The sequence below is a fragment of the Lygodium microphyllum genome, chromosome 23 (genome assembly GCF_053477565.2).
Source record: "Lygodium microphyllum isolate KBCC chromosome 23, Lygodium_microphyllum_v1.1.10, whole genome shotgun sequence".
Taxonomy (NCBI): domain Eukaryota; kingdom Viridiplantae; phylum Streptophyta; class Polypodiopsida; order Schizaeales; family Lygodiaceae; genus Lygodium; species Lygodium microphyllum.
The window spans coordinates 20,760,222-20,832,310 of NC_141157.1; the positions used below are offsets into that span (position 1 = coordinate 20,760,222).

Consider the following 72,089-nt stretch of genomic DNA (forward strand, 5'->3'; position numbering starts at 1 on the left):
TTGACCTTTACTTTTTTTAAAGGCTATTGATGATATATGTCATGAAGGCAGCGAAAAGGCTCTCTCTCTTATGAAAAATGTAAGATTTTTTTTCTATAAGTTTACTCTTTAATATTTTAATAATCCAAATAGTTGTTAGCATGAATTGCTTATTTTTTATGTGTTTAGTGAGCATAATCAAGAAACCATTTGTAGGAATTTTTTCAAGGTTCATACAATAGCAGATATGTACAAATAGTTGAAGTTGCACTATCTTGATTTGAGGAAGAATATGGGTGCCTTTTGTCAAAAAGGCATTGAAAGTAACATGAATACATTTAGGGAGGACTTCATTGATTTTTTGCTAGCTAAAAATAAAATATATGTGGAAAAAAGTAGAAACTTAGATCTCACACTTCATGATGTCAATATACTCGAGTCATTTGTTGCAATTACAATAAATGATAATCTATGCTAATTAATGATTTTATCTCAATTTTATCTTCATTTACTCTTTTTTTTTTAGTTTTAAATAAACAAGTGATTTGTACTCTTTATCAAAATTGACATGTTGTTGAGTTTATGATAAATTTATTATAGTGTATATGATATATTTATGGAAAGTAAGTTGCTTTATATATCAAGATTCAGGTTTACTATAATGCACCTTCATTTACCTTTCTAGTAAGATTTTGTTAATATTGAAAAATCATATCTATATAGTGAAATCTCCATATAGGAAAATTTTGTCTATATACAAAAAGTATATTATCTATATAGTGATATATATCTATATGGTGAAATCCCTATATAGAAAAATATTACCTATTTAAGAGCTTTTTCTCCATGGAAAATAAAAGCCTATATAGAAAAATATTACATACCTAGGCATTTTTTTCATGACATAAGAAGAAAAGAGCCTATGTAGGAAAATATTACCTATCTAGGAATTTTTTCTCGACATACGAAAAAAATACCTATGTAGTGAAAAATTTCCTACATGATCTATATGGGAGAGTGCCATTTTTCCTAGTTTAGAAAACCCCTAGATGTGTGTATTTTTGTCTAGTAAATTAGGAGGAAATCTCTCTTTTTTCCTATCTAGACATCCATCAAAAGCTCCTTGTGTGAGTATCAAGGTGTTTGCTAGGAGAGATCCCATTATTGTCCATATAAAATATGCAAGTCTTTATGGAGGGTATTTTTATGCATTTTCCAATATTTTTATTTTGGTTAATAACAAGAAACCATCGAACAAGTTGCCATTTATTAATAAGCATTACTTTTATTTTTGGGGTTGAACTATATGTTTTTTTGTAGACATTTACTATTGCACAAGTCTTCACTCATGTCATTACCTAGACAATGGTATGACACCTATTAAATTATAGTTCTTGAACTTCAATATAAACCTTATAATAAGGTGCAACAAAGTCTTCCATCAATTGAAGAGGAGGATATTACTATTGTTTTACTCACCATCAACATAGCAACCACCATAGGCCTTTGATCATAGCCTTCATATTATCTCTTCTCGGATCTTCTTCCATTACCCCTTATCAAGCCATCCAAGCTTCTCTAACTTGTTGCGATATGTATCACATGCCTCGAAGAGAAGATTGGCTAGATGTCTTTAGATATGCTCGTTATCTCCTCTTACTATTTCTTGATCACCACATACACTAAATCTGTCTTTATTATTGTACATTAGTACAACTCCAATCCAAAACAACCCATTTTACACTTTCATCATATAATGATGTGAGACATGGACATTGTGAGAGAATAATACTTGCTTGATATGGGGATCAAGATGCTTGTTTGTTGCATTTTATGAAGCTATCGATCGCATGTGTGGGTAGGTCATGCCGAATTTTTCTAGGATGTGGTTTGCTTGGGGTGGTCTTCTATGTTGTGAAGAATTAATCCTCGATCAAGATCTCATTGGTTTTTTGTTTCACTATTTTGTAGACCTCTTTTGTGTTTGTTTGTGGTGTGTGCTTTGTGTTTTCTATCTCAATGGCACCCGGTACTCCTCCTCCTATCCAATATGTTCCATTGGTTAGTTGGGATTATTCTCAATTGATAACATTGGACCTTATTACTAAGGCCAAACTTTCCTAGTTTGTGGCTCTCTCTCATTGCCACTTATTCCTAATAATCCCACTCTATGTGATGAATTTTTAACCTCTTACAGTAAGTAGTCTAGCTCTACTCGAGGTAACATTGTTTTAATGACCCCCTTGAGGATTGGGAAAGGCTTTCTCTCTTTGGGATGAGACAAAGATAACACTTAAGACAAATAATGCCACCACATTACCCAAGGGGAAGCAAGTCATGGATATAGAAGGGGAAACATATGCTCCCAAGACAATAGAAAAGGGAAGTGCTAAGATTGGGGAGTATCCTGACCCGAGGTGCCAATTGGAAGTAGTGGATAAGGTCAAGGAGTGGGTGAGAGAAGCCCAAGAGCACCTCAAGGATTCCAAACCTATCATAGAATACGAGATCAATGGGTTCTCTAGTGTGAGCATACCAATCTCACCTATGTGGTTAAGATCGAGAGACACATTTGCAGCCCATGTAGCACCACATGGACAAAGCCTAGACACCACACAGGTAGGTAGACCACCGAGATCGCTAGCAAAAGAACTTAGAGCCTAACCAAAAGCAAGTGTTTGGAAACCTACTCATGACATTGATATTAGCCCCTATGACTCTACCTCTGGGAGAGCTACTTAGGCAAAACCCAACACTATGGCAAGGGTTGACAAAATGAAGGTTAGACCATTTGGAGTACTAAAACACTAGCCCTTGAAGATAGTGGGAGTCCAGTTCTCAGTGAACTTCATAGTCATGAAGGGAGTGGACTATGGCATTTTGCTAGGCCAACCTTGGATACAAAATGCACGAGTGATAGAATATTGGGGCAATAGTCTAATATTCTTAGGCAATAGATTGGAAGCTATAAGAGTCAAGATGGACATCTAGAAAACCACACTTATTGACCTAGATGCCATCTCAGCTATATTGAAAGGAGACTCACAAGTCAATAATTCCTATTGGCCACTAACAAAGTATATCCCTTGCCCCGAGATGAGTGGGATTGGATGCATGTGTGCCTTGCCCAAATCCCCCCTCAGCAATAAAATAAGGGGAAATGTGGGGAATACAATGTTGACACTTCCTGGAAGTTTGTGACTTGAATTTTTATTTTCTTATTTTTTTATGTTTGACTTTTCATTTCTCTCATTTTCAGTTTCTCCCTCTTTCTTAGGCCGAACTCAAATTTATCATATCTCTTTCCCCACTTCTTCTTTCCTGACGAAAGTTTATAGCCTCATTGTTACTTGCCCTATTTATAACCCTATGAAATTTCATTTCCTCTATACAGACATAGAGTGAGTTTCACATGTTTATGAGAGCAGAGCTTGTCCTACCAAAGCCATAAGATTTTCTTCACAAAACTTTATAGGTATATTATTCTCTTCCATGGATGTTCTATAGTAAAGTTTTATCTCATTTGGACAAAACTTGTGCACGTTATGTGCATTCTCTGACATGTAATTTCTTTTGTTTTGGTACTCTAGGAGTCTCTTACAATCAAGAACAGTTATCGTTTGAACACTCAACTTCTTCTTCCACATCTTACGGTTTCTTTGTAAACAAAGTTACAAGTATGTTGACTTGTTTTTTTACTATTCCATAGTTAAATTTTATCTCATTTGGAAAAGATGTATACAAGCTATATGCATACTGAGCTTTCCTTTGTTTTTTAACTCCAAGAGTCTCCAAGGGTGGAGAACCATGATTTTTTTTAAACTCAACTTCTTCAATATCTTTGGGCTTCTTTGCAAAGAGAGCCACAGGTATATTATCATTTTTTTCTTTTGCTCCATGGTTAAGTTTCAACTCATTTGGACAAATCCTATGTAAGTTATATGTATGCTTTGACCCTAGATTTCTTTTGTTTTTGTACTCTAGGAATTTATCAGTGAAGGAACAATGGTCTTGTTATAAGTCAACTTCTTATTCAACATCTCTGGGCTTCCTTGTAAAAAGAATTACAAGTATAATTTTTTTAATTAAATTTCATTTCATTTGGAGATAAAATTTACAAATTATACACATATTGATAGGTAACTTTTCTATTTGGTTATTATAGATGTCTTCAAAGAGAAAAAACATCAGTAACATACTTGCAATGGAGGTCTTCAATAGGAAAGATAGTGGCAATCATTGGATTTGTGATAAGTACTATAAGTTGGATTGGATTTTGATGCAACCAAGTAGATAAGGTTGTGCATTTTTGCACCCTAGACATTGAAGAAACATCACCTTTAGCAAAAGTGAAAACATAGCCAGAGGTGGACTTGCTACTATCTATATGTCTTACATAATCTGAGTCTGTGTAGAACATGACTTCAATATCCTAGCCCCCATAACAAATGCACATATTTGCAGTGCTCTTAAGGTATCTCATGATACTCTTCATGACATCCCAATGTCATCAGCTAGGTGTTGTCATATAATGATCTATAGCTCCCATTCCCAATACTAAGGTTTAGTAGCTATCATAGCATACATCACACTGTCTAATGATCTATAGCTCCCATTCCCAATACTAAGGTTTAGTAGCTATCATGGCATACATCACACTGTCTAATATAGATGTATATGAGATCTTGGCTATCTCAACCTTCTCATCATCTATACTGACTAGGGACAATCTGCCTTGATTGACCTTCACATGAGAAGGTAACGGGACTTACCGCCCTACAAATGGGATTGCTCAAGTACTCCATGGATATAATCCTTCTCAGACAAGTAGAGGAGTCCCTTAGAATGATTGCACATAATGCATGCCAAGTATATGAGAGGCATACCCCATGTCCTTTATCTCAAATCTCTTTTTGAGTTGAGTTTTCAAAGCATCCAGCTCAACATGAGCACTCCAAGAAAAAATCAGCATATCATCAATATATAGTACCAAAATGATAAGGTTACCCTCAAAAACATTCTTTTGTAAAGACATAGATCCATAGCACTGCATGAATAACCCTGCAAATACATAAAAGCATCAAATATATGGTACCATTCCCTAGGTGCTTGCTTAAGTCCACAGAGACTCTTTCTCAACCTACACACTAGGTGTTTCCCACCCTTTTTCACAAAGCCCTTAGGTTGTTGCGTATAAATGTCCTCATGTAGGTCCCCATGTAAGAAAGCCATTTTCACATCCATTTAATAAAGCTATAGATCTAATGGTGCAATCAAGGCCAAAACCAAGTGAAGGGTTATCATATTGACCACAGGGGAGAATATCTCATCAAAATCAACTCCCTTCTTTGTTTGAATAGATTCCTCCCATAGTCATTGTCCTAAAAAAGAATAAGCAACTTAGTATCAGCGTATATTATTGGGAGTTTGATAAAGCAACTATCCCACATCCCTTTTCCTTGCCATATTTGGATAGTATTCTAGATAACGTAGTTGACATGAGATGTACTCCTTTCTTAATGGCTTTAGTGGATACAACCAAGTCTGGCTTGCTCCAAATGACTAGTAGAAGATAGCCCTTATTACAACCTCGGAAGGGCTAGTTTGTATAGTAATGTGGTTTGGTCTTAATAATGCTCTGACTTCCTTCCAATGCAATATGTAGAAAAAAAAATTACCTTATCTAATATACTTGATGAGGGTGTTTCTGGATGCTTTTAGTGTGCCTGGTTGGAACATGTAGGAGCCATAGACCTTGAGCAAGCAGGCCTAGCCTAGCCAGGAATGACATCAGTGCTTAGGACAGAGTCGCCGTCCGAACTGCATCCACCAGGGGAGACCACCTCTTCTAGCGAGGACGGGGAGTTCGACTCTGAGTCGGAGGTTAGTTCGGATAGTGATCCAGAAATCCATAGGCCGCCCATGGCCAGACGCACCAAGGGGGACCTACCCGTCCACCTGAGGCGCAGACGATTAAGGTAGAAAAAGGCAAAACAACCCAGGGATACACGAACGGAAGAACAGCAAAAATCACAAGACCTTCCTAAACGATTTACAAAATTCAAAAAAGGGGATAAGGTAATAGTTCTGTTAGGTACCAAGCGTCAAGGGCAAACGAGCAAACCGATCGAGGTGCCAAGCATCAAGGGTAATAGTTCTGTTAGGTGCCAAGCATCAAGGGCAAATGAGCGAACCAATCGAGGGACCAGCCAAGGTCAAGGAGGTGAACGTTGCCCAGGAAGGGAAAACACCCCGACTAGTCTTCATTGGTGCCGATGACTTGACTAAGGAAGAAGAGACGAGTCTTGTTGCTCTCTTGCGAGAGTACATAGACGTGCTTGCATGGTCCTTAGAAGAGCTTAAGGGGGTAGATCCGAGTGTCGTGACTCACAACATACCCATGACGCCAGATGCAACGCCGGTCAAGCAGCGACTGTACCCTATGAATCCAAAACACGCTCATGCTGTCAAAGAGGAGATTGATAAGCTGATGAGAATGGGATTCATTTACGAAATTGAGCACACAGATTGGGTATCGCCCATAGTCATTGTGATGAAGAAGAATGGAAAAATCCGAGTGTGCGTCAATTACAAGAAGGTGAACGCTGCTACTAAGAGGGACAACTATCCATTGTCGTACACCGAGCACATGCTTGAGAGTGTGGAAGGCAAGGAATCCTTTTCTGGACGGCTTCTCAGGGTACAACCAGGTGCAAGTGCATCCTGCGGACAGGCACAAGACTACCTTCGCCACCACTGAGTGGGGCGTCTTTGCTTACATAGTCATGCCCTTCGGGTTGACTAATGCCTCTGCCACCTTCCAACACCTCATGTGCACCATCTTTAAAGACATGCTTCGCAAAGAGTTGAAAGTGTTTTTCTACGACCTTTGTGTCCACTCGACCTAGATCGAACACTTAGACAAACTCCACGCAGTCTTTGAGCGGTGTCGCTTATATCCCTCTCCTTGAACCCCTTAAAGTGCCAATTTTGGGTAAAGCATGGATGCATCTTAGGGCACGTGGTGTCGAAGAATGGCATTTCCACTGACTTCTCGAAAGTCTGGGTTATTGTTGACCTTCCATCCCCAATCAACTACAAGGGAGTTCAATGCATCCTAGGCCATACTGGGTACACGGCGGTTTGTACTGAACTATGCATTGATCGCCAAACCTTTGTACAAGCTATTGATCGTCTTCGAATGGACCGAGGCATGCAAATCAGCATATGAAGAGTTGAAAAAGGCTCTAACCACAGCACCAATTCTACGAGCCCCGGATTGGACCATTACTTTCCACATGCATATCCATGCTTCTAAGTTTGCCATGGGGGCAGTGTTGTGCCAACCTAGCAAACACAACTTGGACTATCCAATGAGCTTTGCTAGTAGACAACTCACTGAGACGGAAGTGAACTACTCGACGACAGAAAGAGAAGGATTAGCCATGGTGTTTGCTGTGAAAAAATTCCAGCACTATCTATTGGCCACACCTTTTACCTTTTTTGTGGACCATCAAGCCCTGCTCTATCTAGTAAACAAACCTTGCGCTACAGGACACATAGCTCGGTGGCTCCTTCTGCTCTTGGAATTCGACTTCTCGTGGTTGTATGAAAAGGAAAACAGCACTACATGGCTGACCATATGTCACGCATTCCCACGGGAGAAGCCGCTGGACAAGGCATTGTTGACGAATTACCCGACGCCCATCTATTTAACCTATCCAATGAGAGAGATTTATTCAAGGCTGATCTAACGCCATATTGGGCGGATGACATAGTCCAAGTGCTTGAACACGGCTACCTGATCGACCGATAGAAAAAGCCCGACTTAGGCGATTAATCCTTAAGATCTAGCCCTATCAGCAGATCGCAGGCTAACTCTATAGGCTAGGGCAAGACGGATTGCTACGCAAATGCATATGCGAATATGAGATGCACGATGTGCTCTCAAAGGCACACAGCGGCATTGCTGGAGGGCACTTTAGCAGAGATACGACAGCACGAAAGGTGTTGCAATCTTAACTGTGGTGGCCCATGCTTTTTCACGATGCAGCGCGATTCATCAAGCATTGTGACGAGTGCCAACGGACAAAAGTCCCGATTCGCAAGGATCAGGTGGAGTTGACCCCAATTATTGCATGATAACCCTTCAAAAAATGGGAAATCAACTTCATAGGACCCATCAGTCCTGCGGCACAGTATTCACAGGCCAAGTACATCATTGTGGCTACGAACTGGGCAAAGGCAAGAGCGACACGAAAAAACAACGCTAGGACGACTGCCAAGTTCTTATGGGAGCAAGTGATCTCATGATTCGGCTGCCCCATCGAACTGGTCAGTGATCAAGGCACGCACTTCATCAACGAAGTGATAGCGCATCTCCTATCCACCTTTCTCATCATCCATTGCAAATCCTCGCCATACTACCCTCAGAAAAATGGTCAGGCAGAATCCATGAATAAGATTCTTATCAATGTCCTGACCAAGGTGGTCTCAGCCTCACGCAGCAACTGGGACAAGAAGTTGATGGCAGCTTTGTGGGCTTACCGCACAGCTTATAAAACGGCTATCAGTCAAACTCCCTTCAGGCTGACCTATGGAACTGAAGCGGTTCTACCATTAAAATTCTTCGTTCCTAGCCTGAGAATAGCACTTCAAGAACGATAGGAAGGAAAGGAGGCATGGACACAACGCCTGGTCAAACTCAAACGCCTCTCAGAGACTCGCCTTCTACCCACCCATGCGCTTATATGTGAGAAGGCCCGATGCAAGAGTTGGTTTGACAAGCATGTCAAGCAGCGCGACTTTTAATAAGGCGACTTAGTGCTCCTCTACTCAATTAAGGGACATAAGCAGAAAATGAAATTTAGAGATCTTTGACCTTTCAAAGTCCATGTGATCAGCTGCACAGGCAATGTCGAGCTTGAGACCTTAGACGGTGAGGGTATAGGCTTCTTCAATGGCAGTCGTGTCAAGAAGTACTACCCTCCCACCCATCCTTTGCACGATCCCCCGATGTTAGAACCGCCTGTCAAGATACGAGTGGCCACAATCACTGAGATTGATGATGAGGATGAGGAGGAATCCGTAGAGCCCGCATACCTCCATATCACGGTCACTGCAAAACAAACATGCACTTTCAACGCTTTGATCGACAAGGAAGCAGACTTCAATGTCTTAACTCACGATCATTGGACTCAACTTGGCAGACCACCACTTCAACCCACTAATGCAAAATTAAGCCCATATGGGGTCCATTCCTATGCACTTCTCGGCAAGTGCAGAGCTACCATTTCTATCGAGTCTGAGACTGTCGCAATGATTTTTTACGTGTTGCCAAATGCTAAAAACGCAGGCACGGAGTCGCTCTGCTGTGCTGGGGCGAACTTTCAAAAAACAGACTCACTGCAATGTTGATTATGAGTCGTAGCACATCCACCTCGCAATAGGCAACGTTCGCATTGTCACAGCTTTCAGCAAGGGCTGCGCGACCTCATCACTGTCCGCAATGCCACCAGTAGAAATATCCGTAACCAAGTCCAAGGAGGGGGGTAGTGCCCAACCGCCACCTCCTAGATTTCATGAATCACAACCCACAACAACAAAACCTAAGGCCCAACAGCCTAGATTTCAATGGCAACCTAAGCAGCCGCAATCGCCACCTAGGAGTCGACGCTCCTATTCTCATAAAACCAAAAACTCTAAACCTAGGAGGCCAAGACGCAGTCACAGAAAGCACCGCATGAGCAAGCAAAGATGAGTCCCTAAAGCCCTCTTGCATGCGCAAGGCTACTATATGTGGGCAACACCTAGCTGTGGATCCCTAAGGCCTACATGGCCAAAGGCACTACTCATACGCCGCCCTCATGCTTGATCAACCCAAGTCCCATAAACCCTCCAAACCATAAGCCGCAGTGCTCTCCAAAACCACAACCATCCGACTCATCCCAAGTCCCATAAACCCTCCAAACCATAAGCCGTAGTGCTCTCCAAAACCACAACCATCTGACTCATCCACGCCTAAACCCAAGAGAGTCACACAAGCCTATCGGCCCAAACAACAGACTCCGTCACAAGAGTCATCACCCGACCAAGTCAATCCGACTCCCCAAATTCAACATGAATGCAATAGTCCGTCTGTCGTGGCTGCTCCTAATCCACCCATAATCCAAGCAGCCCAACCGCAGACTCAAGAACACTCCCAACCGCAACTCTTCGTTGTCACAAGCTCTAGTTCTAGCAAACCTCGACCACCCGTCGGCCTTACGCCCTCTTATGAATGCAAATCCTTTTTAGCGCTAGCCATTGACCTCGCTGTGAGGACACCGGGGATGACGTGGTGGAATGCATTAAACGACTAGACACCACCTTCATGTCGCTAGCACTAAGCTACGACCTCTTGGACTTAGGACTATTGGAGGAACCCTTTGCAACTGAAGTTAAAATGATGCTGTGCTCCTGGGAGACCTTTGAATTCGCATTCGCAAAAGCTTCTCTCTCCACTGCTGAATTGCTCAACAATGAGATCTCCAAGGAGCAAGCCATCAAACAGCACCTCATCACGTCATACGATCAGCAAACCACTTCTACTATCACTGATCAAGAAATCACAGTGTTATCAAAGCTCGCTGATACTGACTCCCCGTTCTTAAGGCATTGGTACACTCTTAGGTTGCAATGGAAAGTTAAAGGGTGCCGCATAATGTCCAATACTGCAATGGGAAGTTGAAGGGTGCCGCATAATGACCAATACTGAGTAGCGCCGCCGCGCTATCAAAACAGCGGAATACGACCCCACATATGTCGCACCAACCTCATATAGAGTGTTAACCACTCTTTGGGACCGACCCATGGAAGAACACATCAAAGGACACCCCTACCTCGATCGCTTGTTAACTGAGGAAGAGTTACACATTGCTAGCCGTGTCAACTCTGGTGACTTCCTAACAGATGTTCTCACATACATCACGCAAGTGGGGATTCGACCCTTTGATTTGGACCGTGAAGCTCACTTAGAATACAACCCCAATTCTATGATTAGCTCCTTTACAAGTAACTCCTATACCACCATGCCGAATGCCCTTGCCCTTCTGGCCCTAAATCCTAGGAAGGATTCTTCTCAAGCTGGAAGGGGAGGGGGTAAGGTGAATCAAATCAGGCCAATCAAATCAAAATTAGTGAAACACATAAACATATATTATGAAAAACGGATGGGGTAGGAAAAAGGGCATGGAAACTTTGAAGTAAAGGGCAAAAAGTCAAAGTCTAAAAAGGAAAATCTACATTGGTTCTTAATGAATTCATTCAAAAAGCATAGAGTTTTTCTTTTTCAACAATCAGCAAATTAGTATGTGGAAAGCACTAACGAAAATTACGGTTTATGATAGGAACATAAAATATCACAACAAGACCGTGCCCACTGACTCCCATTCATGGAGGAGGAAAGAGCGCAGTATAGCATATCCCTAGAAAACTGCGCCTACAATCAACTGAAGTTTTGGACCATCCGGAACATTGAAGAAGTAGTGTCGAAGGAGAAAGTAGCCAAGAGAGTCATCGAGCAGTGCAACCTCACCAAGTACTTGGAGAAATTTGCGCAAGAGCCTGACCACACGGAGTGTATGGAGTTTCTCAGGACATACAACCCCGACCAGGAGTGCGGCACCGTGACGATGGGAAGGGGAGAAAATGCTAAACAGGTACAAGTGCACTTGAACCCAACCTTGGTGGAGAAGGCATTGGGATTGGAACCGAAGATAGAGAAAAAACAAAAAAGGGACGTCTACACCATGCTGAAAATGAAAAGAGAGGAGGTACTAACCAAATGACGGTATCAGTATCCATGACATCCTTGATGCTGAAGCTAGGCTACAGGCAAAGCTAGTGCACGCGCTCTTCTCTAGCCAGCGCTACAACGCCTTAATGCATCGAATCAGTGTGCCTGTGCTGGAGAATGTAGCAGCCCACACCTTAGATGAAGTTGACTGGAATGGGTATGTCCGCAAAACCGTCGACCAGGCGGCTAAAGCACTGGCTTTGGGAAGTACGCCAGCAGGTGGAGAGTGTCCAGCTTCCAAATCACAAAAAGGAAGAAGGCCTCGTCCAAGGCCTCATTTATCGGCTACGGAAGCATTGGACTGCGCTCATCCAGGAGGCAGTAAAGGAGACACAGAATGCAGAAGAAGGAGAAGGAGAAACGTCGGATAGGTCACCCCCTCACCAGGACAAAGAAGGGTCCACCGACAGAATCGAGACCAAGGAAGAAGGGGAAGAACAAAAAAGCAAGAAGACGATCAAGAAACCCAAGAAGAAAACAACCTAAAGGAAGAAAAAGGAAGGCCGCAAGAAGGAGAAAGAGGACTTGGAAAGGGCCAAAAAAGAATCCCTTAAGGAGGCCAAGGAGAGGGAGAAGAAGAAGAAACAGGAAGAAGAAAAGGAAAAGGAGGAATTACAAAAGGCAAAGAAGGCATCAAAACAAAAGGCTAAGGAGAGAAAAAAGAAGGAAAAGGAAGAAAATGACAAAAAGGAGAAAGAACGCCAAAAAATAGAAGCGGAAAGGCAAAGAAAAGCCACTGAGGAAGAAGAGGAACTAAGAAGAAAGGAGGAAGAAGACCTGGCTAAGGCTACACACTGGTCTATCGAACAACAAAGTAGGGTAGATGAATTGGGGAATCTGAGCCCACAAAGAGAAGAAGGGCTTGGTTCTAGCACACAAGCGTCGGGAAATCGTGCCACCCGCTATCATTGAGGGCAAGGGCAAAGCCCCAATTCACCCGATTCCTCCCTTCATGGTGCCTCCCACCGAACCAACCACACCCCAATATCCTAACTAGTGCCGATGTTTCGAATTTCGTGGCATGGATGCAATACTTCATCAACAAAGAAATGGCCCAGGGACAAAGCACCGAAACTACGGCCACAGGGCAAAAGAGGCCAGCCACTGATGCAGAATCAAGGCAAGACCCTAAACGGCCGAAGGTGGAAGCCTTGACATCACCAATCCACACAACGATGATGGCATCAGCTAACAAGATCATATTAGAGATTTTGGGAATTTCCCAAGTCCCACTTTGAATGAATGTCTTACTTTTGTGAATGAAAGAGAGCACTATGTTTATGTTTATCTTTAAAGGGCACTTTGTATGTTACAAATATGAGATCACACATCTTGAGAGCTTAAATGATGAATGTAAGCTATGTGGCTGTAACGAGATTTGGATTTCACATCTATCTTTTCTAGCATACTAACAAAATATAATGTTGTATGGTGGTGGAAACATCAAGGAGGCTTAACTAGTATATACCTAGGAAATTTCCAAGTTTAATGTAAGAATACAAAGGTTTGATGGAGTGGAGAGAGAATTTAGAATACAAGAGCCTTAAACATTGTATGAAAATATATTATCATGGCCAAAATTTATAATGTTATGGATTTGAAGATATTATAATACGAGTTTTTTCTTTTAGATATAGCATCATTTAAAGTGACATGTATAAGTTTCATGAACTAGGACCTTAAAAGAGTCACCACTAACTAGGTGTGGTTTAATAACTTGATCTAACACCATATCGTAATAAGTTTGGATAACCTATGATGTGATGGTTCTTTTTTTGTGTAAACCAATAGACACAAGTATGTCAAATAATTGCTCATCCCATTTACATTTTTTGTATGTATATGCATGATATATAAATATCTTTTATTCAAAATTTCTATCTATCTTGACAATATATGGACAAGATGGATATTGACTTTGGCCAAAATTAACGAGTTTCACACTTTGACTAGCTAAATGAATTTTCATATCATAAAATAAAGATTTATATACCAAGCTAGAAGTTTATGATTTTTCTAAGACTAAAGATTTAACCTTTGACCAATGGTTTTTGTTTCCAAAGAAATAGACATAAATTTTATAATCAATCAAGACTTATTTGTTAGCTAAGACATAAAGTACAAAATTGGACTTAAACCACTTTATAAGAAATTTCAACACAATTAACTAATGTTATTGAAAGAATAAAAACATTAAGTAGATTCTCTCATTGATATTGGTGGCGTTTAAAAACACCAAGGTAGCTACACAAAACGCTTTAAATTTTTAACAAGCATATATTTTATAGACATGCAAAAGCCCTTAATGTAAGGGATATATTTACTATGGAAGTCAAAATTAGTCCATATAGAGTCACTGCCTTGTTGCATCATGTATATTGGAAAAATACAACTTTTGTAGATAGTTGCACTACCATTTATGAAATGTTTGTGATATCCTAACTCATGAGCAAGTTGCATTGCTTCCATATCTTTCAAAGTAGAGACTAAAGGAGTCTGCTTCAACATGGATAATTGTGATTTGTTCAATGTAAGTGATAGACGATGTGAGGCATTTGTTGAGTATGCTTGTATAGTAGATGGTTATAAAGTACAAAATAGGATTTAAACCACTTTATAAAAAATTTCAACACAATTAACTAATGTTATTGAAAGAATAAAAAACATCAAGTAGATTCTCTCATTGATATTGGTGGTGTTTAGAAACACAAAGGTAAGTACATAAAACACTTTAAATTTCTAACAAGCATATATTTCATAGCCATACAAAATACTTTAATGTAAGGGATATATTTATTATGAAAGTCAAATTAGTCCATGTAGAGTCAGCGCCTTCTTGTTAATCATGTATATTGGAAAAATACAAATTTTGTAGATTTTGTATAAAACATTTAGCTACACTACCATTTATGAAATGTTTGTAATATCCTAACTCATGAGCAAGTTGCATTGCTTCCATATCTTTCAAAGTAGAGACTAAAGGAGTTTACTTCAACGTGGATAATTGTGAGTTGTTCAATGTAAGTGATAGATGATGCAAGGCATTTGTTGAGTATGTTTGTATAGTAGACTATCATAAAGTACAAAATAGAATTTAAACCACTTTATAAGAAATTTCAATACAATTAACTAATGTTATTGAAACAATAAAAAACATCAAGTAGATTCTCTCATTGATATTGGTGGTGTTTAGAAACACCAAGGTAATTACATAAAACACTTTAAATTTCTAACAAGCATATATTTCATAGCCATGCAAATGCCTTTAATGTAAGGAATATATCTGTTATGAAAGTCAAAATTAATCCATATAGAGTCAGCGCCTTCTTGTTACATCATGTATATTGGAAAAATACAAATTTTGTAGATTTTGTATAAAACGTTTCGCTGCACTACCATTTATGAAATGTTTGTGATATCCTAACTCATGAGCAAGTTGCATTGCTTCCATATCTTTCAAAGTAGAGACTAAAGGAGTTTGCTTCAACATGGATAATTATGAGCTGTTCAATGTAAGAGACAGATGACGTGAAGCATTTGTTGAGGATGTTTGTATAATAGATGGTCTCTTGAAGCAAGAAGTAATTGAAGATTGAACATACATACCATCTTTATCAATCATGGTCTCGTGCGGTGCTGATGATGAAGATGAAATACCATCATTCTCTGCTCTAGTCCATTCATCAATGACAACCTTGAATTGAGCATACAATTCATGTCCATATTGAACTAGATCCTGTCCATATCGATCAAACTTGATGACTTCACGTGCATCATGGTATTTACTTAAGCGAGTCAAGTATGGTAGAAGTTCTTTGATCAAGATAGAGTCTTCACGATCAATATCAAATGTTTTTGGATAAATGCAATTCTCAACAGGATTTGGACATCCTTTGTAAGGACTATCATCTATGAGAATAGTCTTGGTATGCTGACAAACATCTCCATATTGATCCCATACATACTTCAGAGGCTTGAACATTGCTTCTACTCCCATCTTATCTGGCCTATATATGATTTTGAGTCGATGTCTATGACATTGTTCTTGGCCCCAAATCATGAAGAAAGGATACTTCCTTTTTGTATGGATCTCCAAGCACTTAATAACTGCCATGACATTCTTATAAAAAGTTGTTGACCAAACTCCCACTTGGAATCTTGCAAATAAGGCTTCAAGAAACTCCATACATCCTAGTCGAAGAGTAAGCCATTGCTTTCCCATTTGAAAGCTTTGAAACCTTTTAGACTTAGCAAATGTAAGAAGCTGGGAATAGTTAGAATGTTAATAATATGCCATGTCACATAGACATTGGTATATAAGGAGAGAAGTTGTAATTTTCCACATCTTTTGACAAATCAATACATTTACAATCTTTCTCTTCCTTCTTGCTCTAAGCTTCCATGGCTTCTTCATCTTTCCTGTCTTTCTCTCTCCAAATCTAGTATTTCTCTCTCCTCGTCACTCTTATTCTCTCTCTCTGCAGTCTTTCTCTCTCCTCAACAGTATTTCTCTCTCCTCTTTCTCTCTCCCTGGTTCTCTCTCTGACAAGTGGTATCAGAGCGTCAGTCTTTGATCCATTATTTTCTCCCAATTTCAGTCTCGTTTTTCTATTTCAAAACCAATTTCAGACAAAAATGGTACAAGATAGTGACTAGTGGAGTGCTGTAGGACAACTACAGTTAGCAAGTGACTACATCTGGAGATATCCAAGGTCAGATATGGCAGATAAGGGCTTAAATGGTTGGACGTCACCAAATTTTATGCAAAATTAAAGGTACACAAGTACGGGAGCAGTAGGGGAGTTTCTAAAGCATCTCTGGACCACAAGGACTGCATGCAGAAGCATTAATGGCAGCTTTCTTGGGAGTTTACACCTCCAGACCACAAGAACTGCATGCAGGAGCATTAATGGAACTGTGGCTGTACCTTCAATAAAGCTGAAAAGAAGTCTCCATGCCTATTCTCATCCTGGCATCCATATCCAGAAAACAGCATCACTTTTCTTTGTGATCTAAGGCAGTGCGTGTGACTTAGAAGAGAAAGGGCGTGCCTAAAGAGAAGGACATATCTGGCCAAGGCCTCGCATAACCTCGTCCTGGCTATCCACACTACCGATGCTTCTTTTCTTCTCCTCCTCCATATCCTTCTCCTTGTCGAAATTATTGTAGTACAGTTTCATATTCTCTCAAGCTTGTCTGCTTTCACAACAGGATTTGCCTTGGCAATGGCCGCTCGGCCAGCCGCCTTATAGTCGAAGGAGCAGTTGTGCTTGTCGAGTAGCGATGAAGCAGCACAGCAGCACAAAGCTTTTGCCAGAAAGGTTCGGGGCTTCCGCCAGGAGACGTGGGATGAAATCTTCCCTAATCTGCTGTTTGGGATCTTGTTGGCCAAGTTCTCACACGACCAAGCCTTCGGACTTGCAATCCTCCAGACCGGTCACAAGCAGATCTTCAAGAGCTCGCCGATGGACTTGATCTGGGGCACCAGCGTGTCTCCGTAGCATTCTGTCTATCAAGTCATCATCAGAAGAGTTCACTTTCTCATCCAATTTATCAGAAGAGACGATCTTTTTCTCCCAATCGTCAGTGGAGTCCATCTTCAATTTGTCAGAGTTTTCTTCCTCCGAATCTTTATAAGAGACTGCCTTCACATTCTTCTCCTCAACCTCTCTATGTCTGTAACCATTTCTGTCTCTAAATTTCTTGATCACACCTTCCTCCTCTTCTAAGGGCCCTCTTGAGCACCATCTGTCTGGCCTGTTCACAAAGTAGTTCAATTGGAACTTCTGTTTAAGTAAACCCTGGGATTTCAGCCAATTGTGCATCATGTGACAGGGCTTGATTCGCAATTCAAGGTTGTAGACCATGATGGCTGCACGCTTCAGTAAATCTTCCACTGAAAAGTCCGCCTTGTTGAGAATATAGTCAACCTTTGTGGAGAGCTCTCCTGGCCTTTACGAACTACGCGACAGTATTTTACTGTGTGATGGTTGCGATGAGGGTTACCATACATACTGTCTGAGACCTCCTCTCAAAGGTGTTCCTGAAGGTACCTGGTTTTGTCCAAACGTGAAGCTCGATTGCCCGGCCATAGGCAAGCAATTTGCAGCTGAAGAGATATGGGCACAGGTTCTTCGGAAGCTGGTTGATGATGCATCGAAATTTCTGAATGATTCAGTGAAGAAAGCAGTCATTACAGTACCTGCATACTTCAATGATTCGCAACGTCAAGCCACTAAGATGCTCTGCTTTTGCAATCCTGCTCTGAGACGCACTATGCACTATAAGGTTGCTGTCTGCTCCGAAATCAGTAGCATCATTAGCAGGTTGAAGCCAGCAGGGGTGGAGATAGGTTCAGCTCTGTGCTTTACTTCCTTTACTAATGTATCAGTAGTGAGCTTGTGCACGTGCTGCCATTTATGCACTTGATGAAGCAGCGGTTCCTGCTCCTGCATGTCATTGTGCTGTGTTCCGCTCTCGTGGACCTCTTCATCCAAGAGGCTGGTTCTAGCAAAGCAACCTTTGGTCTTCCTGTGGTGGCTGGCAGCAGGGATGGAGATAGGTTCAAAATGATCAGTTGGTTCTGGCAAAGCAACCTTTGGTCTTCCTGTGTGGCTGGCAGCAGGGGTGGAGATAGGTTCAAAATGATCAGCATAATTCATGACAAGATTCTTCAACTGGGTGTCAAGAATCGCGTGGTGGAGGAGGTTGCTCAAGATGCTGCGCCGAACACACACAGAATGCACAAGGAGAAGCTCACTCAAGAGACAAGAAGAGAGATGGAGGCCAAAACGTTTTCTTGCTGGTTTCTTCTTCTTCTTCCACTCACTTTACAATGTACACAAAGTATAGATAAGATACAACATAAAAGGAAAGTGGCCTACTAAGTCAAATAATGCATAACCAACTACACTAGTCGACTGGCGCTATAACTATGCCAGTTGTAAATAGGTGTAACGACCTGAATATAATAAGTAATGAGTCAGTGGCCATGTGAGATGCATAATGACCACCGGCGTGCCAAGTGTAGACGTGTGGACCCATCTAACCAGGCGGTCCATCATCAATGTCCGCATGTGTTGAGCTTGTCATCTCAACACTGGGGGAGCCTGCGAACTTCCCGGATGCTCTCTCTCGATGAGGATCTACTCCAGTTTTTCAACATCTTTCAGTTCAACACAGCAGAGCTGCCCTTGCAAGGTTGCTTGTCAATGTGACTGTAGTTGGCAGTATTTGGCAGTATTCAGGGAATTCGTCTTCTTGTTGAATGGATGCATCTACGTGAAACCTCAAGCTTGATTACAAGGGGAGTTATATCTTTTAATGTTTAAGAACATCTCTCTGAAATCATTATTTGATCTGAGTGGCTCTTCCTGTCCTGAATATAGCCAACTTCTCCCTTTCAAGGGCCAAGAGCTCTTTGTGCCTGGCATCCTTCCTATCTTCAATATAGCTCAACATTTCGTAATCTTTCTTATCGTTCAGAGACTCGTGGGTTCCAGCAGCCACAGTTGCTGGGTTGTTGGGTTGTCTCTTCTCACGTCAAAGGCACCATTCCCATTGCTTCTCTCAGCAGTCTGTTGACTGTTTAGAGCTTCTCTGTATGGAGTACTTCTCTGCTATCAAATGCCAGCTTCTGAGGAGCAGGACTCTTCTCTTCATACAAGTATGCCAGTGCTGTTGAAGGGGCTTCCAATTCTTTTCAATTCATACACAAGTTCCTTGGGTGCAATTTTCGTATTAAGGAAAGTTTGCAGCTCCTTCAATGTTTTCTGACGATCTTTAGCAAAAAGAAATTTCTTCACAAAAAGTTGGATCAAAGTAGCTGATCCAAAGAGTTGCAGAGTTGTCTCAGCCTCAGAAGTCTCAAGAATTTGACTCAAAGGATCTCTCAGGACTGAGGCAGAAACAGACGGTGTATCTTGATTGGATTCTCCAAAACATCTTCTTGGACAGCTTCAAGGAGACCTCCCTGATAACACGGAACTCTAGGAATCACCGCATGCTGCCTCTCAAAATTTTGCTTCGACCAATCTTTTGAAGACATTCGGAGATGAAAATGACCGATCAACACTGCTGTTGTTAGATTGTCCCATGTTGAATGTGCAGCTGGATGAGAAGGCATATGCATCAAGGGCACTGATGCTGTCATTTCATGAACTGGGCTTTTCTGATTCTGGATATTGTAAGACTTGAAAGCTGAGGTTGAGCTTCACCACATCCTGACTGGAGAAATCTTGGCTCATTCCCTTCTTTACCAAACCATTGAGCAAATTTTGATATTGTTGGTTGCAAAAAGGCCTCATCATCTTTAGTGTTGGTTGCGGGTTGATCTTCATCTTCTGTGCCATCATGTTGATGCTTCTCAGTTCTGATGGCTTGACATGTGTTTGACTCCTTAAAGTTCCCATCAACATCAGATGAAATCTTGCTTCCTTGATCATTTTCTTTTCGTGAGCCTGATCTTTGAAAAGCAATTTTAGAAAACCCAGGAGGAACAAGAGGACGTGGTGTTGTTGGAGGATTAATGGTATGAACTGGTACTAAACTTCCATGATGAATTGGTCCACAGAACCAGCTTCTTCACTGCCACTTCTTGGCCATTTCTGAGGACACCTTTGTACTCGACGCGCCGAAGCTCCCTTTCCTTAACCTACGGGAGTCGTTGAAGCTGTTGGTTGCCTTCTTCAGTTCCTTGGCTAAAACAGGGTGCAGTCCAAACAGGGACAGATTTGGAAAAGGTTCTATAGAAATTAGTAGAATCATTCTAACGACAAAGGAACAATTGGAAGTGATACTAGACATCTTAAGCTTCGAGTGGAGCCATTAAACGTTTCATTTGGACACATATTTCTCGAACTAGAGCCTATTTGGTACCGGCAGTTCACTAGCAGTTTACTGTGGACAGTTCTGGAAATTCTTAAACAGAGAGGGGTATTGCTATTCCTAAATTCAAACCAGGATTTCTAATTGATACTAGACATCCTAACCTTCGAGCCAAGCTATCATACACCTTATTTGGACTTCTATTTTTCAAGGAACAACATATCTCTTCAACTTGACTGCAATGGCAGTTGAGAACAATAGCTCCAACTCTAGTGAACAACGTTGGCTTCAAATACAAGCTAATATTGATAAACTTGGACAAGGTTGGCTTCAAACACAGGCTAAAATGGACAAACTTGGACAAGGTTGGCTTCAAACACATGCTAATATGGACAAACTTGGACAAGGTTGGCTTCAAACACAAGCTAATATTAACAAACTTGTAGTTTCGACTGAACAGTGTATTGCTCTTACAAAGGCACTTATGGAAAAAACAGCAAGACCTGAATCAAATGCTTATGCTCATGGCCAGCATCTATATGCTGATGGTACACTTGAATCAAATGCTTATGCTTATGGACAACATGTATATACTGGTGGTACACATTATGATTTACATGCATCTTATGAATATGAACAGCAACAACATGCAAATGAATATGAGCAGTATGTAAGTAATCTTGACAGCATGTTAATGCTTATAAATATGATGTACCATATCATAATGCAGAGTATCATTCCATTGAACCTTGGCAGCAGAATGGTTACTATGGTCAATATGCTTATGCTTATGAGCATCCATCTCTTCAACAACAAGATTTGGGTAATGAACAACATGATCAACAAGAGGATGAGCAAGAAGAAGACCAAGAAGATGTACGAGTCCAAGAAGATGTACAAGAAGTGAACAATGAAGAGCAAGATGTACAAGCTGATGGTATCTTCATTGATGAATTACATGAAGCACTTGCAGATGAGCAAGATGTACAAGCTGATGGCATCTTCGTTGATGAATCACATGAAACACTTGCAGATGTAGATGGTCATGTTGAAGGTTTTAGACTCTTAGAGAAATCTCATGATGATATTTTTGGGCATCAGTTTACACTTAATCAAGGTCTACAACAGCCATTGAACGCATTTGATAATGAGTACCTTGATCATGGTTATGATGACCGGCACATGTCTGATGATGATATAATACATGATTTGGGTATACATGAATATGAAGATGGCATTGTGCTTCCCTATGATCCAGGGGATTATGGATGTGATCATGGATTTGATTATGGGGATACTTCATCGTATCCATTTGATCCAGGTGGATTGGAGTATGTGGTTGAGAGGCATTCTATTCTCTTGGACAATCATTATGATGGAATACCTTTTGATCCAGGAGGTTTTGAGCAGGATTTTGCACCTTCATTTTCCACTTACGATCCTCTCCATTACTTAGTACAAACTAGTGCTTTTCCTATTTTTGTAGCCCTTGTATCAGAGTAGTACTCTATTTCATCTATCCTTTTCTAGTCTTTCAGGTTTGTTTTTGAGGACAAAAACTTTTGGGAAGGGATGGATTGTAAGAAGCTGGGAATAGTTAGAATGTTAATAATATGCCATGTCACATAGACATTGGTATATAAGGAGAGAAGTTGTAATTTTCCACATCTTTTGACAAATCAATACATTTACAATCGTTCTCTTCCTTCTTGCTCTAAGCTTCCATGGCTTCTTCATCTTTCCTATCTTTCTCTCTCCAAATCTAGTCTTTCTCTCTCCTCGTCACTCTTATTCTCTCTCTCTGCAGTCTTTCTCTCTCCTCAACAGTCTTTTTCTCTCCTCTTTCTCTCTCCTGGTTCTCTCTCTGACAGCAAAGCATCATTGTAAAAGAACACCATTGAGATCAAGTATTACACATAATTATGTTGCATTTCTTATTAAGGAAACATCAACCACATCATCGTGCTCTACTGTTGTTGAATCTGCTAGATATCCAACCATAGATGTCTTAGTTGAAGTTACAAAGAAGAAAAAGAAGCACATTAGATTCATTTACTTCCTCATCATTCTACCTAATTTTTGAGCTACAAACTGGCATAGAACACTAAAGCAATTTAACTTCACATTAATAAATACATAAATAGGTACTACTTAAAAAATGATGTCTTAAGAAAAGAGACAGCTGACCATGTGGTCAAATCTAATCAAAAGTAATATCATGAGGTGAAAAAAATATATATGACAAAATTTTTGAAGTAAAATCTATTCTAATAAAGTCATTTTTTCATATCTACTTTTTATCGCTAGTTATAAGTATACTTGAGATACTAACAATAGATTCTTGTAATTCTTTGCACAAATTATATTATCATTATAATATTTAACATACTCAATTTTTAAAAAGGCCTTCAAAATGGCATGTACAAAGAAGATGTTTATTAGTCCTAATTATTAAAAGAAAATTTAAACATGATACTTTTGACCATGTGACCAAAACTATGTCACATATAAGTGACACATGACAATTTAATTGAGATAAGTTATACTCTATTTGAATAAGTTTTCATAGTTTCTTCTTAAGGACTAACCATTCTATTTTTGAACTAGTTATATCCCATAGATATTTAAACTCACGAATTGTAACAAGGATTTTACCTTAATATTCCATATACACATCTCAAAAGATACATTGGAGAGAAATCTTTGTTGCAATATCTATAACTGAGGTAAAACTCCTTTGGGAGGTGCAATGAATCTTTTTTGGGGTGTGCAATATATTGTTGGCTTTCTTATCCTAAGGTACATGCATAGACATACACTAGTGATGTAGTAAAAGAGGCTATAAGAGATAAGAGATTTGACCATGTGGACAAATCTAACCAAAACTAACATGACAAGATCATAACACAACACATATAAGAGTTTAATTGAAATAAGATCTAAAATAGACTTAAGTAAATTTTGCATAGCTAGCTCAAACTTTTCATTATGATAAGTATTCTTACACACTAGATTACAATTAAATAATTATCCTTACAAAGGATGATAAATTTTAATGAGCTCTTTAATACCGATTTGGTAAAATATTTACTTAAATAAAAATTTTAAACCAAACATGCTTGGTACCTTTTATAAAAAATTAAAAAACCAAAGACATAGTTTCTTTAATTAATATCATCAAAGAAAGAAAATATTGCAAATGCTAATGGAAGTAACTTCTCAAGAAAAAAATCAAAATTACATCAATGTGTCTTCCTTGATGAAAGGAGAAGGAACGGAGTTTAAACACCTGAAGTAGCCCTTAATTTCTCTTTCATAATTAGACTTGCTATATCTTGGCTTGATTCTTCTATGCCCTCGGATGGTACTTCAAGAACTTGAACTTCAGTAGGAGGAACCTCTTGGGAGTTTGAATTTTGTTTGGCACTCTCATGGACCCTCCACAATTGTGCTTCAACCTCTCTTTGCTCTTGAATGTTGCAAACCACTGCAATAGTCTTCATATGATTTATCAATGCCACCTTAGATGCAAGTCCACTGGCATATACATCAAATACAACCTCATGAGCATCATTGAATGCTTTGATTGTAGTTTCCATAACTTTCATTTTCTTTCTCAAAACGGCCTTTGCAATCCTTTGTTCTTCTTCAAGATCTTCATCATTGCACTCCTTGTCCAAGCCTTCAAAGTCCAAAATGGAAGGCTTGTTGACATTGTTTATATATCGCTCAAAATTGATGAAGCTTTTCTCCATGGTCACTAATGTCAAAACCACAAAAGAATCTATAGATCCAAAAGCAAACGTTCTATCCATTGGTAGGAAGTCAACACTACCAACTAGCATGCGATACTTGCAAGAAATGCTTTCAAGAGCATTTTCCAAAGCTGCCATTTGCTTTCGATCAAGAAATGATAACATGAATTGTTTAGGTTCACATGTCATTTGTAGTAGAGTGGATACAACCTTTCCAAACTTTATAGAGTCCCATTTCATTCCCTCAACCCCATGTGCTGCATCTAGAGTACCAACCCCAATGGTAATTGGATCTCTGTAAACATTATGTATAAGATCAAAGGTTTCTAGATTGCATCCGACAACATATACACGCCAAGGGGAAGTAGTGGAGGATTGAAGAGGATTTTGCTTTTTTCCAATTAGGAAGTTCACAATATCTTTTGCTCCATTTGGTAGGGACCCTGCATCAGCTCCACGTGTGAGCTTCTTTGATACCCAATCATTGCAAATGCCTAAAATCTTTGTGTAGACTTCATCATTGATATCATAATCATCAACAAGCTCTTCCCAAGTCTTCATCACAGCGCTACTTTCTGGAACTGAAGCATTGAAAAGAGTGACTAATTCCTCCTTTAGGACCCTATCTTGCTTGATTTGCTTAGCCCTTGTTTCCATGTCAATCATATCTTCCTTATCCCATTTGTTTCTAAGAAAAAGGATATGACCTTCATTGATCTCCTCTTGTAGTGTAAGGATGTCTCCATCCTTTAAACCCATAAGGCAACGAAATGCAGCAGGAGAAGGTTGCCTTCCCTTTTTTCTCGAACTCTCCTCTTGGGATATAAGTTCACCTCTAGAGTATCTCTTCATGATTTTGATCCAACTATTAAATATTTCTTGGGAGCTAACAATCATATGGCAATCTCTAGATGCACATTTTCTCCAATATATGTCACAAATCTCTGCAAAAAAAGGATCAAAATAGTGAGCATAGAACAAAAGAAAGAGCATCACACTAATCTTCACAAAAAAAGAAGGTAAGCTTATATATGATTACCTGCCATGGTACTCTTTGAGAGCTTGTCTTAGAAAGCCCTTGTTGGGGTTTTGGTGGAGAACCAAATGCTAGCCACTGATCTCTTAATTGTTGAAGTTGCTCAACATAAGGTGCATTCTTCATAACATTATGTGATTCCATATTTGACATTCGTGAAAGCTCAATGCACATTTCCGCATGACAATCAACTAATATTCTAGCATTTCTTGTGGTGTATAAATGCTTGGTTACTAGATAACATGTAGTATTACTTTGAATATATATCTTTGCTGCATGAATTGAGTGAAGCCCTGATATAATCCAATAACTATAAGTGTCCAACTTATTAGCATCCACCTCATCATGATGCATGGGTCTCTTCTCATTGTTGTCTTGTACAAAAGGCATAAGATATGCTGCTGTTGCTGGGTTCATGGGAGTCTTTATGAAAGACGTGGTTAGCTTCTCTACATAATCCCAACATAGTGACCTATAAGCATACAAAGGAGGTGCCTCATAACACCTATCAATGAGAATAGAAAATTGTGTTGTTGGACCAAATGGAAAGAATTTTTCAAACATGTGAAATCCTGATTCTTCCTTTTTTCCCTTCTTCTTAACTATTTCAAGAAAATCGAATGTTCTTTCTACTCCCTTGACCTCAAGAGAAATTATTGGCTTTGCAGGTGTAACTTCTAACATGGAAGGTAAAGTGGCATCATTCTTAGTAGTGTTAGCAGCCATACTAACAACAAGAGCTTGTGACAAGGAACTTTGTTGAGGTGATTTTGACTTTGAGCTTGTGGGATTCCATGAATTATTTTCTTCTTGAGGAGAAGGTGAAGATCTCAAGTCTATTTGTTTATCTTGGAGCTTCATTCTTTTGTTGGGGCGATCACATTTTCTTGATAGGAAAAGTAGCTCACTATTTTGAACAGCTTGGAATGCTAATATAATGTCTTATGTGCCCTTTACCTCCTCAAATAAGGTCCATCCCATTGTTTTCAAAGAGTATTCTTCATCCTCTTTAATACTGGCAAAGTGAAATGACAAAGGATCAAGTTTGTATACTACATTTTTCCCCTTGATCTTAACAAGATCACATGGTATTCCCTCTTTCCCATCACATCCATCTGTTATCTTCTCTATGACACCATCTTGTTGAAAAAATGCAATATCACTCTTCAAAGTGAATAAGAGAACATTGTCAGCCCTTTTTCCTTGACTATCATAAACATCCACATACCATGGATACACAAAACCACCACTAACTCCATCAATGGTTTGGGTCTCCTTTTTGGATGTGCTATCGTTCTTTGCCATTGAATAGTTCTACAAAGAGAAAAAGTTGTTAGACAAAAGTGGATTTAAAAATATTCAAAATTCACAAAACCCAAATAAATGTATAAGATTTCTTAGTTGAAAATTGAAAACACAACAACACAAGATTTTACGAAATACAAGACAAATGTACTCTAAAGGGACTCTTCCATAAAATGAAATATTGAAATTTGAGATTAAGTGTGGTATGAGATCCAACCATAAATATGTGTGCTTATGTATCAAATCTCATGGATTATCCTGGCCCTAAGTTAGCATTAATTATGTTTCTCTTGCAAGAATCATATAGTAAAAACTTTGCCATGGACTTCGATGAGAAGATCAAATTCTATTAATAGTGAGACTTGACCATGGGCTTAACCAAATGGTCAAGTGATAATGAAATGTTGAGTGTGAGTGTGGTATGAGATATAGTAAAAAATCATTGTGGTTATGTAGAAAATGTCATGGATGATTTTGTCCCTAGTTAATATTGGATTTCTTCTCCATGTATGTTTCCTATGCAAGGATCATACTCTAGGAACTTTGCTAAGATTTTTGGCCACGTGGTCAAATCCTATTTAATCAAAGAATGAGATTTAGTCCAATATGAGATCCACCTATATATCAATGTGGTTATGTAGCAATCTCACATTTGGCCCAAAGTTAACAATTTAATTACTGCACATGTAAGTTTCCCTTGAAATGAGCTATATTGTAGAAACATTGTCATTGGTTTTAGCCATGTGGTCAAATCCTATTTAGTCATAAGACTTATCTATCAGATTAGAAACTTTGCCATGGTTTTTTGCCATAGGGTACTTAAAGGCTAGTTAAAGAGAGGATGCGGTTTATTGTGATATGAGATTCACATATAAACAAATATAGCTATGTAGCAAATCCCATAGATATCAATATAAGATAAAGTAAAAAACACTTGAAAGGTGGAGATTTGACCTCATGGCAAAACCTACAAGATAAGACGATTTCTATAAACTAGTTTTAACCATATGGCCAAATCTAGTTTCATAACCATATGAAGAAAGTGATTCATTTGTTGTAACATGTTGTGAAATTGGATTTGACTATATAGCCAAATATTGTTTTATAATGGAATGAAAAAGTGGTCTCATGGTTTGCAAGATTTATGAGATTAGATTTGATCATATGGCTGAACAAAACAAGAATGGGGGATTCTTGGATGCTAGCATTGATAACAAAATGAAAGATTTGACCATATGGCCAATTTTTATTTTGTAGTGGAATGGAAAAAGTGGCTAATTTGTGGCAAAATGATATGATATTTATAGGAAGTTATGAAAAATTGAAATGAAAGAAATGGTTAATGGAAACAAAGTGGTTTGTTTGTTGCACAACAAGTTTTGACCACATGGCGAGACTTCCTATAAATATAGTAGGTAATCAAGGAGTTCCAAGTAGAACATGGTCTTCCTTTTTTGGAGATAATATAAAAGATGTTTTTCTTAGAACATTTTTCCATACAACCAAATCTAGCATACCCAAAATTTGTGTGATTGAACCCACCATAGATTTAGTCTTAATTTTTTAGGATCAAATTCCAAAAAAGTGGTTCGTTTGTTGCAAGACAAGATTTTACCACATGGCCAAATTATAGAAAGTAAGGAATTCTAAGTAGAAACTAGCCTTTCCTTTTGGAAGTAAACAAGGGTTGATAATATAAGAAAGCATTTGACCAAATGGCAAAATGTCATTATTGTAGTAAAATGAACAAAGTGCTTGATTGGTTGCAAGATATTGTGATACTACAAGAGTCCTTATTTTGGCCAAGAGATAGCTTAAGGAGAAGATTTGGCCACATGGCAAAATCTCATAGTATATTGGAAAAAAGAACATAAATTACTTATATTATAAGAAAATATTTGACCTCATGGCCAAATCTCAGATTGTATTGAATAAAATAACAAAAAGTACTTCTTATATTACAAGAAATTTTTTGACCATATGGTCTAATCTATAAATTGATGAAAGATCATGATATGTGTTGTTAGAAAATCAAATTACATCCTATGGCAAAATCTTATTGAGTATTTGTGAGTATTGTATAGCCATATGATTATTGCAAAATTATAAAAAGTGTAACCATAAAATCTGATGGTAATGCTTTTACTATGAAAATACAGTATAATGGAAAGTTCTATATAGTAAAGTATAATACAATGTATAAGAACTTGATAAAATGCTCTAATATTACAGAATGATACAACAAATATAAGGCTAGGTTTAGCCTTGAGGCAAAATCTTGAGGTATATAGCATCACAAAATAGAAAGAAAGGCTAGTATTTTGAAAGCACTCATCATTGATAAAAGCATTGCACAAACCATTTATTCTATATTCAGATCTAAGAGACTTTTTTCAACATTACACAAATCATATACTTCATATTCACAACAAAAAGAGTATTTTCAACAGTGCAAGAAGTCATGTTTTCAATATTGACGTAGAGTGAAGCTATCACTTGCAAGGTAGTGGTTGGACAACAAAAAACACAAGCACTCCAGGAGATCAATCAAGCAATCGAGAAGAAGAAGAAGACATTGAATTCTCAAGAGTGAGTGCCTAATCTCATTGCTACAGAAATACATATACAGAAATACATATTGCATTTAGTTTTCATACATGATTCTTATTTAGAAAATGCTTTTGGTGTTTGATCTTAATATTATTCAATACTAATCATACAAAAGAGTAGTAGTGTGATTTGTAGTAATTGTATGGATTGAAATGGTAATAATCAATGCAGTTTAACTCAAAATCAGAAATGAAGTAGGGAAAAGTTGACAACCTATTGTAATTAGTAGGTTTGTAATGTGTGCCAATGTAACAGAAATCACCCGTAAAGTAGGAGCAGGCACGGTGTGGACTAACGATCATTCACTAGCTTGTTGAATTACTGAAGTCTTGGAGCAAGATTTCTGATTTGAAGAGGCACGCAGTTTTGGTCATAATACCTTGATTCAAACCAGAAATTGCACTGCACAATCTGTTTCAGTTTGAGAAAATGAAACAGTGGAGAGTAGTCAAAGAAATATCCTGATTCAAATCAGAAATTGAACTCCACAATCTGTTTCAGTTTGAGAAAATGAAACAGTGGAGAGTAGTCAAAGAAATACCCTGATTCAAACCAGAAATTGCACTGCACAATCTGTTTCAATTTGAGAAAATGAAACAGTGGAGAGTAGTCAAAGAAGAGGAGGGGGATAGAACCGCCAAAGATTAGGGCTGCAACACCTGTAGTAAGAGAGGGGCGACAGGAGCAGAGATAAAAATGCAGAGGATCAGAGATGCGAAACCTGCAACTGTAAAAATGCAACAGAGAAAACGCTCAGGTTAGAGAGTTACGTGGAAGAGAGAGGGAGGAGAAGAGAAACTCATTTTCAAAAACGTCATGATTAGTTGTAAAGACCGACTCATGAAACGAATCATTTAATGTATCACGCTATTCGAATAACCATAACTTGTTACGGAATACAAGTAGATCTAGATCTTATTTTTGTGTCTATTTTTTAATTTTATTAAAGATTTCAAGTCGCATTTTTTTCAAAAATCACGTAATGGCTATACCGTAGGCCGCCGGGGTCTATCGGCAGCCCCCGGACCCCGCCATTGGGGGCGTTGCCCTCAAAACCCCACCGGGGGCGCTGCCCCCAAACCCTCGCTAAGGGCGTTGCCCCCAGACCCCCACAAGGGGGTTCTGCCCCCTGGACCCCCTGTTGGGGACATTGCCCCCAAACCCCCACACCAAGGGCACTACCCTTGGACCCCCGCTAGGGGCGTTGCCTCCAAACCCCCATCAGGAACACTACCCCCAACCCCCTACTAGGGGTGTTGCCCGCGTACCCCCACCAAGGGCCCTACCGCTTAAATCCCCCATTGGGAGCTTTGCCCCCAAATCCCTACAACGAGCGCTATCTTGAAACCCCAACTAGGGGCATTGCTCCCAAACCTCCACTGAGGAAGACATTGCCCTCAAACTCTTACTAGGGGCATTTCTCCTATACCAGCTCCTTCCCCCTTGCCCCTCCTTAAGAACCCACCATTGTGATATTGCCCCTATTTCCACAGCTAGAGATTTTTCCTACATACTCTCTATCCTACCCTACTAGAGATTCTACTCTCGAACTATCACTAAGGTGGGTTCAAAATCCTCAATGATATTGCACATTACATATTAGATACATTTAATATACATAATCTTACAAAATATGATTTAATATATTTAAATTGTATTTATTAATTATTAATAAATTAATTTAATATATATATTTTTAAATTATATTTTGATAATATATTCCATAATATGCACATAGTACGATATACTAATATAACATGATTTAGACTAAAATAGTATAACTTAAAAATAAAATGTAATATGATACATTTTACTATTATCAACAAGTAGGTAGTATAAGATTTATAAATATTTAACAATGATAAAAATTATCTTTCCTTCTCAAATAGCTTCTAATTGATGCTAAAATTTCCTCAATATTTATAACTTTGTGTCATAGTGAATGAAATCTCCTATTCTTTAGAGGTCATTGTGGTTTCAACATTTAAGCACAAGGTCAAAGTTTCTCAAAAATATCTTTATCCTTGTTGTCATGTGGAATACATGAAATAAAGGTTTTGATCATTTAATCAAATATTTTCCAATGGAGATCACAGAAATTATTTATTCTTGTTGACATACAATAAAGGATTTGAACATTTGGCTAAATCTTGTTCTATGGACATCACAAAAAATTATTATTCTTGCTATCATCTAGGTTAAATACATGTTTTGACCATATGGCTAAATCTTTTCTTGTGGATATCACAAAGAATTTTAATCCTAAGTCTTGTGTAAAATAGTTGCAATAGAGGTTTTGACCATCTGGCTAAATCCTTTTCCATAAAGATCACAATGAATTTTTATCCTTGTTATATGTATTTGGCTTGAGTTTTCACCATTTGGCTAAATATTTTTCTATGGAGACCACAATGAGCTTTTATCCTTTTTGTCATGTGAAATACATACAACAAAGGTTTCAATCATTTGACTATGTTTTCCCCTATGGGGATCACAAATAATGTTTATATTTGCTATGGTATGGAATACATACAATAGATTTTTGACCACGTGGCTAAATCTTTTCCTATACACATTATAAATAATTTTAATCATTGTTCTCGTGTTGAATAGATATAGTACAAGTTTTGAACATCTGCTATATCTTTTCCCAATGAGAACACACAATGAAGTTTTTGCTTACTCAAAGAGTAGCTAATAAAATAAAGTAAAATCAAGGCAACTAAAAATAATAGAAGAAACTTTTCTTATTTACTTTAGGGCGGCACAGTTCATGAGAAAGTTTGTTTTTGGCCATATGGTCAAATCTATCCCCTTCTTTCTGTACTATGTTTCCATTAATACTTTCTATTATGGAAGTTGGACTCATTCTATCTAATGTTTAAGTACTTTTTTTGTTTCAATGAAATTTGATACTTCATTGTATTTAGCAATTTCATCACTATTTTCTTCATTCTGAGAGGTGACAACATACAAATGATAAAATCTCCATTTTCTCACTTGTACAGGTATCATGAATAACAAATTTTATTTTGGAGAAACTGTGAATTTGCTAGTTGATCATGAGATTGTTGCACTTGATAGAGTGCATGCAATACATCCAAATGAAACATGCCATGGAGAAACACTTGAAGATGGATATATTTCAGTGGCTATTGATAAATGTTTAAATGTAGCAACGTATTTGCCATTGCCGCATAATACACTAGCTTCCTAGCCAATTGAATGCTACTAAGATTATCACAATAGATGATAACCTTCTGATCCACCTATATCCCTAAATCGTCAAGTAGCTTGTGTAACCAAGCTACCTCACATGCTACAATTGCAGCACCTCTGTACTCTGCCTCTATACTAGCCAAGACAATTGTCAACTATTTCTTGCTACTCCAAGTAACAACAACACTCCCAAAGAAAAACATAAAACCACTAGTAGATCTCTTGTTTGAAATATCACCATCCCAATCTATATTTGTGTAACCATGCAAGTCCAGTTGTACACTTGCATCATAGAATAAGGTAGAGTCCAATGTGGACTTGACATAGCGCAATGTGTGCCACACTGCATCCAAATGTGGCTTCTATGAAAACTGCATAAACTGACTCTCCAAACTAATTGTGTAGTTTAGGTCTGGCCTGGGGATTGTCAAATAGATGAGGCTTCCCACAATCTTCTAATACATAGTGGCATCCTCAATCAAGTCATCTTCATGTGCACTAATCTTAGCATTAACATCCATAGGTATAGAAATATGCTTGCAATCATCCACACCATGCTTCTTCAACATATCAAATGCATATTGTCTTTGTGAAAACCCTATAGCCTTTGGAGTCTTGATCATCTCTATGTCAAGAAAATAGTGTAGCTCTCCCAAATCCTTCACCTCAAATTTAGTCTTGAGAAGACCCTTCATATTGTCAATCTCCATCTCACTATCATCCATAATGATCAAATCATCACATATATAGTAATGACCACAATATTTTCATCACTCTCACATACATAGTGTGAGTGATCAAGTTATGCTCTATAAAATCCAATGCTGACAAGTTATTCTGCAATCCTAACATGCCATGGCCTAGGTGCTTACTTCAGCCCATACAAGGCCTTATGAAGCCTACATACATAATTTGGATGATTCTCATTCACATAACTGGGTGGCTACTTCATATCAACTTTCTCTTGCAACTCCCTCTATAAGAAGGCATTCTTAACATTCATTTAATGCATGATTCAACCTTTTTATATAGCCACTACTATGACACTCCTTATAGTGGCCATTTTAGCCACTGGAGAAAATGTCTCCTCATATTTAATACCATGAGTCTGAACATACCCTTTGGCAATTAGTCATGCCTTATAGTGCTCAATAATAGATCCATTTGACTTATACTTGACCTTGTAAACCCATTTATAACCAATAGCTTTCTTGTCTTCAAGTAAGGGCACCAACTCCCATGTGTCATTATCCATAAGTGCATCCATTTCTTCCTCCATAGCACAATCCCAATAATCATTATCCATTGGATCCTCAAAAAAAGTGGATTCCACATCCTGCACAACCTTAGCCATGTATGCATAGTGATGAGCTACACAGATATCATATGTCAATTGCTATATTGGCTTTCTCACTCTACTTGACCTGTATGGACCTGGATCACTACCAAGTACTTTAGCATCCTCTTGTGCCTTCTGCACACCAGGTGTTTTAATAGACGGAATCCCAAACTCCTCATCTAAGCTTTGCTGAGAGCCATCTAAATCAACATCAACATGAGAGAAACTTGATGATACATCTGTCCAAATAGGCAAATCCCCAGCTTTCTCTTAATATTTTCTTGATATTTATGATATACTTGGTGGAGTAACCTTTGACCTCAATTCGCCACTCCAAGGTCTATTGATAGAACCATGACTAGGAGACTCTTGTGGTCGAGTCAATGTTTGTGACTGTTGACATGTTTTTTTGCATAGCCACACTCTCATGCTCATCAATCCCAAAAGATATTTTGCACATTACTATACCAGCTACTCATTTCATTAAAAACAACAACCCTGCTAGCTCTCAACTCATGTGTAACATGGTTATAATATATATATCCCTTCTACTCAAGAGAATATCTAATAAATACACAATTTTCTACTTTGGGATCCAATTTACTATGCAACACATCAAGAATATGCACATAATAAATACATCCAAACACTTTCAGATGGAACAGATTTGGCTTTCTACCCCTAAACATCTCTTCAGGTGTCATACCATGTATAGTAGTAGTGGGTGTCGTATTCATAGTATATAGTAATAGCAATTGCTTTAGCCCAATAGTAATTAGGAAATTTTATTTCTAATATTAGTGTATGAGCCACCTCTACAATATGTCTTATTTTTTGCTCAACAACTCCATTTTGCTACAGATTATATCTACATGTATATTACCTTTGTATACCATTTTTTACAAAAAATCAAAAAACTCATTAGAGATATATTCTCCCTCTCCATCTAACCTTAAGTATTTAATATGTAATAATGTCTCCTTCTCAACCAAAGCCCTAAAGCTTTTAAAGTGAGTGAACGTCTTACTTTTCTTACGCATAAAATAAACCTATACTTTGCGAGTATGATCATCAATGAAGAAAATATAATACCTACAACCACTCAAAGTTGCAATCTTTGTAGGATCCCACACATCATGATGTATCAATTAAAATGGTTTCTTGCATACATAATTTTCGTATGGAAACACGTGCCTTTCTTGCTTTCCAAATTAACATGCTTCATATACTATATGCATCCCATCAACCCTAAACTTGGTTAGCTATCCGTCAACTATTTTGAATGCATGTCTTTTAGCCACTACACATTCACATGACCAATTCTCTTATGCCAAATTTCAATATCAATCATAATACCTAAACCTTGTGCAAACATGATAGCATCCATTTCAGGTAGACTTACATCAAGAGTAAACAATTTGCTAACATGTTTTTCTTTTGTAATCAACCTGCAACCATTTTTGAGATCTTCTATATAACAACCATCAAATGTGAATCAAATATGCAATCATTTTCTACCATCTGACCAATAGAAACCAAGTTTTTTGTAATATTTGGTACATGTAGCATATCAACCAAGTACTTAGTTTTTCCATCCTACATACTCAAATGAATATTTTCAATATGAGTAATGGGATAAGTTGTATCATCCCGTTGACCCTCTGTAGTGTTCTGTAGAGCCTCTGTATTTGTTCTGTAAGCCTATGTTTGCTTCTATATCTATTCTAATGGATGAATGTTTAGCTAGGAAAATGTATTGCAATCTTTGAAGAGGAAGAATAAAAGCTCAAAATAGCTCAAAGAAGCTGAAGGAGTAGCTGAAGAAGTCTTGAAGTGAAGACTACAGTGGCAGTGACAATAGTCAGTTCTCAAGGGACATTATAGTGGCTCTCTGGTGACTCTTCATATCATGCATACCACTTGGGAGGGGTATCCATGACCAAGAGAGTGTTTCTAAGGATTATTCATTGTAATTCCAATGTACTAATGAGAGAGAGTCTATGTAAGAGAGATAGAGTATGAGAAATAGCCAATTTTCTATAAGAAACATTGTATTTACATGAGAAAGACTATGAAGATGATGAAAGATAAATAGTATGTGATGAATTTCATTCAAAGTTGATCTTTCTTTTGTGTTACTTTGGTTCTTTGATGATTTCTATGAAGAATACGAAGAATGTGGTGAAGGTCTATTGTGATAAATCTATGGAAGAATTGTTATATGATGTTGCATGAAGATTTGTGAAGATTGGTGTTATTTTTCTTCTTGTGGATGATTAAACTATGAAGAACATGCTTGTTAATGTGACAATATAGATTTCTTGTAGTATATTTTTCATTTTTATTGGTGTTCCTCTTGGAGATTCATATTTTTTGTATGCAGCAGTTGAGGAAAACTGGTATCAACAAGCACGAATAGAGGCTAAAAATGGAAGAAGTGGCACTGTTAAAGAGGAAGAGAAGCAATGAAAGACTGTAGAATTCTTTCTATTGTTAAAGAATTTGATATCTTCATTGCCAAAGCCACTTTCTATAATAATTGCATCTCTCAATGGTGGAAGCATGTCACTATCTTGATGCAGACTCTATGTGACAGACTAATCCCATTGTCTTCTAAAACTACATAGTGTATGATAGCCAATTGATTCCCACAAAACTGAAGAGTGATGCATAAATAGAGAGAATGCCCATCCATGGGAGATTTGGCTTTCATTGAAGAATTTATAGACATCATCAGAAGTGGGAGATTGTGAAGAAGCTTCAGGAGTCATGGTCAGTTGAGGTTCACAAAAACAAGAAAGAAAAGAGTTGGAATTTGTTTGTGGATGCTCAATAGTAAGATATGTGGAATGCAACTTGGTGCACTAATAACCTTACATTTCTCCAATTGGAAACTCACTAGAAGCTAGTAGATAGAGTGTTCTTCACAACTTATGCTATTGAAACCCTTTGAAGTTGGTATTATCAGGACAATGGCACTATGGTGCTCCTCAGAAGAATGAACTTTGATACCTTCAGAACTGAATATATTCCCTTTTGTAGTAGTAGAATGAAATTTAAGTGTTCAGACACATTGAAAAGAAGAAAGTAGAAGAAATGTTGACAAGAGAGTCCTCCAGAGACTACAGCCTTTTTTATTATGTTCTATTAAGTACAAATAAGCTAGGTGGAGCTAATTTCCTGATGAATGATGTAATCAAGAGGCAAGTACTAGAACGAATCTAGAGGTATGTGAGAAGAGAGAAGGCAAAAATCAATGCTGAGAATAAGCTAGCAGCATAAGCCTCCTTTGACGCCCTTGTTGCACTCTTTAAAGAAGTCCCCATGGCAAATCAAGGTCCTCTTATTAGCCAGATCCATCCTGGAAATATTGATGAGACAGGCCAATGAATATAGTCCCATTGCAAATCTTTAAGGTAGAGTACAATGAAGACCATGATCTTCATGTAGCTAAGTTCATGGTAGCATGTGTAGCCAACAACACCAAAATCCTCAAGCAATGGTTGGCAATATTCCACACCACTTTCAGCATTTTAGTGGTATGAGAGACAAGCAACAAAAACTTTTGGCACATGGAACGACTTGAAGATAGCCTTTCTCACTAAATTTAGGCGTGAAGGTTTTGAAGAGCAGATGGAGAGGAGTTTTAAAATTAAGTCAGAGTTCTCTAGCGAATGAGTGGAAGCATATGTCTCTAGAATAGAATCCATACTGATGGAGAGGAGTTTATGAACTTAAGTCATTCCTCTGGTGAGTGAGTGGAAGCATATGTCTCTAGAATAGAATCCATACTGAAGAGATGGACCAACTATCACTTGGAGGAAGGCATCTAGAAGGGAGTTTTTCTTATAGGCCTACAACCAGAAGTTCATAAGTTTGTGGAGATGAGGAGACCAATCAACCTACAAGCTGTATTGGAAGGTGCAAGACTGTATGATAAAGTTGAAGCAAGGTTGTCAATGATCTCAAGAAGAGGAGTCTTACCTCCTCCAATACTAGGATATTTAGCCATTGAATGTACCCAAAAATCAATTATCTCGGGAGCTTTCTATTCGTATTGTTTAAGGAAGAACCATCCTGAGGATATCTACTCTCTTAAGGAGATGTATAAACGAAGGAAGAAAAATGAAGAAGCAAAATTTAACTTGTTGGAATACAATGCAACATGACTATCCAAGACATTTGACCAAAACCTAGAGAATTAAGCCCTAATTTTGATCCAAGGAGGTTCCTCTCAAAAAGTTACAGAGGGCGATAGTTTGCACAGTGGTGGCGAGAGATCACAAGTGGAGTGTTATAGATGTGAAGAAAAGGGACATATCTCACCAAATTGTCAAACCCCTAGAAGGTCTATGGATTACAATCCCTTATGCAATCAATGCAAAGGAGAAGGACGCATTGCAAAAGATTGTCCCAGTTCCCAGCTCCTGTGAAAGCCAACACCATTGATAATCAATAGATGACCCAAGAAAATACCTCCAACTTGGTGGAATTGGAAGTTGCCGCAATAACGCATGCCAAGAAAAGAGAACCCACAGTTTCAAAAGAGAACATTCCCTCTGCCAAAACAGTGAAGTTTAATTTTCCAAAAGAGAAATAAAACAATATAGAACAAAACAGTATAGTATAGAGCAGTCCAGTGTCACAGAATGTCACAGAATAATATAAAGGGAGTTACGCAGATAGGACCCGATGTTCAAGAGATAGAGCATGTAAAGCTACCCCCAATGATAGAAAAAGTGCAGATGTTGTTTCTTCTAGAGGAAAGAGAAAGGATGAAAGTGGGTATTGCCCCATTCCCGAAATGGCTGGATAAGCCCTAGATCACATCAAAGAGTATAACTTGGTCAAAGATCTAGATACCTTCAAACCAAACCTAACATTCCAACATTTTGCTAATGTTGTCCCCCAGCTAACAAAATAAATTTAAAAGTATATTGATAAGAAGACGTGGCCTAAGGATTACCCCTACAATTGCAACCAAGTCTAATAAAGCACCAAAACCTATGAAAGAAGTGGATGTGGCTAACGCCTTCTTAGATCCTGGTACTCCAGAGATTGGTGTGTGGATTGAAGAATGTTTTATAGCAGATGCATTGATTGATGGAGGTTCATCAATGAATATAATGATAGATGTGACAATGAAGGATTTAGGCTTGCAAGGCATGCAACCTATACAATGGCTTATTAGACTAATCGACCAAAGTAGAATTAAGCCTTTGGACATTCTCCCATATGTGAAGACAACTCTTGCAGGAAGAGACTATTGGCTAACCTATCTAATGATAAAATCAAATTCCTATGGAACCTCATACCCTTTTCTACTAGGAAAGCCATGGCTTTTTGAAGCAAAAGAACAAACGGATTGGTTCCAAGGAACCCTAACCCTATATAGAGGACCAACAAGGTGGTTGTGAAGTTGTATGGCTTGCAAAATCCACCTCTATTGAAGTTTTAATAGACTCCTCCAATGAAGTTACAGATGGCACATTAGCAAAATGAAGAAGTCATCAAAAAAATCCTTCCTAATAAAGCAAAGGCACAGTCCCTGAGATAGTGGGCACTATAAGCCAACTCCCAAAAGAAGCAAACTCGTTATTGATGGTGGATGAATACTTATTGCCTGAACCAGATTTGACTTCTAAAATTACTTTTTACATTGAGATAAAGGTATGGATGTATTATTTCCCCTCTTGCATGTCCACAACAAAGCCAAAGATAGAAGCAAAGATAGAAGATGAGCCAAATCCAGAGAGCCAAAGGCAGAGGCAGAAGTAGAAGTAGAAGATATAACAAAGAGTCCGCTTTTCTCCTATAGAGCCCTTACATAGGTGGAGCCAGAGTTTGAAGAAGATGATGATATAAGTCAAAATGAAGATGACGGAAGCGAGGTGGAAGAAGCTATCCAACTTGAAGAGGATACTAATGAGGAGGAACTCCCAGAAGCTTTTGAAGCTGAAGCCCCCATGATGTTGGATAGAATGACTTTGGTACCCTTTGGATTAGTAAATGAATCACAACATATGCAAAACCTCCATAAGAAATGAATTACATAGGATAATCATTTCTCTAGCAATGGCTCTTGTCGCCCTAATTTACCCTTCTCAAGAAAGGATGGTGATAATGCACCTTGCCAATAAACACCGGTCTAGTAGCCCAAATAGAACTTAGATGGTCCTGTTATGTGACGTTCTTGGAGGTATCCTCTGAAGATGAGTCTTCGAGTCAAGAGATAATGAACTTTCCTATGAAATCTAAAAGAGCCATGATACCATTTCAATATCCTAAAGAGCTATCCAAGTCCCCATGGAAAGAAGAAGCCACTTCCAGTGGAGCATCAGACGAGGAGGTCACTCCCTTGAAGGAGTCGGATTTATACCCAAAAGCAATCGATGGGACCTTCATCCACCAGGTGAAAAGGTGAAAAGAAATTAAATTTTGTGGATAAAAATGGTACTGAACATCACTTGAAGGTGGGTATCAGTCTTCTAGAAGAGGAGTTGTTGGTCCTGCATGACCTACTAAAGGAGAATTTAGATGTGTTTTCATTGTCATATAAAGATCTAAAGGGGATTGATCCCACAGTGTGTTAGCATCACATCAACCTCAAGCTTGATGCTAGACCTATGAGGAAAAGACAAAGCTATGTGAATCCAAATTACTTAGCCCTGGTGAAAGTCAAGTTGTTGAATCTCCTTGAAGTTGAGTTTATATATCCCATGGCCAATAGTGAATGGGTTTCATCCATTGTGGTAATATCCAAGAAGAATGGGAAGCTGTGAATATGTGTGGATTTCCGAAAGCTAAATTCCAAAATAAAGAATGATCATTTTCCTATTCCTTTCACAGACAAATTGTTGGACATAGTGGTTGGACGTGAACTCTATTCCCTACTAGATGGATTCAGTGGATATGACCAAGTCCAAATAGCAGAAGAAGATCAATCCAAAACAACCTTCACAACAGAATGGGGGACCTATGCTTATAGAGTAATGTCGTTTGGACTTTGTAAGGCTCCTGCTACCTGGCTACATTCCAAAATCACATGCATGATTTCATTAAGGTAAACCTAGATGACTTCTGTATCTATAGCCTAATATGAGAGCATTGGGGATACTTGGAGTAGTGCTTTGATCGATATAGAGAGTATGGAATCTCTCTCAACCCTAACAAATGCATGTTTGGAGTCTCTTTAGGAGTTCTTATGGGCCACATTGTCTCTGTACAAGGGATAGCAACAAAACCCACCAAGATTGAGAAAATTTGCAGCTCTACTACACCAACTAACCCCAAACAATTGAGAGGATTTCTCAACCTTGTAGGCTATTAGAGGCGATTCATTGCACACTTTGCAAAAAAGGAGTCCCCTTGTATAAGCTCTTGAGGAAATATGCAGAGTTTACTTGAACCGTTGATTATGAAGAAGCCTTCAATACCCTGAAGCAGTGTCTGATTAAAGCACCCATCCTGCAACCCCCTAATTGGACAAAGGAATTCCATATGCACATTAATGCATTTGTAGAAGAGGTAAGTGCAGTCTTATGTCAAAAGGGCTCCTCGAAGCTAGATTAGCCTATCTATTACATGCAAGCTGTAAGGTCACTGATCAAGAAAGAAACTACATAGTGATGAAGTTAGAGTGCCTTGCAATGTTCTTTGCCTTGGAGAAGTTTCGACACTACTTGTTGTTGATGCACTTCAAGTTTTACGTGGACCATGAGGCACTGTCCTTCCTGATGAATAAGGTAGATGTGACCAAGCCTAGTCGCTCCCATGTGTTGGCTAATCATCTGTTGTGTATCCCACAAACTAAAGGAGAAGCAAGATGATCTGAAGCTCCTTGATGCTTCCTTGTTTTTTGTCAAAACAGTGGCCCCATGGTATACAGACATTGCCAACCTTCTGGCCACACAACAATATCCCCCCTGTCATCTCTAATAGAGGGAAGAAGAAGCTTTTGTTGGAATCAGCCCCCTGCACCCTACTAGGCGGTGCTTTGTACAAGATAGACAAAGATGAAGTGTTGCAAAGATGTGTTGTAAAAGACCAGATTGAGATTGTGCTCAAAGCATGCAATGATGAGCCATGTGGAGGCCACTTTTTGGGAGAAGCAATGGCCAAAAAGGCCTTGCTCATAGGATATTGGTGGCCTATAATGCATAAAGATGCCTATAACTACAGCAAATGTTGTGATGTTTGTCAACGGATGGGAAAGCCTACCAAATCTAGTGCTATGCCACTACAATTCATCCTTCCCCTAAAGCTATTTGAAAAGTGGAGTATCGATTTCATGGGCTCCATCGATCATCCCACCAAAAGGAAGTAGAACCGATACATTTTGGCATGTATGAACTATGTGACGAAGTGGTGTGAAGCCAAAGCTCTCAAACGAGATGATGGTAACAACCTGGCCATGTTTCTATACGAGAATATCATCACTCACTTTGGTAGTCCTTTAGAGCTGATAAGTGATAGAGACACTCACTTTCTAAATAAGATTATGAAAAAGTTGACAGAGCTTTACAAGATCCACCATCGCAAGTCCACACCCTACTACCCCAAAGCCAATGGACAAGCTGAAGTCACCAATCACATCATGTACTTGATCCTAACAAGGACGATTGTTGCACATCACAGTGATTGGAACGATCGACCTATAGAGGCCCTCTGGGCATACAAAACTTATCATAAGGCTACTACAAGACAAACACCTTTCCAGTTGGTGTACGACATAGAATTGGTCTTTCCTGTCGAGTTAGAGCTACCCTCTTTGCGAGTGGCTATCAATGAGCTCTTGGGGAGGTGCTAACTTACTACAACACTGCCTCTTACACTTTGAATATTTGGACGAAATATGACGAATGTCTTTATAGTGTATGAAAGCTACATAGGCTCAACAAAAGGCTTACCATGACACCTTCATCAAGCACAAGGAATTTAAATAAAATGACCTAGTCCTCGCCTATGACTCACACTTTGGCAAGTTTCCAGGAATGCTCCAACAGCACTAGATGGACCCCTACAATGTACTCACTGTCAACCCTAATGGCTCTAACCAAGTGTAAGCTATTGATGCCTCTAAAGATCCCTTCCTAATCAATGGCTATCACCTAAAGTACTTCCCTCCCTAGGAATCCTAACAATCACAGTAGTCGATAGCCTCTTTCTCCCTTGGGCATTGATTGGTGATGCTTTGCATACTGCTACAAATAGCCGTCATTCTGCTTTTGATGAGGTGGCATTATCCTTATGGCCCCTCAACTCCACCTCTCGCCCCTATACTATTACCTTTCTATTCGATCCAACAAACATGGCATGGATGGTTCTAACGAATGGATCCCCAACCATTTTTTTTAAAAACATTAAGTTATGAGAGAAAAGGACTTTGTTCCTTGTCATGCCAACCTACTCTTCAAGAAAATGTGGAAACACCCTTGGGAGTAGGGTAAAGAAAAAAGATAAGAATGAAAGAAAGAAAGTGAAAAAAAAAATGTTATGGGAGAAAATGAAGAAATTCCCTGTCATAGCAGGCCTCGCTCCAAGAAAATGTGGAAAATACCATTGGGCAAGAAGCTAGTTATGGAAAAGGTAGCAACACCCCACAGTCCAGACTAATCGATTCCTATGTCGAAATTTCTAGGATATAGTTTCAAAGCCACCTCCCTTGGTGCATTGTGTCCTATGACTCTACAGAGCGTTTGACTCCTCCAACAAACATAACCTCCTCTATCCACAACAAGTTCTTGATTTTTTGGCTACCTCCCTGGGTATGCCTCTTCCTCAACATACATTATTCAACATCATCAACCAGTCCAGCTGATCTTCATCAACAACCCCTTGAGTGATGTGAGCTTGCATCCTAACCGGATGGGGGTGTGAGTATAGGTTGCCTTCTGAATCTCTCAATCGAGTGTGAGATAGAGGGTGGAATGAGTAACTAGTCCTTGCCCTTTAAATCCAAAATGAGAGATGTGATGTGTGAATGGAGTGTTGCATGCACGCATTGGGCCTCTCAATGAACAAAGCATGAACTATTCTTGTGCACAGCACTATAAGCCTCTCTATCCTTTCTTCTTACACTCTATGCCGGCACAGTGTGAAATGCATTGCTGCACCATCAATTGCGTACAAGGCATACAACCTTTGTACAAGTGGCAATGAGGATTGCATCAATGGGTGCCAAGAATTGGGTTGCTCTATTATATCCATCAATAGAGTGAGACAAAGGAGGGGCTGAGCATGATTGATTTTCCCTTTCATCAACAACTGAGAGGTGAGATTTGAGGGACGTTACGACATTAGTACTAGGTATGTTTTTGTTTCCCTATGCACATATGGGATGGTCCTTTTCCATCACCATCAAACACATCATAATATTATGTGCACTACACTACAAGGCTCCCTGGCATGCCTTCTTGCACCTATGCTAAATGGGTTGGGACACACAAATGCACCATCAATTGTGCACATTAGCATACTTCCTCTGCATCATTCCCCTTGTCGATTTCTCAACTGGGTGTGAGATATGGGATTTTCCTTTTTCCCCTTCAAGTGATGTGAGCCGTGGGGAGGCGAGCGACTAATCTATCATTCTTATAGCGCCGTTGAGCTGAAGGGTATATTCTTGGGCACCAACAACTTAACTATTTTTCATCAACATTGCTATCCCCTTAGGTGTTGTTACATTGTCCCTACCATGCTAGACATGTGATGTGGCATGCCATGGTACCTCCTACAGGCAACTCTCCCTCAGTGCATGGATGACGATCTACATCAACCAACTGAATGGGCCAAGTATTTCTAACCCTATCTATTGCATTTATTTATGTATGTGACATGTCTTAAGTGTGGGGATACAAGGGTGTGGATCATGGTTGAATGTTAGGCCTTTGATGATTAGACAACCATATATGTTCATATTTTAAGTGTGTGGGGACGTATCCCTGTGCATCTTGTTTGCATATATTTATGAACACCTTGCTATTTGCTCCTTAAATGATATCATATTCTATTTATGCATTGTTGAGATCCCTTCCTTACCCACACATCCTATTCTACCTCGTTCTTGCGGTCTTTTCTTGGTCCTTAGTCTTTTTTATCATTTTGTTGATCTTCTATGTGAACACACCCTAAATTCACCAAAATTGGAATCTGGCCTTACACACCTATTCAGCCCTTTGAATGGCCACTTTTTCTTTTTACTACCCTTTGTTCCGAGCAATGATTCATTAGTTATTAATTTTTGAAGATTTTTATGTGAATTGGACGTGTTTCCATGCAAACACACCCTTCTCGTATGGAGCTACAATTTGATATGATAGCCATGATATTTCCCTTTTCCCAACTACTTTTTCTTTTTAAAGCCTATCTATCCGATGAATGGATTGGTTGTTATTTATTTTTGCATATTTGTAGGTATTTTCTTGCATGATTTTTGCTATTTTTCCATGTGAACACACTCTTTTCTCATCGAAATGGCATCTTGCTTGGATAATCTCGAGATGCCGGTCCCATTAGACATTTTTCCTTTTTTCTCCCTCTTGTTTCGGTCCACAGATTTTTTGTTATTCATTTTTAAGTGTGTTTTTCTATGCATTATTTCCCTTTTTTCCATGCAAACGTGCTCTTCTTCCACTACAACCACATTCTTACCTGGCATCCCTATACACTACTCCCTTAAAATTTTTTCTTTTTGTTGCCCCTTGTTCCACTTGACAGATTGTCTTGAATTAATTTTTGCTCTAATTTTCATGTGTTTTTTTTTCACATTAACACCTCCATTTCTCATCGGATCCATGTTTTGACCTAATGGGTATGTCCGCCTTCTCAATCCAGTCATTTTTTCTTTTTGTTGCATTTTGTTCCAACTAACAACTTTTTCGTTATTAACTTTTTATCCTATTTTTTAGTGCTTTTTTTTATTTTTTCCATGTGAATGCCTATTTCTCCTGTCGAACATGTCATTCGAGTAGTCCCATCTATTCCACTTGATGCCTTGCCTATTACCCCTTTTTTTTTGCACATTCATCCCCGATGCTCAGATCTTCTCGCATTAATTTTTTCGTGTATTTTAATTTTCATTTTCCACGTGTGTCCATGTGAACCCGTGCTTTTCACCTCATGGCGCATGCCGTTAGGTCCGATGTGTCACGTCCACCTTGTGAATGCCCCTGTCACCCTCATTTACTCCTAGCATCGCAAATTTTTTTACCCCCGCCCCATGCACGAGCGCGGGGCACAGGGGATAGACTATCCTTGCTTGTTCTTTTAATTACTTAGTTAAAAAATAAAAATAATATTTTTTATTTATTTGAAAAAAAATCCAACCACAACCATTCCCTAACTACCCGCCCGTTCCCTCCACCCCTCTATCCATCTCTCTCTTTCTTTTTTATTTCTCTTTCTTCTCTCTCTCCTCCCCCCTCACTCTCTCTCCCCGCCATCTTTCCCATCCCTTCCTTCTTCTATCTCCTCCCCCTCTCCTCCCCTGCTTCTCCTCCCCTCTTCTTTTTCCCTTCTTCCTTCGAATCTTCTCTTCTCCCTCTCCTCTTCTCCCCTTCCTCCCCACCCACCTTGTGCACCGCCATCCTCCTCCCGCTAGCCCCTCCTATTGTAGCCACCTCCTCCACCATTGGTTCTCCACCTTGTGGCACCCTTGCCTCCCTGCCATCGCAACGTAGCGCCTGCCGCCGCCCACTTGTGCACCCGCTGTCACCCCCAGTGCATCCACCCAATGACTGCTCACGTGCCCATTGGCTCTTCGTTGGCCTCATTGTTGATGACCTGCTCACTGCCATTTACATTTCGCCTGCACTGGCCTGCCAACACACCCGCATGCTACTCGTCACCACACCGCGGCCACCCATTTGACTCACCCCCCCACCCCATTTACCACCTCCTCGCCTACCCTCCCTTTGACACCCCGCCTGCCCAATCCCACTAACACCCCCACCCCCATTTTCCACCCTCCCCGCTCACCCCTTTGCTACCTCCCCGTACCCCCCATTCCAAACCGTGCCAACCCAATCCCACTAGCACCCCCCCCCCCCCCCCAACCCCATTTTACTACCCCACATGTCGCCCACCCTATTGAACCTCCCCACCCCATTTTACTACCCTTCCCACCCACCCTTTTGGACCCTCCACCCATTGACCCCTCCCCTTCCCAAGTGGACCCTACCCACCCATCCTCTCCCCCTTCCCATAAGCCCCCATTCCCCCTTACTACCCCCTCTTCTTTCGCCCCCATTCCCACCACACAATACTGAACCCACCATTTCTTCCACCCCCATCTCACCATCAGAACTTTTTCCCACCCCCTTTCATACTCGCCACACCCCTTCCCTCAATACGCACTTGTGGCGTTTGTTTTTGAGTTTCTCTTTGCCATTGTTTGCACACAGGATTTGTCGTAGACGTGGGTGTCTTTCTTTAGATGTTGTTCACACACAAGGACATGTGTGGGATCTTAGCCGTGCAGAGGTGTTGTTGTTGTTCACACGCAGCTTTGCAAATCTCGGTAGATGCATTTTTTGCCATTTTAAATTGTAAAAATATCCAAATTATGAAAAATATTTTTTAAAATTAAATAAAATTAAAAAATCTTAAAAACTTCTAAAAATTCATTGATATATTTTCTTACAAATTTCAGTTAAAAATCGCCAATAAAAATATAAAAATAAAAACCTAAAAGTTTCTAAAAATTCAAAGAAATAACTAAAAAATGACTCATTTACAACCTTTTGATTACTATTTGCACTCACACAAATATCAAAAATCCAATACAAATCAAATAAAACTTATAAAAAATATCTTTAAAAATCCAAAACAAATTTGAAAAACATTAAAAAATACATGTGATATTTTGATATTTTTTCCTCATGTTGTATATTTTTAGCTTCGTAAGATTACCTTTCGAATTGCTTGGAGACTGGTTTTCTCTTCACTCGTATATTTTCGTGTGTCAATTCTAATTAGGGTGCATTCACACACCCTATAGGTATTTTAACTTTTATTTTCTTTTCATGCACTCCAACCATATTTAATGGTTAAAGGAACTAATTGATCACTTTTTCCACGCACATCCGTGCTCAAAACATGCGCTAATTTAAATAAAATAAATCAATCCACTGTTCACATTGCACGCGCTTCATGCACTAAACACGTATAATTTTTAATTGATAATTTAAAAAAACAAATGTCACTTTTGTACACGCTAGTAAAAAAGTGCTACACACAATATAAATTGGTAAAAAGAATATACATTCAGAGACTTACGGAGTCGGGATCAAAGTCCTGGTTTGTTTAATGCATCGTAAAACATAATAATTTTTCTTAAAGTATAAAATGAACCACGGTTTTCTTTTTAAGATTAATCATCTAGTAGAATTTCATCCATTGGTAATAATTGCTAAAATCTACCTTCCATTAAATCTGAATCGATCTTCACTGCACATCTCGTATCTAATCAATGGACTCAATGTGTGGGTAAGTGGGAGACACAATTGATTCGTGAATCCATGTTGACAGGTCTCAGTAGTCCTGGTTCACTTGTGTCAAGAGTGATGCAGTTTGTGATGTTCTTTTTGCTTTGCTAGTCACGATGATGTGGTTTGGGATGCCATAGCCTGGGCTGGGATCAATTTCGCTAGAGGATTCAACATCATCTAGAGTCATTAGCTCGAGAGGCACGGGACAAGCTAATGCTAATGTGATAGTACAGTAGACACAATCACAGCCACAGGAACTGCTGTGAACCCATTTTTGTCGATATAGCGAACACACAGTAGCTAGATGATGGTGCAAGAAGCCTACTAGATGTGCCACAAGACATAACGGTAGAGCCACCGACAGCAAAGTAGTAGAGTAGCCGAGTTGCTAGCAGTAGAGGAGTAGGTACAGGACTGGGATTATGCTCTTCAATAGCAAATGGATTCACCCCCACCTGCTAGCGCTCCTGCTGGGTCGAGTTCGCCAACCAGCAAGCTCAATTTCAAGACCCGCATGGCTATGTTAAAGAGCTCCACGCAAGGTCTCCAATAGTTTCGGGAGAAATCAATATCCCATTCTATTGGCACCACGTCTTATGCGACTGCCACAGCTGCCTAGACATTAGCACGCTTCCCCCCCTGTGTTACCTTTCCAAAAGAATTTGACCTGGGCTACGCCCAATACTCTCTAGCATATTTAGCTGCAGAGATTGGTGGGCGTCGACTATTGGAGGAGTTGGACACCTTGCAGGCTAAAGTAGCAACAGTGTGCCAGGAGCACGTAGTCATGTGGAAGTAGATTCGCCAGTAGAAAAACAAGTTCCGAGAGCAGTGGTAGCGGCTCTTAGCCTACTAGTCTGCATACTTAGATTTTGTAAATTCTATCCGAGAACGACTGCATCGTGCAGAAATCAAGGCTATAGTGTTGTGCTCGTAATTGGCTAGAGTGGAGGATGATGATGGTATTGTGGTTATCTCTCTAGAATCTCTGAGGACTCTGTGGTAGTCTTTCTGGGAGTAGATGCGGGACAATCGAGATGAGGTGTTGCTAAGATTTTGTGCTGCCTTGCAAGATCTTTGTTCCGCACTCCTTCCTATCCCCTTGGATGATGAAGATCCAGATATTGATGTGCAATCACAGCACCAAAATCTTTTGCAGATGAGTCTCTTGACTCTGCACGTCCCCATATCTACGACTGCTGCACCCTTGACCTCGGCCCCTGCCACTTCTCCCTTTGCTGGGTCAGCATCACAGGTCCGGATGACTCCTAGCTCTAGATCCCATTCCGACACTCGTCAGATCCAACCAAGTCTAGCGACTGTGACCCTTGCTCCAACTTCTATGGCTACTCCTGGAAATACAATGGGCAAAGGCAAAATGTCAATACTAGAGGAGCCCATACGCCTTAGCGATGATGAAGATCATTCGCTTCCGATCAATGTCTTTGATTCCCCTGCAGGCAGCAATTTGGAGAATCCAAAGATGAGCTGCTACAGGAGCATTGCAAAGCTCTAAAAGGTCAGAATGCCGACCTACATAAGCGGGCATGAGTTGCCCGACAATTCCTAGCAAATGTGGATGCTAACGTGGCGTACCTTTTCAAACACATTCCACCAAAGAAGCACAAGACACTTGCGACTCCTATGCAAAACACCATTGTTCCTCTTCTCTTGTTCTAACTTAGTTCCATCACCTTTTGCGCTTAAGGGTAAGAGCACTCGATGAGGTAAATCATCTGGAAATGAGTCCAGGCAAGCTAAGCCAGATCACTCCTTTTCAAACACATTCCACCAAAGAAGCACAAGACACTTGCGACTCCTATGCAAAACACCATTGTTCCTCTTCTCTTGTTCTAACTTAGTTCCATCACCTTTTGCGGTCAAGGGTAAGAGCACTCGATGAGGTAAATCATCTGGAAATGAGTCCAGGCAAGCTAAGCCAGATCACTCCAGTGGGTAGTATCGATTCCCTGCAAAGTAGTAGGAAGGGCAAACGCCAAGAATGATGATCAAGAGCTGATTCTTGACATCAAGTAGCGCTCTCAACTGATCCAATTACAAGGGAGGCTAACTGCAGGGAAGGGCATTATCTTCCATGGTTTGTGCTGCAACTCCAATCTAGAATGTTCCTATTCAAGCTCCCTTGGTCACTACCCTGAATGAATCAGCTCAGGACGATCAAGGCAACATTGAAAATTAGCTGCATTAGTGGGTTCAAGTCCACCATGCATGCCATGTGTTGGGTGCTGGTCAGCGGGATTGTTGGGTGGACCAAATGCTGAAGAGACAAGAGTTGTGTAGCCGAAGAGGCAAGAGTTATGTAGTACATTTCTGTCTAGAGGAATTTTCTGATTGAACAGAACGGTTGTAACCATACAGAATATAATGGACTGTAATGTGATGTAATGCAATCATGTAATGCAAAATGCAATCTAATGAGCAATCTATTCCATGCATGAGTATTCTTTGTGTATTCAGAATAGTGTGTTTTGTGCTTATTCTGTTCCTAAATTGAGCAATGAAGTAACGTTCCTTAAGTATGCAATTCTCTATGTCAGGTTTGAATATGTTGGATTCCTATGTTTCTTAAGTATATATGTTCCTGATTACAATTATCTTATCCAAAACTAGTATCCTTCCATTGGATATCCCAACCCCATCCAAGGTTCCACTCTTGCTCTTATCTAGAATCAGGTTCTACCTACTACCCATACACCCTACTTTGTTGAGGATTTCTTCATTTTGGGATCAACATAGGGCATACCTGCATCACCATATCCCCCCTAGTACCTATGCCACCATAGGATGGAACCTTCCTTTAGTCATTGACCCTATCATCAGAGATTCTGGTTCCCACACTCTAGGTGCTTATCATATAGCTCAAGTAATAGAGCCAAACCTAGCAAAGTCTCAAGGGGAATATGATGTTACAATATTCTTGTTTGATTTACATGTACAAAATCCATGGTGGTTCTTTCCGAATCAAATCCAAGAACATACCAAGGCATAAATATATCTTCCAAGCAGTAAGTCCACTTTAAGCAATACATTTGCATGATCTCAAGCATTTTCAAGTTTATATCACTACATAATCCCCATCTTGGTGTAAAATGCAACCATTCAAGTAATAAGTGTTGCTCAAGAAAATAAGTGTCTCTTATATACTCTTCCTATCTCAACTATCCCCATCAACTTGGGAGATCAAGGACAAATCTTAAACCATCATTTAATGCACACATAAATGACTTGTCTAACAAGGTCACACTTATTCAACATGAATTACTTGTGGTTTTTAATATTTTCATAGCACTAGTCTTAGTCTACCTCTTCCTAGCAAGCCAACTGCCTCTTAAAGTCTCGATAAGTGTGTGTAGTTGTCGTTTCTAATCTCATATTTGTAGCTTTCGATTTATCAATAGATCTTGTTGATGTTTCCTAGGAAAGAGAATATCTAAGTCCAACTCTTATGCATGGACCCGGTCCTTTAGGCTAATTCTTCCTCCTTTTCTTACACTAGGCCCTGCATGAGGGAACAGTAACTGCACTTTCCTCACTGCTTCACGGCAACTTCACTGCATGTGTAAGGTGTATGACACATTATGTGTTCGAATAGAATCAAGAAAGTAATTGTAAATCACTCTGCATGAGGTAACAGTAACTGCCCTTTCCTCACTGCTCGGTGGCAACTTTGCACAAGCGTTCCTTGAATCTATGAGGTGCAAGTATCTTCAACATTGCCATTTATGCCTTACTTCTGTTTCAAGATTGCCTCCCGAGTCCCATGGCTCGTATTTTTAAAGCAAAACACTGCACTGAGCTTTCAGTAACGGGCTACCATGTTAACCAGCCTAGGCCTTTAAAGCCTTTTTTAACTTGGGCCCTCACTTGGTGGCCTATCATGTTGGCCTGCCTGCCCAAAGGCCCAGTGTAAATACCAGGAGTGATAAAATGTGTGTTAATTTGGATACTGCCTCCCAGATTGCAGCAGAGAAGCTGTATTTGATAGCCAGATAGAAAGAAATTCTGAATTGCCTACTACCACTCATGGGTTTGATTTGGCCAAGAAAATATCTAAGTCTCAGAGTTAACAGAAATTCAATACTAATTTATCTGGGCAACTATGACCACACTCTATAGCTTTCTGCCATTTGCAGAATACCTGTTGTTGAAGTATAAAAGTTCATTAGAGCAGTCACCACTAAACTTCTGCAAGCATAGGCTCCAAGATTAGGTCCAAATGTGGCATGTGATTGTCATCTTTCGTACCTCTCTGAATTCTTTTTAACTTGCTGCAGATTGTGTTTATCATTGGATGTGAGAATTTTCCCACAACAAACTCATGCACTTCATTTTCCACCTCAATCCAAGCCATGCCAGGTTTCTTTTCTGCAGTCGCAGTGCTTCTCAAATCTTGTAGCTTGGAAGCATCCTTCCACATGTCCAAATCCGCATACAGCTTAGACATAAGTATATAGCCAAAGGCATCAGCTGGATTCATATGCACAACTTCATCAAAACACCATCTTCCAAGATCCATGTTATTGTACGTTTTACAGCTGGTAAGCAAAGATTTCCACACAACCACATCAGGCAGCACCGGTAACGTATGAAGTAAATCTACTGCTTCACCCAAACAACCTGCTCGTCCAAGAAGGTCAAGCATGCAGCTGTACAGTTCAATGCTTGGTGTAATCCCGTGGTCTTGCATCATAGACTTGAAATATTGTGGACCTCCCTCCAATACGCCCATATGGCTGCATGCTACAAGAATGCTACTGTAAGTCTTATCGTCTGGCATAATGCCCTGTTGCTGCATCTCCTTAAGAAATTGGCTGACTAGTTCACATTTTTCACCATGCTGCGCATATCCTGAAATCATTGCATTCCAAGAAACAATGTCACGACTTGGTAAACCTTCAAGGGCCCTCTCTGAATCCTGTAGGCTTCCACATTTGGCATACATATCAACCAGTGCATTGCCAATCACAAGATCTGATTCAAATCCATTTTTCATTATCTCTTTGTGAATCAGCATCCCTTGATCAATGGCTCCCAAATTACTGCAGGCTTTTAATGTGCACAATATTATTACTCGATCTGGTTTTAAACCTTCTTCTTGCATTCTTTGGAAAAGATCAAGGACAGAAAGCCCATGCCCATCTTGGGCATAACCAACGATCAATGCACCCCACGACACTACATCTCGGTTAGAAGATGTATCTAGCACCTTATGTGCATCTTCAAGGTTCCCACATTTAACATACATATCAATAAGGGTACTCCCAACAGCCATATCCATGTCAAAACCATAAAGTATAATCTGCTCATGCAGAAGTCTGCCGTTGGTTAATGCTCCACTGCTTCCACATGCTTTCAAGGCACCCATATAAACAACTTCATTTGGCAGAATATCCTCTAACTGCATTTTCTCAAATACCCCTAAGGCAAGAGAACCTTGCCCAGCCTGAGCATATCCTGCAATCATTGCACCACATGAGACGATGTTTTTGCTTGACAATTTAATAAATATTTTGTGTGCCTCTTCGAGACTTCCACACTTTGCATACATATCTACAATCGTGTTTCCAATAACCACGTCTGATTTTATTCCACTTTTGACAAACAGCTCATGGATTAATCGGCCTTGTGAGACAATGCCTACAATACTACATGCCTTTAGAGCACCTGCAAAGATGACTTCATCTGGTTCCAGACATTCCTCTTGCATCTTCTGGAAAAGTTCCAGAGCAAGAAAACCAAGTTCTTGTTGTGCATACCCTGTTATCATTGCTCCCCACGACAGTATGTTTCGACCTGACAGGTTATCAAACACTTTGTGAGCTTCCTCCATATTACCGCATTTTGCATACATATCTATCAGGGCTGTTCCAATGACCACCTCTGCATGAAATCCAAATATAATGGCATGGTCATGTAACTGCCTGCCATCCTCTAGTGATTTTAGACTGCCGCATGCTTTCAAAGCAGATGATAACACGAACTTGCTTGGCAAAACACTGTGCTTCAACATTGTGTGATACAAGTTGACTGCCTCCTCATTCTGACCTAGCAGAGCATGTGTTGAAATGATTGCTTGCCAACTGTACACACTTGGTTTTCCTATCTTACTAGAAACGAGATTGGCTTCAGGCAAGCTCCCACAGGCACCATAAAAGCGAACTAACTGATTCCCAAGCAGTTCCAATGAGTCTAACCCATTACTGACAATAAATGCATGCAGCCTACGACCATCTGCTAGGTCTTTGCGCTCCATGCATTTCTGAAAATAATCATGAAAAGCATCTACTGATTGCAGCAGATGCTCAGAGTGCACAAATCCTGCAGTTGATATTTCACACTTGTGTCTCCCCAAAGCACGGTTCACTGATCCAAAGAAACCTTCATGGTGCAGCATTGCCCAAGCAGGAAGAACCAATCAATGCTTCGAATTGTGTTATCCTAGTACACATCCAGATGGCGTTGAAGGCTTGTCATTGAGTTTTTCCAAGCCCCCAGATTTCTCTAGAATTGTAATCCTTTCAGCCAAATAAGAACTTTCCGAGCAGATGCCAACCTTCTCTTAAGAATGCTTTCAAGAATGCTGTCAAACTCCCACATCGAAAGACTCTAAGAACCATGATAGCAAACTTCGGCTTTCAGTATGGATAGGGTTGCAACAACCAACGATATGAAAAGAAAGAGATCTCTGTCGCGGCATGTACGACCATTTGACACGATTTGAAGAGGGAAAATCCCCAAATATGTTGCGAGGCAATTCGTTCGTACTCAGGTGACAGACATTGCCACGACGGGCGAGAGGTTTTAATTTTCTATGAGTGCAGATTCCCCCTGTAAGAAGAGGGGAAGGGCCAGCTGCTCCAGCCTTCTTCTTCTTCTTCTTCGTCTTCCCCTGATGCTGCCAGACCGGCGCTCCGTCCATCGCTACCGTCTGCGAAGCGACCTCTCAACGAACCGGTTCTTCAATCGTCAAGATCTTACCTTCCTTAGCATCCCAAACAATAATTCCACAATGCAACGCTCCTTCTAATGCTCGCACGAAATTTTTGGGGCCTGGCCATCTGCCCATATAGTATTCACTTTGATGACAATTTTCCCAACCAATCCAAGCAGTTCCTAAAATTTCTATATAAGATAATTTATTTGAATTTATTACAATTTATGTGCTTTGAAATCTAACCTCCTTTTTTTTTTTTTGAAATCTAACCTCTTTATGTCTCGACCCCCCCCCTCTCTCTCTCTCTCTCTCTCTCTCTCTCTCCAATACTAACCTCATCCTTTCCTCTTCTTCTTTCTTTGAAAGCTTCAATTAAGACGATGCACTACAATCGATATATACTCCTTTCGAAAAAGGATTAATAGGGCCACCAATGTCAAGCGCAACTATCTAGCACCACACCTATTAATTTGAGGACCAGCAAACAGGACTAATATTGTACCTTTGAAAAACAGGAAATAATCATATGATATTGCTGTTTTGACCATAAAGAAGATCTTCCATTGCGTTCTCTCTCTTCTCACATTCTTCCTTGCACCTACATATTCCTTCTTCCTTCTCAGTTTACCCAATAATCATCAGAACATGCTTACGAATTGGAATGAACAATCATAATTGAGAAGGTAGCAAGCTGTGTAACATCATAATTTGCACACCTCCACATAATACAATTGCTAATCACATCTGTAGCATGTAGTAGCCCTATTTGATATATAGAAGATCAAGTGAAGGCCTTTAAATTAAGCTCCTTGTCATCATTCATACAATGGGATTTTATGACACTCAATTAATGCTACAAGTTAGGCGCTTTGACTCACTTTGAGCGCACTACCTAAATACAAGGAGGGAAAGGCAAGTTGCAACCCATGGAGGATGGAAAGAGGCTTAAGATCGATCTCAAGCACCCATGTTTGTCCTTTAGTGCAGGTGCAAGGCCCAACATCATTGCACATGTATGGGCACCTTGTCAACAATATTCATTCATTAGTGTTTGGATGGACAATGGTCATGGACAATAGTCGAAGAGACCTTTAGATTCTATCCTTCATGGTTGTATCATCAGTAGCATAATGGTTGCATTTGACAAAGTGAAGGGGAGGATTACAAGTCCAACGTGTAGAGAGTAGCTTTGGAGCAAACCCTTGAGCTTCTTCGCTTTTATTTAGATCTGATTTTCATATGCATTACTCATAACCATCGCATTCAATAAAGCTTTTTGGTCTTTATTTGAATTTGATTTCCTTAATATGCATTACGATAACCCTTCTATTAAATATCATAAAGGTATGAGTTGCTTTTTTTAAAAGTAAAATATAAAACTGCGCATGTACTACAAAAGAAGTGTGCAACAAAGCAAAACTTCCAATCATAAGAGAGGTGAAGCTATGTTGCTTGCAACCTATGGGAAGGCTATTCTTTCATGTAGCCTACTAAATGTCAAACCAAATGATTGGATGTTTGATTGGTAAGATTTGTGATTCTATCATTAGGTCCTATATTGGTTCATATTAATGCCAAACATAGGTAAAATAACTTGTGTTGCCAACAACTTCTATCATTAGGGCTCCAAGTTTGACATATTTCAATTTCTTGGGTACTAATTCTATTTCCCATGTAGTTTGTTATAAGTTTACATTAATTTTGTTCTTCCAAACTCTAAACTTTGTTTTAGTGTTGTTATCAACTTTGTCCTTTTGAAGTCACTTGTTAGAAGTAGTAGTAATATTATTACTTGGTTTAATCCACAGTGGAATACTGAGTATTATTTAGCATATGTCATCCCAAAATACATCAAATCATTCTCTATTTGAGCTCACTAGTGAGTTATATCATTGGTGTATTAGTATTAATACACACTTCAATACTAAGTATTTTTTAGCACCCATCATTTGAAATAAATCACATCATGCAACACCCATCTTTTGCAATAAATCAAATCATGTACCATCAAAAATAGGAAAAATACTTTATGTAGAAACACACAACAAAAGGAAAAGGCCATGCTCCATGTGGTTGATGATGCTCAAGATGTTGCAATTACAATATTTTGAAATAAAAAAGTATTATTGTGCAAACATAAGGCCTATATGCAAAATAAATTATTTGCTCCAATTGCTATGTTGGAGAAATGTGATTCAATTTGTGGGTACCAAATTGTGGCACGCATAAGCATGGTGAAGTTGCATTACTTGCACGCGCACGCACGTGCATGAAAGCGCGCGCATGCGCACACACACACATCAACTAAGCCCTATGCCATTGTGAAGAGATTGGGTGCCATTTTTCATTAGCACGCAAATTAGGAAGAACAGTTATAAAATGTCTATTTTGAATTTCTACTCTCCTAGTCTCTTTCACCATTTAAAATATTATTTGATCTTCTTTGTTGCAAATTTAGCTAGGGCAACCCCTCATAGACAGTATGAAGATCGCAAGGTTCTACATTTTTGACAACCTCATTATACCCCTACTTAAAGTCGGATGACTCATAGCATTATACATGTGCTTAAGAGTGAATGACTTCCCACAATACAACACAATCACTCCTACCCACATCAAATCATGGGAAACATGCACACTCTCTAATATGCCACCACATGAGATTGTTGCCTCTTGAAGGGCATATGTCAATGTGCTCTTTTTTCCCCTTCCACCTCAAGGTCTAGGCCCTCCTATGTCAATCTCCTCCCTGTTTTGCCTTGCAATCTTGATGCCTCGAACTCTAGTGCTATGGCCCTAGCAAGCCCCAAAGTGAGGCAATTGTGAGATGGAAGCATGCAATAGGTCTTTAATTAAGGAGGCTCAAGACAATATCTTCTTTTTTGGGTTGGGGTGTCAAGAAAGGAAGTAATTGTTCATGTATTTGATAGAACCATAAAGTTCCATCTTATTTGAGCTAGCATATTCTATAGCTTAATATGGCAAGAAAGCATGTTTGTACCCGAGATTCGATAGTTTGCATGAACTTTGATTATAGACACATGTAACAAAGGAGATAATTGTTATTTGACACTTAGTTAGGATCCCATTAGAGCTTCAAGGATGATGTCTCAAACTCTTCTTATGCTCTCAAAATAGGCTATAGGGTCATAAAAAACTTGACCACCATTTCGTACACTATATCTTCCACCTAGGGAAGAAATCTGCCACTTGCATTAGTGGAGGGCTTGATAGAACATGGTTTACTACCTAATGGTATTTGGTGTAAAACTTCTCAAAATATAATTAACAAGAAGGAGCATTTGTTTCTCCCATGAAAGGGCTCTCCACTTTGATTCTTGACTAACATTATATGTGAAGAATTAGAGATTGTAATGAGAACTAAGTGGCCTACAATGTACTACCTTCTCATATGCCCTCTACACATCATGACTTCAAGTTTTTGGGAGGAAACATCTCTTATATTGATTCAAGAGCATCAGCTAGAACTCTTAAGGTGAGGCAAAAAGGGTTTGTAGCACTGGTGCGCAAATCGGATGTTGGATGTGTACATAGCGAGCGCCAGAAGGTCCCCAAGAACAAAGAACTCTACTTAAGTTAAAAAAGCAAGAAAGAAGATTTGCACGACATGAGACAAAAAGACAAATTGGGTACAATCTCCCCCCATGCCTTGTGTGAGCGCTTCACAAGGCATGTATTTATAAATTTATTCATCTTAAAGCTAAAAAATAACCCAATTTTACAATAAGCATGCTTTAGCTTTTGTGTTTGCTTTTGTCCAAATAAAGAATAAAGTGGTTGGGTGGCCCAAAAGTCGGGATGCGCCCAAATACAATGTCCAATAATGAAATATTTAAACCGTGTGCCCATGCGCATGCAAAATAATAAATATTTGTCAAGCACTTCAATAAATAAGCGCGTCTAAATAAATATTAGCGCCATGCCTTTAATGATAAGATGTGCATCCATCAAGAATGATAATTTTTTCTAGGTAATTTGAATACACTCTATCGCCTAGTGCTTCCCAATGCCACCGCAGCCTGCTCTACACATCAACTGAAGCATTCACAATTGTTAGAAAATAATAAAATTAAACCAACAAAAGTGAATACTTAACAGTCTTCAGCTACAAAATAAATAAATAGGTTGAAACTCTATCCTAACCTTAAATTAATATGAGTGCACTCTAAACTCATAAATATCCATTAATTTAAATATGTATTTTTCGGAATCACCCACATGCACATTAAATTAACATGACACCCGAAAAGGACAGGTGTCTCCATCAACTTCTCGCATAAGGAATCCACCTTGTGTACGAGCCCTGGCAAATAAATATAGTTTTACGAAATCCACCGCAAAACCTCACGGAATCCACCGTGGAATATGCCTCTTGGCATCATACCCCTAGGGTGGGATAGCAATTGTCCTCAATTGCTATTAGATCAATGTGGAGCGAGCAGTGAGAGGTAAGCACTTAGGTCGCGGGCGTGCATCCATTGGGCCTCTTCAATATGATGATTTTTAAACTTAACCGAATATCTAAAGTATCTACGGCCAGTTCTAGTGGTCATAATGTCGGTGTCTAGAATAGTTTCAGGTTCAATGATTTCAGTTTCTTCTTTTAACAAAGGAGGATTTTCATAGATAGGGTGAACAGGTAATTGGCCTCTAAAAGGTCATAACAAATTGATATGAAAAGTATTGTGGATTTTCCAGTGTTGGGGTAGTTCTAATTTAAATGCATTGTCATTGATTTTATGAATGATCTTGAAAGGTCCACAAAATCTAAGGGCTAACTTAACAATAGGATATTTCTCAACACTTCATAATCTTCTCTTTTCAATGCGTAACCAAACATAATCATCAACTTTAAAACTCATAGCTTTTCTTTTCTTGTTAGCTTGTTTAGTCTATGATTGCTGGGCTTTTGCAATCATGTCTTTGACTTCAGCAAAAATAGTAGCATGTGTATTGGTAATATGATCAACAAGCTTAACTTTGTTTGATAATGATGTAATAGGTGTAGGCAATCCTATGTCCATAAATGATTTCAAAATGTGTTTTATGTGTGGCTATGTACAGTGTGTTATTGTATGCAAACTGAAGTAAATGCAAGTGTGTATCCCATGTTTGTGGTTTTAAAATTTTGTGTGCACACAAAAGATCTAATATTGTACTATTAGAAGCTTCTGTTTGCCCATTCGTTTAAAGATGAAATGCAGATGAAAAATCAATCTTTGTACCTAAATTAGCAAACAAAGTGATCCAAAAGTTATTGTAGAATCTAGAATCACGATCTCAAATAATAACTTTTGGTAAACTATGGTTAGTGAAAACAATTCTCAAAAAAAATTGTGCAGCTTGAGATGCAGTTAATGTTTTCTTGCATGGAACGAAATATGCTTGTTTGCTAAATTGATCTACAATGGTCCAAATCATATCATGATTAGCTTGGGTGTTAGGCAAACCAATTTATAAAATCCATTGAAATATGTTCCCATGGTCGTTTAAAAATTGGTAAAGGCATTAACAAACCATATTGCTTACCATGGTGTCGCTTAACTCTTTGACAAATTAAACAGTCAGATACAAAGTTAGAAACATCAGATTTCATCTGTGCTCAGTAAAAATCTTCAACCGATGTACATAAAGTAGAAATAATACCTCTATGGCCTTGATATAGGGGACAATGAATTTTGTGCAACACAAATTATCTAAATGGAATAGTTACACACAACCTTTTCTCATAAAACATAAGTCCATCAAAATAAGACAATGAATCTATTGGAATCTAGCTATTTGTAACTAATTTAGTCCAATCATTTGGAAACTAGGGTCTTGGTCATAGGTATCTTTCATAGGAATAAGGGAAGCAAAAGATATAACAGAGATATTATGGATACTTGGTCTTCTACTTAAAGCATCAGCAATAACATTCTCTTTTCCGGGTTGATATTGGATAAGTGGATAAATTTTTTGAATAAAAGTAGCCCATTTAATATGACAATGGTCAGAGATTTGTAGCTCGGCCAGCTGGGGATAGCTTGGCATACCCTCCTTGAATTCAACGTGATTCATTATTCAAATTTCTGTTGTGAGCTTGGGTCATACATTCCTTTCACAGACATTGAACCTAGATTTACAAGCACAAACAAACAATGAAGGCAAGTGCTCAAGACATCTGCTAAGGTGGAGTCCCCATCTTCGAACACTTAGCGTTGCCTTTATTGGGTCTTTTTTTTTCCTTGGTGTTATTCTCCATTATCTTCTAAGGGATAGAGAGTACCCTCTTTCCGACCTCTCTTCTATGTAATAGGGGTAGGCAATTACGCGCTATAGTTTCAAATGACAGTTTCCCTAGGTTACTATCCTTTGGTTCTTATCGTAAGATCTTCGTCTAGGATTTTATTGGGTCAGGTGGTAACCATTTTTCCATCTTAGAATTTTTTCGAGGTTCTAAGTTTACCTAAGGAGATGCTTGATACTTTGTTGGTCAGTTTTGATCATGAATTCAGATTCCATTAAATAGTGTTTCCATTTACGTAAAGCTTGTACTACAGCTAACAATTCTTTATCATAGGTAAAATACTTGAGTTCTAATGGTTTAAGTTTGCACCTAGAATAGGCTATGGGATGTGAATCTTGTATAAGGACAACTCTTATTCCAGATCCACTAGCATCAGTGACTACTAGGAAGAATGGTCTATTAAAGTTAGGTAATTGTAATACAGGGGCGTGGGTTAAAGCATGTTTCAATAAATCAAAAGACTTTTGCTAATTATCAGACCAATTATATACAATACATTTCTTTAACAATTTTATCAAAGGCAATGCAAGTAATGAAAATTTTCTCACAAATTTTCTGTAAAAGCTAGCAAGACCTAAGAAAGAACACAATTCATGCACATTTTTAGGTATCAAAAAATTCAAAATTGCTTCTATTTTTTTAGGATCAACTTTAATACCATCAGAAGAAACGATATGTCCTAAGTATTCAATGTGGGTTTGGAAAAATTCACTCTTTTCAGGGTTAGCATATAATTGATTCTCTTTCAATAATTTGAAAACCAAAGATAAATGTTCATAATGCTCGTTCTCACTCTTACTGAAAACCAATATGTCATCAAAGAAAAACAATGACACAATGCTGATACTTCAAAAATATGGAATTCATCATACAATTAAATGTGGCTGGTACATTAGTCAAACCAAAATGCATAACAAGAAATTCATAATGACTAAATTGAGTTCTAAATGCAGTTTTGAAAATATCAGGTGTATCCAATCGTACTTGATGATATCCAAATTTGAGATCCATCTTGCTAAATATTATGGCCCCTTGTAGTTTATCCATGAGGTCATCTACCCTAGGGATCGGATATCTATTCTTGACAGTGATCTTGTTTAGGGCACAATAGTCAATGCACATCCTATAGGTATTATTTATCTTCTTAACTAATAGGACAGGTGCACCAAAAGGAGAACTATTGGGCCTAATGAGTCCTTGGGTTAACAATTCTTCGACTTAGGCTTGGATTTCTTTCTGTGTTCAATTTGATTATGTCTATAAGGTGCTTTACATGGTGGTTGAGAACCTGGGATTAAGTCTATTTTATGATTTTCAGGACGTGTGGGTGGTAAACCAGGTGGTAAGTCAACAACAAAACAATCTTTAAATTGTGAAAGAAATTGTGTGTGTCTAGGATGCATCTGATTTTCCTTAGCTTCAATTTCATTCACCCATAATAAATATGATTTTCTACCTTTTCTTAATGCGTGTTTAGCATGTGTGTGACTAAGCAATGGAAAATTATCTAAAGTGTACATACCATGTAATGTGATTTGTTTCCCATTAGAATAAAAATCCATTGAATGCGTAGAATAATCTATATTAGGATTATATTTATGGCGCTAAGGCATTTCTAAAATAATGTCACTAGATTGCAAATGCACAACTAATAAATTTTTGCACTCAACATAATCGCCAATTTTAATTTCTAAATCATGAACTTCTTGTATACCATTGTATCTAGTGCCTAAGAATGCGGTCTTTATGCGATAATGAGTTGGAACAATAGATAAATTTAATTCTTTTACCAATTTTACAGAAATAAAATCATGTGTGCTCCCATCATCATGCAAAACAAACTTTTCATTACCATGCATAAGATATTTCATCGTTAATAATGAATGAGAATTTGGCATACCTAGTAAAATATCTGAAGTAGTATCGATATCGTCATCGTCTTCCGTGAAATCTGGCATTTCTTCATGGTCTTCGTCTTGAGTCGCTCCCAAGTAGTTGATGTGAACAGTTGGCTTTTTGGATTGCAAATTCACCGCTAGATGTCCAGGTTGGTGGCACTTGTAGCAAACTATAGGTTTGGCTTTGGAAACATTATTGGTAATGGTTGGCAGTTTAGGTATGTTGGGATTTGGCTGGAAAGATGGCTTAGGGTTTGAATTTATGTTTGATGGTAAAGTAGGGGGTCATGTCTAGGGTTTACGGAAAGAAAATGGAACAAAGCGATTTTGATTGAATCTTTCAATGTTAGAATTGAATTGCTTTGTACTGAAGTTACCGTTAGTTAAAAATTGTTGTGGTCGCTTCTCTCGTCCATGAATTTTGTCTTCAGCGTCATGGGCCAAAGATATCGCATCCTCTAGAGTCGGTTATTTTATTTCTATGCTTTCCTACCCACGTCGTTGGCTTGAACATGTTCACCTCCACATAGAAGTGACCAAGCAAACCAGACATAAACTTGCGCTTGTGGATCACCTTGGTTACGTCTTCAAGCATTCGAAGTTGCAATAAGGTGTTCGAGAAATGCTTAGTGTATCGTGAAATAGGCTCATGATCTCTTTGTTGCAGAAGATCCCATTCTTTGATTACTTTTTCATGGAATTGAGATGGAAGAAAATTCTGCAAAAATTTCTTTTGATGAAAAGCCTCCCAAGTAGTAGGACAATCAATACTTTTGTGGAAAACAATCCACCATAACGATGCTCTATCCACTAAATGGTTAGTGACACACTTGAGTTTGTCTTATTCAACATACCGTTCTTCATGGAAATAATCATCAAACTAATTGATAAAAGCGAGAACAGTTTTTCCGTCATGCAGCCCATTAAAAGTACGGAATTTGAAATTTCTTTTACTTATCCTAGCTTCTTTCCTGTAGATTGTGCTTCAAGTGTCGCATCGATTGTACGTTGTATAACATCTTCAAGTTGCGGTCCATCTTGATCGATAGTAGATCGTTGAAGAGTAGCTAGTTGAGCTTGCAAAGTTTGACGTGCTCTTCGTTCCTCTTGAATTTGCATCATAATTAGGTCCAATTTTTGCTCCATCGTTGGTTCTGGTAAATCACCTTTGACCATAAAATCTTTCATATTTTGATCGGACATCTTGTAAAATTTCAAACAACCTCACACACTTGAAATCTTATTAGCGGGATGAGTGTAGCTCAAGGTTGGGTTTATAAGGCTTGCTTTTTCTTTTTTTTTTGAATATGCATTTTTGTGATCTTTCTTCTTTTGCGACTATAGACTGTGCGTGTCAGTTTGCTTGCTGGAAACTGTCTGTGTTAGAGTGTAGGTACGAACAAGGGCTTGTTGAAGTTTTCGGGATTAATTTAGGAAGAGCTCAATGTGAACACCCGTTGAGAAGGAGATTATTAATGAAACTTCCAAGGTTTACTAAAGCTTAGCTTTAAGCTTTTTAATAAAAAGCTTATACAAATTGTCATCAAACATGCAGGACAGCGGCATGTACTAGTCGCAACCATCGCCGTTTAGTGCATGCTGCCGCCGCAGGTCATCAAATTTTGGAGCTTAAGTTTTCTTAATCTTATTAAGCTTATTAAACTCAAACTTAATGAAAAGTTTCTTATCTGCTTCTCTGAGAATAAACGACTTGCAAAGGAGCTTGGGAAGTGGTCCTCTGTCGCCTGAGACTGGTCTTCGCAATCTGATAGTACAACAAGGGGTTCTTCACCGCCAGGAACATGCTAGTATTGATGGTTCGTCACGAGACTGACTATAGAGCCCGTTTGTTCCAGGAGCTTCGCCTTTGCACGAGATGGTAAGCGATTGGAAGCCCTTGATCTCAGCTTCTCTCTAATACCACTGTTGCGCAAATCGGATGTTGGATGTGTACCTAGCGAGTGTTGGAATGTCCCCAAGAACAAAGAACTCTACTTAAGCTCAAAAAGCAAGAAAGAAGATTTGCACGACATGAGGCAAAAAGATAAATTGGGTACAATCTCTTCCCATGCCTTGTGTGGGTGCTTCACAAGGCATGTATTTATAAATTTATTCATCTTAAAGCTCAAAAATAGCCCAATTTTACAATAAGCATGTTTTAGCATTTGTGTTTGCTTTTGTCCAAATAAAGAATAAAGCGGTTGGACGGCCCAAAAGTTGGGTTGTGCCCAAATACAATGTCCAATAATGAAATATTTAAACCATGCGCCCATGCACATACAAAATAATAAATATTTGTCAATCACTTCAATAAATAAACGCACCTAAATAAATATTAGTGCCATGCCTTTAATGATAAGACGCGTGCCCATCAAAAATGATAATTTCTTCCAAGTAATTTGAATACACACTATCACCTAGTGATTCCCAATGCCACCGCTACCTGCTCTACACATCAACTGAAGCATTCACAATTGTTAGAAAATAATAAAATTAAATCGACAAAAGTGAATACCTAGCAATCTTCAGCTACAAAATAAATAAATAGGTCGGAACTCTGTCCTAACCTTAATTTAATATCAGTGCACTCTAAACTCATAAACGTCCATTAATTTAAATATATATTTTATGGAATCATCCGCCATGGAATCACCCACGTGCACATTAAATTAACATGACGCCCGAAAAGGACAGGCGTCCCCGTCAACTTCTTGCACAAGGAATCCACCTTGTGTACGAGCCCCGGCAAATAAATATGGTTTTATGAAATTCACCGCAAAACCTGATGGAATCCACCGTGGTCTCATGGAATCCACCGTGGAATATGCCTCTTGGCATCAAGCACCTATCATATATGAGAAATGATGGGAGGTACGAGAGCATACACTAAGTGAGGTGAGGTGGTGGTGCCCATGCATGAAGCTTGTGGGATGTCATGGAAATTAGGCTACTCAACATGCTATTTTGCTTTCTCTAGAATGATGACCAATAAGTGCAAGATATATACTTAGCTTTAGAGTATAATAACTCTAGGAAGATTGCAAAGAAGAACCTTTATGTTGAATTACAAATGAATGTGTGGACGATCTTATAGTATAGACGCATAAAAAATATGACTAGAAAGATTGGGAAGTAGAATCTTTAACGGCATATGTCATAAGAGTTGCTATAGATAATGATATTGCTAATAATCCACATGGATGTGATTATCTAGATAGGGTGTATCACAAAAAACTAAAGAGATTAGAAGGCAAGATCATATTGCATAAATTCAATTAATATGAACATGTTCTATTTTGATGGATTGTGTTTGCACTCCTTAAGAAAAGTATTGTAGGGGATAAAATTATGATACTACAATGCATAGAAAATAGGCCATTCTTTGTACTATTGATGCCAAAATATCTAAACAATTTAATCACACATCTAAATTAGGATAACAAGGAACCAAAAGAAGAGAGAATACTCATGCATTTATATGCTTATAAATTTAAGAAAAATATCTTTAAAAATTACACTTATAATAGATTTAAGTAGAATAGCACAACACATAACAATCATTCTAGCCAATTTCTTGTTTTTTCTTTGAGTAGGCGTCTTCTTTTTCTCTCTATTATTTTTTGTATGAAGTTCAAAATATAACAAAACATCTTATAAAATATTGATAACTTAATATCATAAGCATCATTGATCAATCATAAAACATAAAGCTTTGTAATGATGCTATACAAGCCATCTACAAATGCATGACATTTGTTAGAAAACTTCCACCCCTACCTAGAACTCTTTTGCTTTCTTCATCTTCTTTTTAAATGACATTCATGTAGTAATCATATCCTTGAAACCCTTCAATTATGCATGCCCTTGTGATTAAATCACCTTGTTTTGTTAACCATAAGTTTTTTTTGACATTTTCCCATGTCTAAGAAGGGGCTCTTTTCCCTTGTTACATGTGCAAGCTAGAGCATAATATTACTTTTTATTTATCTTTATTTTTCTTCGTTTGAAAATAATAAGTATTTTTAAATTTTCTTTCTTACTTGATTGGTTTTTTGGTGCATGCCTTTTCTAGAACTCTACTTGTTATTTGGTAGATGGTTTGAACACAAGCATACAAGTGGCAATGGAGAGGATGACCACAAGCAAAGGCTAAGTAAGAAGTCAAAGGGGAGGAGTGGAGTGTGAGGATGAGGCAAGTAAAGGGAGCACAAAGGAAAAGAGGTCCTTTGTCCAACACCCTTCTCCTCTTGATGTGCCCCTTGTTACCCTTGTGTGAGGAGGAATGCCTGTTACCAATTCTTCCAAAAGCTAATCTATTTTCTACCTCCTTAGGTCAAGCTCCTTACCTCCTTGAGTGGTTTGATGCCCTAGTTCAAAACTCCCCTCACATGCCTCTTTGCCCTAAGGTACCCCTCCTTTTCTTGTTGCTCCTCCTCCATTTTCTAAACTCGAAAGTATAGTATTATTCATACATAGGAAACATTGAAATCATTTGGGAATGTCATCATCAATGGCTCTATTTCATAGATAGGGTGAAGAGAGGACTACAAGCAATCTTTTTTAACTAATGTTCATGTGTTATTTATCAAGAAACTAAGTATCATTAGAAATTTGCAATTGATAAGAAGACTGTCTTGAAGGAGGCGTGCATTAGTCATGATAGAAGTGAAGTCCTAGAATTGTATCCAACTTAGCCTTTTGGCTTTTTGCAAATAAAGTTTAATGGTTAGCATGTTCAAGCTTTAGGAACATACAAAACATTATTAGAAGCAAGGCTTGATTGAGAGAGACACTTGTGATGTAATGTATTGTATTTACTTATGTATGTGTGTATGTATAGACACATACATATCCCTTTTGTCTTAATCCTAATAAAGACAACTCTTTGACTTCCCTCTTGAAGATCACAAGTTTAGCTCCTAGTTTATATTAGAGGGACACCTCCATAAAACCAATCTACAAGTAAGAAGAGCTACACTACCATGTAGAAAAGCAATAATATGGCATGCAAGGTTGTTGGCTATCTAGCTCAAGACAAGTCAACCTATCTCTCTCCTTTGAATCCCACTCGAAGGTGTTGTAACATCTTAGTATTAGAATAATAATAACAATAGTATAGTGTCCAAATCAAAACTCTTAGCCTCCAGTGATCTTGGAAACCAAAATTTTGCACTTCTTCACACATGCAACTAAATGAATTTTTCTATTTATCTTTTTTTAAAATTAAAAACACATAGTTGATTTATGATTTATAACATAAACAAAGACTTCAACAAAAGATATAGAATCCCATGCACGTGTCAACCTAGTTCTTCCATGTAGTGATCAACATCATGAGCTTCTGCTCTAGAGGCACCTCATACCTAGATAGGAATAGTTGGGGACAAGGGACTTACTAACCCCAAATCCTTAGCATCTCAAACAATAATTCACAATACAACACTTCTTCCAACATAAAAAGTCTTTTGGCATTTTTCCCATGTGCAAAAAGGGACTCTTTTCTCTTATTTTATTCCCTTTGGTGTCCAAGATCATGAGCTTCTACTCAAGAGGCAATGTGTATCTAGCTAGGCACATTTAGGGGCATGCTACTATCAACCTAGTAGCCCAATGCCCTCCACCACATTTAGCTAGGTATGCAATCCCTCCCTTGTAGAATAATATGTAGAGTGTAGTTTGTACAATCTAAGTTGTCTCCATTGAAGCTTGGTGAATAAATCCTCACTGTTTAAATTCCCATATAGCAAGAGTGCTTCCCAAATGCACCAAAGTTGCTTCATAATGCAATAGGGCCACTTGCAAATATTGACATCACTCCTTTTTACTATTGAAACTTGCCTCTTGCATACTCTTCAATTTTTAGAGCATGGTACCAATGGATAGATAAGGTCTTTTGAAGCTTAAACATCAAAGGATATGCCTGAGATTCTAACTTGTATGTTTACAAGGATGGTGAAAAGTCTGTGTCATTTTCCTATATGTGGATGACCTTCTTATGTGTCACATATGACATTTCACCTTCAGTTTGTAACTTCTACAATTATGGTGAACTTGTGCTATTTGATGTTGTGTGTATGGCTAATGTGACTATTGACCAGATTGTTTAATGCAACTTATCTACCTAATGTGAATTTCTAAAACTTTCTCTTTTTTCTTGATTCAAGTCAACTCTTGCCCAATGTTTGTACCTCATGAGTTTTTTCTAAGTGAAAATATGGGAGATAACACATTGATACACTAGAAGGAGCATTGAAGTTACACAAAATACATATATGAAGGGGATTTTTAGAGTTTCTATTGAAGAAAAGGAAGAGTGGAATTTTAATAAATGATAAGTAAGGGTCTAGAATCTTCAAAAATGTATAAGTACAAGGTCAACACAAGTGTGATTAAGGGATTCCATGTACCCCTTCACTTTTTCTACATGTGCATGCATGTTTCACATTCAGTTTTGACTTCGACAATTTGCATCATGTCCAATTCTATACTAATCAATATTAGTGACCAATGGATGTAATTTGGTTACCAAAATTAAAAGTTATATGATATGGCATCAAAGACTGAACCAAAAATGGTTCTACTCTAAACTAAAACATTTAAAAAGATTAACTTGCACATGAATGAAGTACTTCAAAATTCATGTTGCCTAGCGCACAAGTTCATGAATGAAGTACTTCAAAGTTCATGTTGCCCAACACACAAGTTTATGTACTTGTCAGCATGGAGAAATGGTGATTGTTGCACCAAGTGTTCACAAAAAACTTCTTTGGAACCTCTAACTTGAATTTTAGGAGGGATTTTTAAATCAGAGGACACATTCTATACTTGTTATAACAAAAAAATTTACAAAGCTCTAAGATTTGGATATTCTTCTTTAAAATTTGAAACTCTTTTAAAAAATTTTGCAATTTGTTTTACATCAAAGCATTGGTTGTGTCCTTGTTGCCCAAATTGCTTTCGGTTTACAATAGGAGAGGTTATTAACATGGGCAAAATATTTTCAACACCAACGAGGTGCTAGTGAGAGCCAATGTTCTCACATGCTACAAAAACAACTATTGCGGCATTTTAAGCCCTGTACATACCGCACTAACCTGTTGGTTCTAAGGGCCTGCCGGGATGCTGGCATGGAAGTTGACACACATGCCAAACATGCCAAGGAAAAAGGCCCTAACCTGCAAGCACTAGCCAACAAGGCATTCACCAATGATATTTGCAAGGTCAGCAACACAAGAAAATAGTCATTATCTCCCAATTCAAAGAAGGTGCAACGAGTGGAGATGGAGTTGCCTATGGGTAACTTCTGTTGCAGGTATTATGATTTTACTTCTTGTGGTCTGTACCTCTATGTTATGGGTCGCGTTCCCAACAATGAAGAGTCTGCTTGCTGGTTCGTTGCAGCTTATCAAGCTCATACCAACCTAATGTATCACAGTTTATCGATAAAGGGTTTTATCAAGTGCTGGTTAGCTCACCTGCTGAAAGGAATTGAGTCCTTGCTTGCTCCATTGGGTTTTGGGGCAATCTGGTCCATTGCATGCCGTGGTCTGCTAGGTTCTCTCCAGACGATGTGCTTCTCTCCGAGCGTCCTGTGTGGGTATCCTTTCCTAATCTACATGTTGTATTCAAGAATGAGATCAAGGCTATTGCTTCGCAAGGTGCTGTAGCATCCTCTGGGATAGGAGGGTCGAGCCCCCTGACATGCTTGAAATCTAGGATATGAGGGACTTGGAGCTAGTGTGTGAGGTTTGCCTCTCCAACTTCCCTAATGTATTTTGCATCTGCCACCAATCAGGACATTTCGCCAAGACTTGTCCTTAGAAGACTGGCAAGGAGGAAGGCACTGAGGGCCCTGCAGAACTTAAGGACCAAGGCACTGAAAAGAGCTTTGCTCAGGGAGAGGCCAAGAAGACAGAAAAGAAGGAAGTGGAACAAATCAGGAGCACAGAATGTGCAGGGGCGAGACGGAAAGAATCGCCCTTCCACCTCCTCAGCGTCTGCCAGGACCAAGATTGTTGAGCCTTCTGCAGCCTACGGACCCCAACAAGGACAGGGTTAGTAGACACGACAAATTGCTTGGTAAAGAGAATCAGCCAGCTGGGAAAGATGGGAAGAAGAATGGCAATCCCAAGATCTCCATCAAGAAGCTGGCCAGAGGTTCGCAATCCTTCACCAATCTCTATACTCCATTGGCTGAAATCGAAGCGTCAGAATAAACTCTGCATAGATCGCACATCAAGCAAGCTCTCCATCCTATTGTGGAACACCCAGGGGCTCTGCTCCCAAGAGAGGCAAAGCGTCTTGGCTGCATTATAGCATGACGATGCAAGCCAGATGTGATTGGTGTGCAGGAGGTGAAATTGGACCATGACAGTGCGTTAGCCATGCAATTACATGGCTACACATGCTCTCCCAATGTATGTGAACGTGGTAAAGGGGGTGTTCTACTCTTTGTTAAGATAGGTTCAGTGCTTGCCAAAGCCACATGCAATGATTATAATTGCAACGTAATAGGTGTTAGGCTGGTCATCT

At 38.9% G+C, this 72,089-nt stretch overlaps 1 protein-coding gene across 1 annotated transcript; it reads right to left on the reverse strand.

The window, feature by feature from the left end:
• Positions 1 to 50,650: 50,650 nt before the first annotated feature.
• Positions 50,651 to 55,468, reverse strand: LOC148015952 (pentatricopeptide repeat-containing protein At2g03380, mitochondrial-like). The gene has a single exon (XM_087664282.1). The coding sequence runs from the start codon at positions 54,807 to 54,809 to the stop codon at positions 52,593 to 52,595; it is 2,217 nt and encodes a 738-aa protein (XP_087520408.1). The 5' UTR covers positions 54,810 to 55,468; the 3' UTR covers positions 50,651 to 52,592.
• Positions 55,469 to 72,089: the final 16,621 nt, after the last annotated feature.

What these genes read in the sequence shown, in the direction of transcription:
- LOC148015952 (XM_087664282.1), bottom strand. Translation starts at nt 54,809, where the DNA reads ATGCTGCACCATGAAGGTTTCTTTGGATCAGTGAACCGTGCTTTGGGG.